General features: G+C 38.2%; 5 protein-coding genes and 1 pseudogene across 5 annotated transcripts; 5 read left to right on the top strand and 1 right to left on the bottom strand.

The window, feature by feature from the left end:
* Window positions 1-19,546: 19,546 nt before the first annotated feature.
* Window positions 19,547-20,233, top strand: LOC146724831 (uncharacterized). The gene has a single exon (XM_085489073.1). The coding sequence runs from the start codon at window positions 19,547-19,549 to the stop codon at window positions 20,231-20,233; it is 687 nt and encodes a 228-aa protein (XP_085345199.1).
* A 7,105-nt stretch (window positions 20,234-27,338) lies between these two features.
* Window positions 27,339-28,700, top strand: LOC146724830 (uncharacterized). The gene is made up of 4 exons (XM_085489069.1): window positions 27,339-27,496; window positions 27,573-27,692; window positions 27,829-28,086; window positions 28,685-28,700. Exons 1-4 carry the CDS (start codon window positions 27,339-27,341, stop codon window positions 28,698-28,700), a joined length of 552 nt encoding a protein of 183 aa, XP_085345195.1.
* A 4,529-nt stretch (window positions 28,701-33,229) lies between these two features.
* LOC146724829 (uncharacterized) lies at window positions 33,230-33,763 on the bottom strand. The gene has a single exon (XM_085489059.1). The coding sequence runs from the start codon at window positions 33,761-33,763 to the stop codon at window positions 33,230-33,232; it is 534 nt and encodes a 177-aa protein (XP_085345185.1).
* A 6,326-nt stretch (window positions 33,764-40,089) lies between these two features.
* Window positions 40,090-41,448, top strand: LOC146724828 (uncharacterized; annotated as a pseudogene).
* An 81-nt stretch (window positions 41,449-41,529) lies between these two features.
* On the top strand, window positions 41,530-49,100 carry LOC146724827 (uncharacterized). The gene is made up of 4 exons (XM_085489049.1): window positions 41,530-42,084; window positions 45,793-47,137; window positions 47,329-47,757; window positions 48,169-49,100. The coding sequence occupies exons 1-4, from the start codon at window positions 41,530-41,532 to the stop codon at window positions 49,098-49,100; spliced, it is 3,261 nt and encodes a 1,086-aa protein (XP_085345175.1).
* A 357-nt stretch (window positions 49,101-49,457) lies between these two features.
* LOC114933334 (uncharacterized) lies at window positions 49,458-50,962 on the top strand. Its single transcript, XM_085489044.1, has 2 exons — window positions 49,458-49,703; window positions 49,859-50,962. The coding sequence occupies exons 1-2, from the start codon at window positions 49,458-49,460 to the stop codon at window positions 50,960-50,962; spliced, it is 1,350 nt and encodes a 449-aa protein (XP_085345170.1).
* The last annotated feature ends 21,127 nt before the right edge of the window (window positions 50,963-72,089 follow it).

Here is a 72,089-nt window from a genome sequence, read left to right as displayed (position 1 = left end):
TAATATTATTAAAGCACAGAAAGATAAAACTAAACATCCATGCAATTCGAATGTGGTTTATAAGATCAATTGCAATTATTGTAATGCATCTTATGTAGACTAAACGAGGAGGCAATTACAGACGAGACTAAAAAAACATAAAAGTAATATCAGGTTGCACTCAACGAAATATTCAGTAATTTCTGAACACATAAAAATAAACACCGTACATTTAATTGGGATAACGTAAAGATTCTGGATAATGAAAATAATTATTATAAAAGACTCATTTCTGAGATGCTACATATTAAAGAACAAAAAAATGGTCTAAATTTAAACAAAGATACTGAGTTACTCAGCGAGTCGTATTTTGATATTTTGGAAAAATTAACGAATCAATAAATAATAATAAGACAAATAGGACATTAACGGTTTAAACATAAGTATTAGATCATATATAAACACGCACACTCTCCGATTAAGTAGAGTTCAAAATTAGCTGTCTTTTTATATTGTTGGTTTTGTCTTGTGTCATCTTCAACAACTTTTTTAAGTAAGACGTGGTTAAAAATTGTCAAGAAGGACGATGTCAAGTAAGCATATTGCTAATTGTTGAGGATTTATATTTTAATTTCGACATACGTTAATCGTTAATTTTTTATTAATCGCAGCGCCTACGGAACATTTTAATTTCTCGCTTATTAACGACGAAACTTTTTGAGATCTGATTGAAATCAAAGATCATATCGAGGCGAACATTGGTTTGACATTTTTCTTACACATGGTGGATTGAAACACGCGTTAACTGCTCATAAACTCTTGACTCTGAAGAACTAAAATTAATTTTCAACATTATATGAATTTTTTAATGATTTTATATTTTAATAATATACTGAAGAAGACCGCGTGCGGTCGAAACGTTTATTTTAGAATAACTGTATTTTTGCGTTAATTTTATTATTCAATGATTGTAACTTAATAATTTATATATGAAATAAATGTTATTTGATTGAACAGCTTGAATAATTGCTCGATAGTTGGCCTTGCATTTATCACTTTTTGTTTTTCAATATACGAGCGAAACTTTGTTTCTATTTATTTTTGACTTATGTATGTGTAAAAAATTAAAAATTAAAAATTAAAAATTAGTTAATTGTTGCTTAAAATTGTCTCCGAATAAATTGAGATGACCATGCCTCTAATTGTTGTTGAACTTAGTACTTGACTGATGTCGAGTCATTTGAAAAGTTGAATATATAGGTGTCAAGTCGCAAAACATAAACATTTTAATAAGTCTAAAGATTTCCTATTTCTTCTAGAATGTCAAAATAAGCGTTGTTGAGCAATTCAGTGTCTGTATTATTATTTATACCATACTTTTGTTCCTTTATGTGTATCATCTCCGAGATAAGTCTTTTATAAAGTTAGATTCAATATCAAGTATTTTGACGTTATCCCAATCAAAAGCATGTTTTTTATCAACAATATGTTCTGAGACCACCGAATGCTTAGAAGAATTAAATTTAATGTTATTTATATGCTCCTTTAGTCTAGTACGTATATTTCTTTTGATTTGCCTAACGTATGAAGCTTCACAGTCTTTACAATTAATTTTGTAGACGACATTATTATTGCTATTATGCGCATTTTTATCCTTATGGACTCTGATGAATTTGTTAAGATTATTAAGACAACGGTACCCTACTCTAAAATCTGCTTTTTTAATTGTCGATGCCATTGTTTCCGAGATGTTATTAATATAGGAGATGACAAAAAATTTTTTATTATTTTCCTCTATAATTTCTTTTGTTCTATTGTTGTTAAACTGCAAATTGTTTACTACTTTTATTCTCCTATTAATTTCTTTAAAAATTAAATAAATAGGGTAACCGTTGTCCAACAATGTTTCAATACACAGTTCTAGATTTTTCTTGTGATATATGGGATGAGATAATAACAATGCTCTATCGATCAGATTATAAATCACTCTTATTTTGTGGCACATGGGGTGATTCGATACAAAAGATAGTACTCTGCCTGAACAAGTCTTTTTTTGAAACCAGTCTAAGTGTATGACGTTGCCGATCTTAGTGTTTAAATCTAAAAAATTTATGCTTCTATTAATTTCGTATTCAACCGTAAATTGTAGTCGTTGATGGTAACTATTAAACTTATTTAATATACCGTCTATCTTATTCTTTGGTGCCACCATAATAATGTCATCTACATATCTATAATACATTCCGATATTAAAATCGAATGTGTTAATAATCGATTCTTCCAGATCTTGCATAACCATATTAGCAATTATTGGCGATAACGGGGAACCCATAGGCGTGCCATAAACTTGTTTGTAAACAATGTCATTAAATATAAAATATGTTGACGACAGTATAAATTTAACCATAGAAATGAATTCATTTTTTGGAATTAATGTATGTGTGTTAATATCATTCCATCTATTGTTCACACTTTCAATTGCAAGATCTATCGGAATGTTAGTGAAGAGTGAAACCACGTCTAACAATATAAGAATATCTTCCGTACTAACTTTTTTACCCGCTAGTTTGCTATATAATTCAAAACTGTTATTTACATTGCTTTTTACCGTAGGAATACCATTTGATATAATTTTATGTAAAAATATACCGTTTAATGTGGCAATCGAGTATAGCGTGGCATTAATTGATGACACAATAATTCTAAATGGAGTATTCTCCTTGTGTATTTTTGGGAGACCATAACATTTTGGAAGAAGGGAGTCGCTGGAACGTAGTGAAAAATATTCTTTATTGGAAATGTACCCTTTTTTTGCCATTTTTTAAGAGTATTGTTTAGTTCCTTTTCTATTCTAGAGGATGGATTCTTTTTTATGATAGAATAGGTGCTATTGTCATCAAGTAAGCCCTCCATCTTATCCGTGTAATATTTTTTTGTCATCGCGACTGTTACATTACCCTTATCGGCCCTTGTAAAGAAAATATCAGGATTATTATGGCAAAATTTCCTTGTGTATTTATGCATACAAATCAATTCATCATGAATTGAATTAAATTTAGTTTTGCCATGTAAAAAGTTGGAAAGTTGTGGAACCAAATTGTTGCGCAATGTTTTTAAATTTTTGATGTTGTAACTGGTGGAATTTCCTTCCATATCCTTGATAAACTCGTGTATGGCCAACTTTTTATCATTATTAAACGGCAGGCCGAATTTACTCCCAAATTGTAATAAGTTAGTAACATTGGAAGGAATTATTGTGTCAGTCAAATTAATAAACCATTTTTTATTAGTACTAGTTAAAGGATTAATATGTTTGTCCCTGAATTTATTTGGAGATATGACGATGTCTTTGTTATTTATATTATTGTTTACTAAAACTATTGATCGCGATGTGTCTATATTGTTGATCGAGTAACTGAGTTTAATCGGTTTAATATTTTAAAAATATTCCTCTTGTTTCCTTTTAAGTAGAAAATTAAATTTGTTATTATGTTTGTTATGTAGTCTATCATGAAACTTGTCAAACGAAATGAAATGGTGTTTTAAAATTTTGTTTCATATATATACTGGAAGATTGCTAGCCACATATCTTGAAATATCGTAAAGTTTTCCATGTAATAAATTGATTAATCTATATAAATCTCTGATTTCAATATTTAAAATTTGTTTTTTGAATCTAAATATCAATTAATACAAAACTTCGCTCGTATATTGTATATACAACTAATGAGAAATAGGAAGGCCAACTTATCGAGCAATTCTTAGAGTTGTTCTGTCAAATTAAAATTTATTCATATATATACTAAACATTAAACATTATGTGAAAACTATAAACATTCTATAATAAAACTCAGCAATAAATATTTTTATCGGCTCTCAATATAAACAATATAAATATGATGTTTTCTAATCGGCCTAAGAGCCATAGCACGAAAAATTACGAAAATTAATTATTCGGAACTGTATCTCTTGGTACGAGATTACTAAAGTTCCATATATTAATTAACTTCGAACTTACATGTGGAGAAATAGGCGCGAAAAATATAGGTCCAAAAAGTCGCTGAAGCGGGAATCGAACCCGCATCTTTCACTTTTCGGGCGACTGCTCTTACTACTAAGCTATAAAGACCCTTTCGATCCTATATTCTTCATTTTACCTTTTTAGTAGATGTTAGTAAATAACGCCGTAATTAGAAAACATCATATTTATATTGTTTATATTGAGAACCGATAAAAATATTTATTTCTGAGTTTATTCACGTTTGGCCTAATCACGGCGTTATTTACTAACATCTACTAAAAAGACAAAATGAAGAATATAGGATCGAAAAGGTCTGAATAGCTTAGTGGTAAGAGCAGTCGCCCGGAAAGTGAAAGACGCGGGTTCAATTCCCGCTTCAGCGACTTTTCGGACCTATATTTTTTGCGCCTATTTCTCCACATGTAAGTTCGAGGTTAATTAATATATGGAACTTTAGTAATCTCGTACCAAGAGATACAGTTCCAAATAATTAATTTTCGTAATTTTTCGTGCTATGGCTCTTAGGCCGATTAGAAAACATCATATTTATATTCTATAATAAAACTTAAGCAAAAATTACAATCATTATAAAATAAACGTTTTAATCGTTCGCGGTCTTCCTCGGTATTATACTACAGTAATTATTTAAAAAACAAATTCATACAAAAATTACAACATAATGTTGCAAATTATTGTTAGTTCTTTAATAAGAGTTAAGAATTTATAAACATATACATGTATATCTGACTTAAGATGCTAAAATTAGTAATGAATTATTTCTTTTGCTTAAACGACGAACATGGAGCAAACAATTAGCAAGATGTAGTTCCTTTCTAAATGAGTGAATTTGTTTCTTGTATTTTTTTTAAATTTAATTTTTTTAAACATATTCTTCTAAATTTATTTGTCGCGATTTTTCGATTTCACTACATTAGTGTGAATATTTAATAATTTTTTATTAATAAAGATAAACTATAATTTATAAATTTAATTTTTAAATAATTTTGTAAAGAATTATTTTGGTTACATGTAATTTTTGCAAAAATTAAATATTTTTGATGGTTATAAACTTTAAAAACAACGATTTTGATTTACTTAGCGTGATTTTTTATTTCACTATTTTTTAATGCGAACATTTTAAGCTTTTTTGTATTATTAATAAAGATATAAAATATAATTTTGAAAGAAAACCATTCTTAATCATTTTTGTTAAGAATTATTTTTGTTAATGTTTTTACAAAACATATTACGCTTAACGCTTTTTTTAACATCTGTGATGTCTTTTTGTACAGATTTTACATATTTTTGCAAAGTTTAGTAAAATATATATTAATTTTTGCAAAGAATTATTTTGGATATAAAATAAGGTGGGAGGAAGGGTAGTGTGGTGGGGGATGGAGTGAGAAAGGGAAAAAGAGAAGGGGACAGAAAGCGCGCGGAGAGAGAGAGAGAGAAAGAGAGAGAGAGAGAGAGAGAGAGAGAGAGAGAGAGAGAGAGAGAGAGAGAGAGACGTAATGTTATTACGGACGCTCTGGGACTTCTCCCCTCAAGCGCCCGAACAAAGAGAATATACAGAAAATTAACAAATTACAAGGTAATAGCAGGGCGCATAGAATTTAACATATGTGAATGCGCATGTACATAAAATGTGTTTAAAGCATGCATAAAGTATAATAGCGTGTGAATATGCAATTGTATAATTACAACAATGTTACACCTAATCGCTGAGTGTGAGACTACAGCGTGCCAGAGAGTCAGCCAACGGCATTAGCACAATTCAACGTAACAAACTCGACCAAGCAAATACACATAGAGTCTCCCCCTAAAGATCTCGATACTAGGAGAGTCCCGTATACTGACAGGAAAGCTAGTTCACAGTTTGGCAGACACAAAGCCAAACGATCTCCTATAGAGTTCTGTACGACAACGAGGCAGCAAGAGTGCACTGTCAGTGGTCCTAGTAACACGAGAAGTTATTTGCGATCTGAAGGCAAACCTCTCGCAGAGTCGACCTGGCGTCTGGGTCCGTAATATGTTATAGGTGAGACATGCCACGAAGTAGGATCTTCTGGCATCTACTTTTAGCCAGCCCAATCTTGCATAGTAGGGCGTGATGTGGGCATCATATCTAAGATTATATATGTATCTTATACACGCATTCAATGCTCGCTGCAGTCTTACGCTGTGCTCGTCCGTCATGTCAGTGAATACCGCACAGCAGTAGTCAATGAACGGGAGAATTAAGGTCATGACAAATTTTTTCCTAAGAGCTGTTGGAGTTAGTCTTCTGCAGGTCTTAAGCCGATAGAGGGTCGATCGGATCTTATTAGTCACTGAAGTGACATGCTTGCTCCATGATAAATTACTGGCTATAGTCACACCCAGGTATTTGATATGCGTAGAGTATTCAATAGTTTCGTCACCAATTCGAATTTTAGGCAATAAAGCTAGATCAATGGTGTTTAAATATCTTGACGTCCCCAGTATAGCAGCTTGCGTCTTTGCTGCATTGAAAATAAGACCATTGGTCCCAGCCCAAGTGAGGACAGAGGTTATGTCCAGATTTACTTTGTCTATTACCCCAACAAGGTCCCTCGGTTCACAATGTGCATAGATCTGTAAGTCATCCGCATAAAAATTATATTTACAATGTGTCAGTGCATCACGGAACTCCGTTAGGTACAGGGTAAACAGCAGTGGTCCCAGCACTGATCCCTGGGGGACCCCTACACGCATAGCCCGAAAGGAAGTGACGCCCGCAATTCTATCTCTCACCGCCTGTGACCGTCCTGCAAGGTATGACTGCATCCAACTGAGCGAGGAACTAGAGAATCCCAATCCTCTAAGCTTCCTTACCAAAATATGGTGCTGGACTCTGTCGAACGCCTTTGAAAGATCAAAGAAGATTGATATCGTAATCTTCCTCTCATCTGCAGCACGCCGCACCTCGTCCATCACACCAATCAGACAAGTCTGCGTCGAATGACCCCTCCTATATGCCGACTGCCTAGGATCCAGAAGACCCTCCCTCTCCAAATATTCACGGATCTGATCACACGCCACACGCTCGAGCATCTTCGACAGAGTAGATAGGATCGCAATTGGCCGGTAATGGTTAGCTAACACAGGATTTTTGATCTTAGGAACAGGACAAATCAGAGCCGATTTCCAGACTTCAGGGTAGATCCTGCACGTAAATGAGTAATTGCAGACATGCTCCAACACCGGCATGATGATAGGCAACGCCAGTCGAATCATACGGAGTGATATACCGTCAGACCCCACGGCATTAAATCTTATCCTAGAGAGCGCCTTGCCAATAGCACAAGGTGTGACATAACTCCAGTAAAAATTGCCCTCGTCGAACCCCACATTAAGAAGACTGAAGGACTCTATTCCGTCAGCGTCCCCGCCGACCCCTGCAGCACTATCCACAAAGAATTTATTCAGCTCTTCGACAGTGAGAACCAGACTCTTATTGACACCCTTCACCCCGACAACAAGGCTCAAGTGTCGAAGTCTACTCCAAGTAGCGGCGGCGCTATCCTTGCGAGCGAATGCCTCAATATAATAATTCTGCTTAGCAGATCTCACCATTCGTTGGGCCCTATTGGTAAGGCGTTTGAAAATCTCGTAGAGATGATTGCTCTTCTTCTTTCGCCATCTCCTCCTAGCAACATCCCTGCTCCTCATGGCCGCTCTAATATTCTCCGTCAACCAGGGCGCTAAAAGAGAGAGAGAGAGAAAGAGAGTCGGTTCTCAAAAATGTTCGGGGGAAACCGAGGATTTTCGATCTCGTGCCGGCAGATTTGAAGAAATCTTAAAGTCGTGTACCCGATTGGAATTGCTGCGAGATTCGCAGCGGAGACTGAGTATTTTCGACCTCTGTTTTCCCGTGTACTATTTCGGAGATCTATACCTGGCGGGATCAGGAAACGAAATTCTCGTTTTTAGGATCGCGGCGCTATTTATACCGCCTAGATTTGCGGCGGATTATTTGGCCGCTCGAAATTATAACGGGACTTGGCGCCGGCGTTATTCGGCTGTTTCCGTTGGTCGTCGGGCGCGCTCGGCTGTACGTATAAGTATTGTACCTTGCGCCAGGTACAAATTAAAAGTCGCTTCGGCGACTATAATGAAAAAGATTAGGGGCGCGCATATGCGCTGCTGCACTGCCCAGCTGGTGTTTCCCGGGCGCAGCCTTCCGACGTTTGGTCAGGAACAATGGGGAGTGCATCGTTACAAAATTATGTACATAATACAAATTCGGCGAATTAATATTATGTATATAATGGAAATTCGCTTATTTATACATTCTGCTCTGTTGTCCTCTTGACAATAGAATTTAGTTGAGTGACGGCAAGTGCATTCTATATGAAATTGAATATGATCTTCCAAATATGTACAAATATGCTAAATGCGCATTGCAGCAGTGCGATAAAAGCGCTATTTGAGCAAGACAATTGTACACTTTTTGGGTCTCTTATAAATAACAAATTAAATATTATTATTTACAATAGTTATTATTCAGTGTAAATTTCGAGCAATAAAATCTGATGGATTTCGATCAAAAAGTATTTCAAAAGGTAATCGACTTGTAAAGAGTAGTCATGTATTCAATGTTTCTGAAAATATTGATCCTGAATATAGATTTGTCAAAGGATCTGTTATTCGTGAAACTAGTATAAATGAACCACCTTATTAAATTAAAATAGAGGTAGATATATATAATTAAATATATTTATATGTATCTATATAGTTAAAATTCTAGTACTTTCTTTAATTGTATAAAAAATAACAATAAATAGCAATAATTAGCAATAAATAGTAATTAATAATCTTAAATATAGATCTTAATCTTAAATATAAATAACATTTTCTTTTCTTTCATATAACTGAATGAAGATCGTCTATTAAAAGTTTTTTCTATAGTATAATTGTAAAGCAAGAAAAGGGAAATGCAAACACATTGTCGCAGTTTGCATTTTTATAAATACGGAAAATACTACATCAAAAACTGATGAACTATTAGTATGAAATAACTTTCTAACCAGCAATTAGATAAATATTCTAAAGAAATAAAAATGCAAGAGATGTTTCCATACAAATTCACAATATTTGACTTTGGCGAACAATTTGAAGTAAATGATGTCACAAACATATCTGTAATACATTTAAAAATACAACCTAATCTGGTAAAAATGCTACAAATTGAAAATAATTATATATTAAAGCGTGAAAAAGTGACTATAGAAAAAAAATAGCTTGAACCTCTTTCTCAAGTTGTTCAATTTTTACACGAGTATCAAAATTTTAGACAAGTTTATCATAGCTGTTCGAAAATCGAACGATCAAAATCTAGTAACTGTAAAGCAAATTCATTAGAAATTTTATGCATTATTTTCATGCCACGTGCATCGTGCAAAAAAAATATAGAAAATGTATTCTAATAAATTAGCGCTCGGCCGCAGAGGTATACGGTTACCCCGCGCTTTAGGAAAATAAGCACTCACGCTATCTCGTATTAAACGGCAAACAATAAACACCGCGATTGCGCGAGAAAAAACAAAAATTGGTTATACTAATAACAAATATGAGATGTTGCGCGGATAATAAACAATTACATTACACGTTCTCTCATCCTCAATCGAACTATTGAATATTCTAAACTTTCGCGAATATTCTCGAAATCAGTGCCTATAAGAATCTCCTTTCGAGCAACCGCGGGGTTCTTTCCGTTTGGCTAGTCGACGCGAACAGAATGCGAATCTTAAACCGAAAAAACGTGATAGCTTGTCTCTTTTTTCGTGCGCTTTTTCCGTTGCTTGCGGACTGCTATACAATTATATTATCGACTCGGTTTTTCGTTCATGGTTATTTTTTCTCGGTGTATTAAGTGTAACTTTTTTTGGTGTGTTAGTACAATAAATATTTTTGTGTTAATGTTACGTGTGCGCTCGTGTAAAGTGAACTTTATTCCGACCAGCTTCCGATTCCTTAATCCGCATTCCGTCTTGCACATTAATTTGGTCCTTCAAGCCGGAGCTTCCGGAACTTCCTCTACGCTCAGTGCTCACGGACGCGGTAATGAACAATGGCGGGAACTTTTGCACCTGAAAGACAGAACGAGTAAAAAATAGCGGACACAAGACGCTTATTGCCAACGCCACGGGGCTGTACGGCAAAATCTCGCGCGCGTACGAGAACCTAATGAAACTTGGCGAAGTAAAGATCACACTCGGCGCGATGGAGGCCCGGCTTCATAACCTTGAGAAGCTGTGGGAGAAATTCGACGCGATTAATGATGAGCTGGCGGATCATCTTGAGGAGATAAGAAGTGATGTGTACGCTAAACAAGACATCCCGTCGTTAGGCGAGGAGGCGTACTTACAAAATAAAGGCCTCATGCTCGATCTGAAGAGCGCTCTCCAACTCCACCAACAAGCAGAAAGCGCGCCTGCTACAGGTACACCAGCCCCAGCACCTCGGACCGCACTTCCAAAGACCCAGCCGCCGACCTTCACCGGTAAATACGAGGACTGGCCTTCCTTGCGGGTACTCTTCCATCATCGGCAGGAACCAGTGAAAGAGCCAAACCTGTAGAAAAAATGCATTATTTAAAGCGCTGTAAAAAAGAAGACGCGGACTCATACGCAACCTCAGCGGACGACAACTACGAAATCGCTTGGAAGACTTTAAGTGACTATTATGAGAATAAGCGATTATTGACGCGCAACTATTTAACCAACTTCCTGGCGTTGTCAAGTATGAAAGGCAAATCCGCAGCTGAACTGAGAAGGATCTTCCATGGCATTAAAACTACGGTCAGTTCGCTGAAAAGCATCGATCGTCCCATCGAACGGAAGACCTCTTCATGCATCTCGTCGTCAAACTTCTCGATAATCGCTCTCGTCGAGAATAGGAGAGCTACATCAATCATACGACAAATCCGCCGATATACGCCTCGGTAGAAGTCTTCATCAAACGACAGCTACATACACTGGAAGCGCTGTTTCTCGCCAGGAACGATAGCTCAGCCAGCAACAGCAACGGCAATTCCAAGACGACGCGTAGATATCACGCGCGGAACAAGAACTGAAGGAGAAATCACGAAATCGATGCTTCATCTGTCAGAGTGATCACTTCATGATGTTCTGCGAAGAATACAAAGAGAAGACGGCAGAAGCTCGCAAGCAGCACGTCGTGGACCAGAGCCTCTGCGCAAACTTTCTCGGCCGCCACAAGACTAACAAGTGCTCCTCTAAGAAGAACTGTTCTGTGTGTGGCAACAAACATCACTCCTCGCTTCACGACGCATTCCGCGACCACGAGACGGTCAGAACGTCGCACGTTGCCCAACAATCTCTATTGGCGCCGAATGCCGTGCTTCTCGCGACTGCACGCGTACGCGTGCTCGATCGGCACGGCTCCTGGCATCCAGCTCGTGCCCTCGTTGACCAAGGCTCAGAGTCGTGTCGGAACGCCTAATATAACAACTCAAGCTGCGGAGAACCTCCGCTTTCATCTTAATTTTCGGCGTCGACAGGAAAAAGACTGGCGTTTCTAAGGGTAAAGTTAGACTTACCCTGCAGTCACTCGGCGGAAGCTCTTACATCTTCGTCGAGGCTCTGGTACTGCCCAAGCTCACTATCTTCGCGGGTAGATACAACGGAGAAGAACCCAACGCAGACCCCGACTACCGCTTCGCGGATCCTGTGGGCCTTCTTCTTGGTGCTAACGTCTACGTCTCCATCATCTGCCAGGGGCTGAAAAAAGAAAGATCTTGTCAGTCCATCGCCCAGCTAACCACACTGGGTTGAATACTTTCCGGGAATATCGGCGAGGCGGCTACGGAACATAGCGTCAACACTTTTCACTGCCAGATTGAAGACGATTTAACCAGACTGGTGCGGCGCTTCTGGGAACAGGAGGAGTTTCAAGGTCCTCCCCAACTCTTTTCCCAGGAGGACAAAAAGTGCGAAAAACACTCCCGCACAGTTGACGGCCGTTATATAGTGCGCTTCCCGACGATCGAGCCTCTTCCGGACCTCTCAGTCACTCGACGCGCCACCAGTAGAGCACTGCAACATGTTATCAACAATATCTCAAAAAAAGGCAACTTTCGCCAGAAATACGTCAAGTTCATGACCCAATACTTAGACCTGAATCACATGAAGCCGGTTCCGCTCTTGTCTGTTGGTTCATCTCGTCGTGCCTGCTACTTGCCGCATTGCGGCGTACTACGCGAGAGCAGCACCACTACAAAGCTAAGAGTGGTCTTCAACGGCTCCTGCTCTTTGCCAAACGGAGACTGGCTCAATCGGTTTCTGCTGACGGGACCCAACCTGCTTCCTACTTTGGCGGACATCCTGCTGAGATGGCGACGGCATCGCTACGTCTTTGCGACCGACATCGAGAAGATGTACTGACAGATTCTAGTACACGCCGACGATCAAGACCTGCAACGGATACTCTGGATCACGATCACGATCACGTCGTCAAGGAGTATTGGTTGATGACCGTTACTTACAGCCTGTCCTGCGCACCGTATCTCGCTATCCGCACTCTTCGTCAACTCGCTGACGACGAGGATCATCAGTCTCCCGCCAAGGCCGCTGTTCTTCGATCATACGTCTACATGGACGACATCCTGTCTGGAGCCACCTCTCTCTCGGAAGCTCAAGAGATATTGCAGCAACTCATCCGGATCTGCGGGGCTGGTGGCTTCGCACTGAAGAAATGGTCGGCTAATTACACTAAACTGCTGGATATTTTACCCACCGAGGACTGCCTTCAACAGGATTTAAGAAGGTGGTTATCTGGGGAAAGTCATCCAACACTGGAGGCGCTGGCAACCCTGCGACGATCGCTTCTCTTTCGCCACTAGCCAGATCTCGCTCTCCACGTTCACGAAGCGCTCAGTTCTTTCGTTGACGGCCAAACTGTTCGATCTACTGGGCTGACTATCACCAATTACAGTTCTTGCCAAGATCTTGATTCAGTTAACCTGGCTACTCGGCATCGATTGGGATACCTCGCTGCCGGACAACGACGTGAGAAGCTGGCTACGATTCCAAGCGGAACTACCTTACTTGGAGAAACTGCATGTGCCGCGCTGGTTGGGCGGAGGACCCGCTGGTAGTCGGCTGGAGGTCCACGGCTTCGCTGACGCCTTGGTTCGCGTCTACGCCGCTGTCGTGTACCTAAAAACAGACAGAGAAGGCGAAAATGAGATCACGTTGGTTGCTGCAAAAACCAAGGTTGCGCCGTTGAAGCAGATATCATTACCACGGTTAGAGCTGTTTGCCGCCACTCTCCTGGTAACCACTCTCCTGGGTTAATCATTCAATGTTTGCCTTACATCGGAGCTGAAAAGGCGCCTTTTCACCTTTCCGATTCAACGGTGACTCTGAGTTGAATTCGTGGACATCCGTCTTTGTGGAACACTTTCGTGGTCAACCGGGTTAGTGAAATTCAAACTTCGCTCCCGGACGCTCTTTGGCATCATGTTCTAGACCGTAACAACCCCGCCGATTGCGCCTCCCGAAAGGTCTTTCCGGGAGAACTAGTGGAGCATCCGCTCTGATGGCACAGATCTTCCTGGCTTCGAGAGGAGAACAGCCCTTGGACGACCAACAGCAAGGATTTCTCGAAGAGCCTGAGCTACTACTCCGCTATTCTCCCTTGCTGCGACTGCTTTGCATCACCGCCTGGTGTCTTCGGTAGTCGAGAGTACGCCGACAGTGACCACGCCGCAACACCAACTGCAACGAGATAGACGCTGACAAGCTGCGGGAGGCCCTACTCCACTAGCTGCACATAATACAAACTTCAAAATTCAAGAAAGATATAAATTCAGTGCGAGGAAAGAGACCCGCGTAAAGTTCTCTCTCCCGACTCAATCCATTCATAGACAAGGCAAGAATTTTCCGCGTCGGTGGGCGACTGCGGCACTCTCAGATGCCGTTCGATGCTAATCATGCAATAAAATTACCGAGTTCGTCATGCTACACCCACCTGGTCATCGATGCTCATTATCAACGGACTCTGCACGGCGGTATCCAACTGACATTGTGTTTCATCCGCCAGGAGTACTGGATACCTCGTGGCCGTGCGCTAGTCAAAGGCTATCTACACCACTGTGTGAAGTGCCAGCGATGGCGGGCGGCGATTTCACAACTGCTCATGGGAGACCTTCCTGCCCCCAGAGAGACTCCAGGACGGCCGTTTCTACATACCGACCTCGACTACGCCGGGCCGTCTGGCTGAGATCCTCCAAGAGCCGTGAACACAAAGCATCTAAAGCTTTCATAGTCGTCTTCGTCTGTTTAGGTTCCAGAACGATCCACCTTGACGTCGCGTTGGATTATACTGCTGACGCTTTCCTGGTCGCCTTACGTCGGTTCGTTGCGCGGAGAGGTTTGTGTCGCGCTGTACAGCGATTGCGGCACTAACATTGTGGGCGCCGACTCTCAGCTCCGGGACTTGTTTTCCGCCGCCACTGCTGAAAGACGCTACATAGCAACCTACGCAGCACAAGAGCGCATCCAGTGGCGCTTTAATCCGCCGGCAGCGTCTAACTTCGGCGGCATCTGGGAGGCCGCCGTCAAGTCCATGAAGCACCACCTTCGCAGAGTGATCGGTGAAGCTATCCTCACCTACGAGGAGATGGCTACCCTGTAGCACAGTTTGAGGCCTGCCTCAACTCCCGACCGCTGCAGCCGTTGACCGGGAAGGACTTCGCCGTCCCTGAGCCGTCGCTTGATCGAGAGCCGTCTCTCCCGGTGGCAGCTCCTGCAACAGATGAAGGATCATTTCTGGTCCCGGTGGTCCAGCAAATACCTACACACGCTGGCTCATCGGCCAAAATAGTCCCGAGTCAGCCAGGAAGCTTACGTCGGTCGTCTCTACTTGATCCGGAATTAGATCACTCCACCATCGCGATGGCTATTAGCTCGCATCACGAAATTGCATCCCGGCTTTGACGGCGCGTCGTCGAGATTCACACCGCGACCACCGTTTTAACGCGCCCGGTGAGCAAGCTGGTGTTTCTATCCGACGGCGAGGAAGAAGCATCTGAGAACCGAAGCGACACGGCACCTCACTAATACTTTGTTCTTTCACTCGGATCACTTGTCTTTGTCTCACTTTTCCATCACATTTATACATCTACTTGCGCATCGCTCACTAGTATTATAACTGCACGCCGAAACTGAAGTCACTATCTGTCGCGGTTTTTACTCGGTTGACTAAGCTGTTCGATACGAACAGCCGCGAATCTCGCAAACAACTAATCGGCTCCGCATTCCTTCCCGTTCACGAAATCCGCGACAACACGTGCACGCCACGTACTCGTACTTTGCGAGTGCGTGAAAAGACATGTGCTCCCACTATCGCGCGAAGATTACAGTTGCAGGTTGCAAGTATACTCCTGCAAGGCGGGCGGAATGTTCAAAAATTGAACGATCAAAATCTAATACCTGTAAAGCAAATTCATTAGGAATTTTATGCATCATTTTCATGCCACGTGCATCATGCAAAAAAAATATAAAAAATGTATTCTAATAAATTAGCGCTTTGCCACAGGAGTATACGGTTACCCCGCGCCTTAGGAAAATAAGCATTCGCGCTATCTCGTATTAAACGGCAAACAATAAACACCGCGGTCGCGCAAAAGGAGACAAAAAATGGTTATACTAATAACAAATATAAGATGTTGCGCGGATAATAAACAATTACATTACACGTTCTCTTGTCCTCAACCAAACTATCAAATATTCTAAACTTTCGCGAATATTTTCGAAATCAATGCCTATAAGAATCTCCTCTCGAGCGACCGCGGGGTTTTTTCCGTTTGGCTAGTCGACGCGAACAGAATGCGAATCTTAAACCGAAAAAACGTGATAGCTTGTCTCTTTTTTCGTGCGCTTTCTCCGTTGCTTGCGGACCGCTATACAATTATATTATTGACTCGGTTTTTTGTTTATGCTTAATTCTTCTCGGTTTATTAATTGAAAGATGGCAAGCCGTGGACATCAAGTAAAAATTAAAAAATATGTAGTATGCATTTTATTGGTGGAAAAAAGTCCAATAATCCTAATAATCCAGCTTTTTTACCTTCTATTTTTTCGGACAAAGATAAGAGAACATCTGAAGCTCGTATGAAACAATTTGAACGAACAAAAAACAGAAGTATTCAAGTAAATTTTCCAGCATTAAATAATTTTGACACTTTTGCTATAAATAATGTAGATATTGAACCAAATACTCGATAAATTGGTATTCAAACAGACCCTTCAGAATCTTTACAAACAGAAGAACCAAATATACTATTCTGTTATAGTCTTAGAACATATAGATATGGAAAAGGAATTGGTTTTGTTCTCAACAGAAAAAGATGTTCGGAGGAAGTGAGAAAGTAAATTATCGTTGCCTCTCTCTCACTGGTTACTGCTCAAAAGTACGCATGCGCGGCGGCTTACATTTGCATAGCCGATCGAGAAAATAATAAGGTTATATATTAGCCACATGTTGAAACATTCATTTCGTAGATAAATTTTACAATTAATTAAAAAACATGCTCATTTGCAAACATACATACATTGTCAAAATTCAAGCAAGATCGGCTTTCATTGTATTTTATGTTGTAAAAATGATAAATCAGTTTCCTATTTACGGTGAGTAAAAATCGATTAATATATTAATATTTATTTATTCTGACTCGTTATCATTTATTAGGTTATTTTTATTCATTTCTTGACTCATGCATTTTATTATTTATTTATTTATGTATTTATTATCTAATTTTTTCATGATTTATTCATTAAAACATATACATGATTGATTTGTATATGTACACACATGATACTTGTGTGCGTCAGTAAATGACACGCATGCGCATTTTCGAGCAGTAACCAGTGAGAGAAAAGCAATGATTTTTTTTCTCAATTCCACCGGACACATTTCAGTCTGCTATTCCTTTTCTATATCTATGTTCTATGGTTATAGTACGGATACAGAAACATGTATACTAGGGTGGTCGTTAAATTGAACATCATGTTGGATGGTCATAAATCAGCTCCAAATGTAGAAAAAATCATTCTCTAATTTTTTCAGATTTTTATTTTCAGCTTTGAGTCTCCCTGTTTACACGTGTTATGTTATATTCTTATATCAATTCATTTATTTATTCATTTATATGTTATTTAAATATTATTTATATTATATTTTATATAATTTGAAAAATTATTTAATTTACTTCAGTTCTAGATGGAGTCAGCTACAAAAGTAGTGAACAAAATTATTTATTTTTTCATAAAAGATAGTCAAAAATCTTATGTGGGCTATTCCGCACGAGTCGTAGGTGTTTGTAATTCAATTAATTATTTTTTATCCATTTTTCAAATATATAACGACTTTTTTTATATTTTTTTGAATCTTCCTTGAACTTTAAATCGTCGTTATTTTCGATTATATAGGAAAAAGATGTGTAGAAAATTTCAGTCCAGTGCTCAATAATTAAGTGCAAATTTTAGATAATTTTTTTTAGAAAACCGAGGAAATCAATAATCAATGATTAAGAAATTTTAAAAAATCTAAAAAATTAAAAGTAAAGTTTCAAAAAATATTATTGTACTGTATAATTGTATTTATTTAAAGTATAAAAAGAAAGTCGATCATACAAAATTAAAAATGTTTCATAATTATCTTTTTTTTTGCATTAGGAAACATTTTTCGGTATTCAGAGACAATTTGTAACACGAACATTTTTTGGTCTTTGTTTCTCATCAAAAGATCGTTGTATTCAGAAAACAAACTCCTCTTTCTGCCACGTCATTTACTACCTTCAAATGCTTCACAATATTCAAGCCTCGTTGATAATTTGCATTCTGGTCCCAAAGAGCTGGATCTATCTTTAAAAATTCGTCATTAATTTCAAATCTGAGAAAGAAATTTCTCGATTGAGGGGTGGTAAAGTAATCCATTTGCTTTCCACAGAAACTGACAATGTCGTCGTGATTCATTTGTATCCGTTTTGGATAACAATTATCAATATCTTCTATAGGATCTAATTTTAATACCATTTTTCTTTTAATCTCAAGTGACAATGACTCGTCGAAAAACAAAATTGCAGCACATTCTGGATTTAAATATCATAAGTGATTTCGGAACTTTTGGAGAGTAACTGTTGAAATCTTTTCGTCGATCAAACGATAGTTATACAGGTTTTAGAATAGAATATATAATATAAATTCTAATATTGTAAGGTTAGAAACGTACACAAGAAAAATAGTGTGTTAAAACAATAGAATTTATTTCTATTGTTTTAACACACTAGTTTTCTTGTGTATGCTTCTAACCTTACAATATTAGAATTTATATTATCAGCAACGCCATACATGATTGCAAACGGCTGCAGTGAAGATTATATTTGTTGAATAAATAAAGTAAATTTCCAAAATGTCCGAAATTAAAATTAATACCATTTATGAACCATCTACTAGCGGAAATAGTACTCATGAAGACTTTTTATTTATGACATCTTATGTAAAACAAGACATTACGGACGGTTTAAAAGTTTGTGCTAATACGTTAAAATCCTTAAAAATTTGTGAAGAAACTCCAAATGATATCATTACTAGCAATAAAGCAATATTACTGGGGAAGAAAATGGCCGAAGCTTGTATTAATGTTATGAAGGACTTCGATTTTTACGAAGATCACAATCTTTTTCTTCCGGAAGAAGATGTTTCGACAGACGAATTAAAAGAACCGGAACCATGCAATTCATCACCGGAGGAAGCAGATACTTGTAGCACATATTTATCCAGTACGTCAGTTCTCTTGCAAGAAGAAAGTGATTACGAACCGGAAAAAAAGAAGCAAAAGATTGTGAATTTCATCCCATTAGAAACAAAAATAAAAATCGTCAATATGGTAAGAGAACACCCCAAGTGGAATTTGAAGACCATTCATGAACGTGGAGGAAGAGCGCTTAAAAGTAAAAGTCAGTTAACTGCATGGCGTCGACACATCAAGTGTGGTGGTGGCAATGCAAAAAAATATGATACAATAAACAAATGGACTTTTGATCGTTTTCGAGAAGCCAGGAAGGAAAAGAAGCCAGTAACAACAAGGATGTTGAGAGAATGGGCTTCCCAAGCAGCAGTGCAATTTGAAAATTTCGAGTTTGCAGCATCCGAGTCATGGGCAATCAAATTTAAATCAACATTTAGGATTCGGCAAAGAAAAGTAACGCAATACATTAAATCGAAAGATGCATTAGATATATCACAAATATTAAATAAAGCGAAAATATTTCAAAATCGCATCGCTAAACAAATTGTAAAATTTCAAAGGGACTTCATTATAAACACTGATCAAACTGGTTGCGAGTACCGCGCTGATGTGCGACAAATTCACTCCGATAAAGGCGAAAAAACTACAGAAGCTTTTTTAAGAGATTTTAATAAAATTACGCATTCATATACGGCCCAATATGTAATAACTGCTTCAGGAAAAATTTTGCCACAAGTATTTTTGTGTATGCAGAAACCGAAGGGAACGTTTGGGCCTCGTGTCTCGGAGACGATCAAAATGATATCAGAAATATATGGCAATGAACATATTACCGCCTCGAAATCAGGAAAATTGACGAAAGCCCACTTTGATGAATTCGTCAATTACATCATCAAACCCTATTGCAATCAAAAAGAGTTCCTGCTCATTTTGGATTCGTGGGGAGGACAAACAGACACAGCACACTTCAACAGTGTCTTTACTGATAATGAAGGCAATTGTACTTCAACAGTGGAAATTATTCCTCCACACTGTACGCCATACTGCCAACCATGTGACGTGTATTTTTTTCGGCAGGTGAAAAATTTCATCAAAAGAATTCAAAATTCTGTGGAAGTTCTGCAAAGTAACCGACAGCTCTCTTTGCGCAAAGATGCTATCAAAATACACTCATTAATTCACTCGCAACTTTCTTCAAACTTATTTAATGAAATGATTGAATACGCGTGGTTTGCGTCAAAATTAATTCTGATGAGAAACGTATTCGCGAACGTTAATCAGATCTGCTTTCCACCGGAAGTAAGAAAAAATAAATGTACATGTGGGGAACTTTCTCTTATTTATTGCGCAAATTGTCGCCGATTTATTTGTTTCAACTGTTTTTACGATGTATATCACCCTAGTAAATGTTCTGTAACAAGTGTTAATCAGTAAATAAAATTTGTAAACAAATTCTTATCTCTTCTTATTTCTCTTTCCCAATGTATTTGTACTGTATACAATTAATTAAACTAATAATTCTTTTGAAAATATTTACCGAATATGTGTTTGAAATAAATAAAACAAACAAATTGAGCAAACGCAGATAGTATTGAAAATAATAAAATTGCAAAATATAAATAAAATTTAAATAATATATACATATACATATATATAATATATAATAAATGACAAATATAATTTAAATAAAAATAAGATATAAAGACAAAATATTTGAAAAATATTTTTAACGTAATAATTTAATTAAATAAATAAATAAATATATTTAAACAACGACACTTTTTCAAAGCTAGCAAAATAAAACAAAAAAAAGTAACGAGACACGGACTCGAACTTGCGACCTACGAGTTAGCTCTTAATCGCTGCTGCACTTTACGATTTTTAAAAAATTTTTTACTCGAAAACTATGGAGCATTCGACAAAACGCCGAAACACGTATACCTTTTTTTGACCTCTAGAATCACCAAAAAAATTGGCATCCCGATTCTCGATGTACTGAGTGTAGTGTCCCCTTGTAAGTCAGCTAATATCAGTGATAGAGGGGATCCCATGGGGCTTCCATAAATCTGTTCATAGTACTGCTCATTAAATTGAAAACTCGTTGAAGTAAGTATTACATCAACAGGGTATAGAAACTGTTGTAAATTAAATTTGGTTATTAATCTTATATCACTCCAACGATTCTCAATTGCAGAAAAAAACTAAATCTTTTGAAATATTCGTAAATAATGAACAAACATCCAGAGACATCATTACGTCATCATCATTGACCCTTGTGTTCTTAATAATATTCACAAACGTCCATCTTTAATATTTGAATTCGGTTTCTTAACAGATTTAACTAATATATTATGAATGTAACTGGCGATATTATAAAAGGGACTATCCAACGATGACACAATGATTCTCAATGGGTAACCGTTTTTATGGACCTTTGGGAGTCCATAACACTGTGATAGATTACCATTCGTGCAATTCAAAAATTTATATGTTTGATCATCAATGATCTCATTATTATGCCACGACTTTACTAACGTGTGAAGTTTATTCGTCAGACGTTTAATCGGATTTTTATTTAATTTTTTGTATGCCATCGAATCATTTAACAATATTTCCATGTTAGTCACATAGTTATTTTTGTCCATAACTACTGTAATTTGTCCTTTATCAGCCTTGGTAAAAATCAAATCTTTATTATTCTGTAAATATTTGTTAGAAATATTAAAAGCATTCTGAATAAATTTGTCACAATAGTTAATATGTTTACTTTTGGAAAAAAATCTTTGTAGTGAATTGGCAATAGATATTCTAGTTGTTTTCAAAGCATCCTCAGGGATATAACGACAATTTGATTCGAAATTCTTTATAACTTTAACGGTATAATTTAGTCGGTCATTATCTGAGCATTGAATCGGCAATGCAAACGTGTCGCCTAAACTTAAGAGTTTAGATACAGTATCCGGTAACACTTTAGAGCTAATATTTATTAACCATTTAGAATTGTCAACAGTTGCCAACGGATTTGAAAATAAATTGTTTTTGTTTCATCCTATTAAACTTTTTTATCATCCTACTTTTTAAATAAAATTAGTAATTAGCTCTGTTAAATTAATAATTGTAAACAAAGAAGGGCTATAAGAGCTATTAAACATAACAAGTTGTCAGTTGATATTAAAAAATATAAAAAAACTTCATTTGAACGTAGCAAGAAATAAATAAGAAGTGATCATTTATTCGCATTTTAACGAAATAATATATACATAAGAAATACACATTAGAGCGAACGTTTCGGCTGACATTTCGAGCCTTCCTCAGCGCAATACAAATATTATATAAATTGAAATGTAATATTGAACATTAAAGACGGCAATAAACGATGTCAAGATAATAAAAAGTCAGTTTTTTGTCTCATTACATATGTTTCTAAATAAGTCATCGCGTGTGACAAGTGCAAATTTTTTGATACATACTGAGATCGAGCGACAGTGCCATGTAATCACTGTGTATAGGCCTCCTGATTTATTGGTTAAGGGAGATATCTTGATTGAATCGTCATATTGAAATGTTGTTAGACATTAAATGGAGATCTAAATAAATAATATTCAATTATTCACTATACTTTTGAAAAATAACATGCACTGTACACTCACTCAAACAAAATTGGCGATTATTTTATAGAAGTTACAAGTATCAGACGCGAGATCTCATAGACACAGTTTTTTCAAAAACAAAAGTTTACTAAAGACAGAACGTCTTTACCGTCTCAACTCCCAATCCCAAATGAGGCAGTGACTCGGTGTTTCACCTTTATTATACATATCAAGGTCTGTTTACAAACCCTGGTAATTTTGGTAAAGAATCTATAATATTATTGTATATATCAGGCAAAAATTCAGTGTCGTTTTGTAGATTCAATCCATTAGTTTGTCTTTTTATAGTTGAATCTACAAAACGACACTGAATTTTTGCCTGATATATACAATAATATTATAGATTCTTTACCAAAATTACCAGGGTTTGTAAACAGACCTTGATATGTATAATAAAGGTGAAACACCGAGTCACTGCCTCATTTGGGATTGGGAGTTGAGACGGTAAAGACGTTCTGTCTTTAGTAAACTTTTGTTTTTGAAAAAACTGTGTCCATGAGATCTCGCGTCTGATACTTATAACTTCTATAAAATAATCGCCAATTTTGTTTGAGTGAGTGTACAGTGCATGTTATTTTTCAAAAGTATAGTGAATAATTGAATATTATTTATTTAGATCTCCATTTAATGTCTAACAACATTTCAATATGACGATTCAATCAAGATATCTCCCTTGACCAATAAATCAGGAGGCCTATACACAGTGATTACATGGCACTGTTGCTCGATCTCAGTATGTATCAAAAAATTTGCACTTGTCACACGCGATGACTTATTTAGAAACATATGTAATGAGACAAAAAACTGACTTTTTATTATCTTGACATCGTTAATTGCCGTCTTTAATGTTCAATATTACATTTCAATTTATATAATATTTGTATTGCGCTGAGGAAGGCTCGAAATGTCAGCCGAAACGTTCGCTCTAATGTGTATTTCTTATGTATATATTATTTCGTTAAAATGCGAATAAATGATCACTTCTTATTTATTTCTTGCTACGTTCAAATGAAGTTTTTTTTATATTTTTTAATATCAACTGACAACTTGTTATGTTTAATAGCTCTTATAGCCCTTCTTTGTTTACAATTATCCTACTTTTTATTTTATACTTAAAATTATTTAATCGTTGTTTATTTTAACAAAAAAACTGATTTACCACCTCATAAGGCAAGAAATCAAACAGTTTTTTCTCTATATTAGCAATCTTACACTAAATGAAATTTAGGTTCGTGTTCAAATCTTTAATCTCCAAATTTAACAATCTAACTTGATTATTATTAACACTTATGCACAGACATTTATGCTAGAGTGCACTAGAGTGAAGGAACATACTAGCAATATTAAATTACATGAGTCTAATCATTTGGTTGTAAATAAACACAGATCTGAATTTGGACATGATTTTATTTGGAAATCACCGACCATTTTGCACAATGAAAAACATGTAAGAAAGAGAGAGATTGCTGAAATGTTCTTCTTAAAGAAGCATAATAATACTGTTAATCTACAGAAAGACACTGAGAATTTGACAAATATTTACGACAAAATAATAAAGATTGTTTAGTGGTGCGTTTCAAACTCAGTCGTTGACGAAACATCATGGAGATGAGAAGTGTTCTTCTTTTAACTATTAATTTTAAATAAGATCAGTTTTAAGTTATGTTAATAGCATTTTAATTGATGGGTATGTTTGTTGTTATAATTTAATATTTAAATATGTTTTTGTATGTCACAACATTGTTAAAAACTATTGTGAAATATTGTGTTATAGAATTCTCACTTGATAAGGATCACAATTAAATAGTCAAAACGCCGTGAATTTATTGAATAAAATTGCTAGTTACGTCGAAATTATTTTTACCGTTACAAAGTTTATTTTCATCACTAGCGTCCAATATTAATTTTGATTAAATTTAAAAAAATTAATATAAAAATTTGTAGGATACTTACTACAATTCGCTTTCGTGGGAGAGTAAGGATGTAAGATTGTCGCAAGGTCCGCTAATGATTCACACGTTTAGATTACATATTATAAAGATTTATTTTCTGTACAAGTGGAAGCGCGTAAGTTTTTCTGTAAATAATCTAAGGGCACGTATTTCCGACGACCTCCGCGTTTACGCGTCTGCGTGCTCTGGTCCTGGATCTGTTTATGGCCGGTCTCCTCCGTCTGGGTGGTCAACTCCTGTGTCCATGCAGTAAGCCACTTCTCCGTCTGGATCTCAACGGACCTGGTCGTCGCCTCTGTCCTCCTTCTTAAAGTTAAACACCTCATGGTCCTGGGTCGCCTGGGACTTCCGTCGTCTGACGAGAAGCTGATCGGCTGATGGGTGAAGCTCCAACTCCGGTTCTGATATTGTTGTATCAGGAACCGGAGGTTGAAGGGACGTTTCTTGTGGTACCTCCTGAGGCTGTGGTCTCGCTGGCAAAAGCCGACGACGCTTGTTGTCAGAGGCGGCCTCCTTGCGTGGGCGTTTGGCGCCAGGCCACAGTATATATAGTAGCGCAACTTTCTGTCGGCACTTTTGATGTCAGTGAGGACCAAAACGGAGTGCGCATGTGCGAAATAGTTAAGTTGCCCAGTATCGCCATTTAAACTTCTCTCTCTTTTCATCCTTTATTTTCCGTTCTGTCACACTCAGGTAGGCGTCCCATGGAGCGGATTATGCGGAAGCGGAACCAGCGGATCGCCAATCACGGAATCGTTCCGATAGAACTTATTGATGAGCTCCATCGGAACGATTCCGTGATTGGCGATCCGCTGGTTCCGCTTCCGCGTAATCCGCTCCATGGGACGCCGGCCTCACTATTACGATAAACTAATCTAAACTGAATGAAAATTACTACAAATAAATTGTTAATATATTGGAAAAAGCTAAAAATATAAAAATTTGGAAAAATGAACGACAGTAATAAATTAACCTTAAAATACATAAAATTTATATATACAAAGAAATCTACCAATATATATAAATATACTTATAAAATATTATTAGTTGTAAAAATGTTATAAAAATTAATGTAATATATAATTTACTTAAAATAAAATGAACAAAAAAATATAATGTGGCAACATATATTTACATAAAAACAATATAATACATATATAGATAAGATAATTATATTTGTATTAAATATAATATTGTATATATGTATATGTATATGTATATGCAAGTGTAAAATAATTTTACAAAATATATTGTTAAATGAAATAAGTGAATATATGCACCTGAGAAAAAAATTGACATATGTATGTCTAAAAAATTAATTTAAAATGTGGAAAATAAACAAATCTATTTAATAAAAAAAAAAGAATATATTAATATCTTATGTTAAAATAATTTCTGCTTTAAATATAGACTGGTCTAACCCATATATACTCTAGAAACAAACGTTTAAAGGAAATATTGCAACGGTCATTTAAATAGAAAGAGAGCAACAAACAGAGAATGTGAGAAAGAAGATCACGTGACAGTACAGGCCAATCAGAGCCATCTTATCTATTTCGCTCATGCGCACTCCGTTTTGGGCCTCATAAAATCAGGAGAGTAGCGCTACTGTATATACTGTGGCCAGGCTTCTTGGGGCACCGGGCGTCGGATCAAGGTTTGAGTTGCGGCACGTCGTCCAGGAGGAGTAGTTTTCCCCTGGGAGGTGTAGGCTCTATAGGGCCGTGGCGTACAGCGCCGGGCGTCGGTGAAGTTGCGCCGGAGTCGAGACGGGAAGCGCTAGATCCTTGGCGGGGGTCGCCTTTGATATGGCGGAGAGCGCCTGAGGAATGGCATGGAGTGCCAGAACTTAGGCAAGGATCGCCGGAGCTTGGGCGGAGGACGCCTGTGCCGTGGCGTGGAGCGCCGGAGAAGAGGCGTGGAGCGCCAGACAGAGGCGAGAAAACGCCGGGATGATGGCGAAGTGCGCCGACCTGGTGGTGTCGAGCGCTAGAAGAAGGCGGGGAAGCGTCATGAAGCGAGGGTGCATTCGAGATGGGCGAGGAGGCGCTCGATGTAGGCGGGAAGGCGCCGAGCGTAGGCGAGAGAACGCCAAGCGAAGGCGAGAGTGCGCCAAGGTCCTAGCTTGGAGGGCCGGAGTTTTTCCTCGCCAAGAGATGCAGAGGCGTTGGCCGAGTCCGTTATCGGGCGATAATAGGTTTGTTCTTCTTGCTTACACTTCGTACACTATCGTGTAAAGTGTACACTTTGGCGTTCTTCTTGTCGAAAATGACGTAGAGTTGTGTGATTACACTGGATTACACGCTGTTCGTCTTGAAAAGTGGATCACACTTTTATGACGAATTTTACACTGGTTTTACACAAGCCTGAGAGGTGGTGTACGCAGTGTAAAGTTACACTAAAAGGTTATAGTTTCCCACGATTGCTTCCTAATTTTATTTTTTACAATGGAAGAAGTCGTACAAGTGCCTAAAACGGCAACAGTATTTCGAAATGCCGATGAATCAATAATTATTGATGAGGAAAGTTACATAACATGCCAAACCGACAGTATGTATACATTTTTAATTGTTTTATTTAATTATGTGTTTTGTTAATTGTATGTATACATTTTTAATTGTTTTATTTACATGTGTATCATGTTAATTTGTAGGTAGGCTAACTTTTAAAATACACACTTTCGAAATAGATTTGAATGGTCCACCCATTACATGTACTGTGGATAACGAAAAAGTTTTAATAGTATTAACATCTACACACAGAACAATAGACACACTAAACACTAACATTTCCAATCAAGAAAATCAGGAGTCAAACGTCATTCAACACAATTTTGAAATTTTTACATGGAATAATGCGAATACCAAATTATTTTTATCACTCTACAAGAAAAAGAAAGAATTAGTTGGTTCTAGAAGAATTAAAAATTTTAAAAAAATGTGGAAGCGTATAAGCGACGAGATGAGAAACTCCGGATACGACGTGACTCCTATACAAGTGGAAAATAAATGGAAGACTTTAGAAAGACAATATAAAAAAGTTATTTCCAATAATAATAAGACAGGAAGAGGGCGGATTACCTGTAGTTACCAAACGTACGTATAGCTAAAATTGAAATAATAATAAATCATAATAAATTGATGCTTTATTTTTACTTACATGCTTTTACAGGGAACTGACAGAAATTTTGGGAAAGAGCCACAAAATAGTTCCACTTGCTGTGGCGGGTCCGGAAATAGGAGTAATGGTCCGAAATAGTATATCAGATCCCAGGACTTTATTGAATAACAGGTTTGTTTCGTAAATACTAATATCATCTATGAATTGTGATTTAAGTATATTTATTATTGCATATTTTAAAAATTGTTCATATATTTTCATATATTATCATTAATTTTTGAAAATTAATTTTATTTTTTAACTTTAGTGCGCCAATTTTAATGCCAGTATCGACAACAACTGTATTACCAACCACATCAAACGTAGAAAGAAGAGAGGAACTTGAAGATATGCCTGTGGCTGATGAAAGTGAAGTAGTAACCGTACCTGAAAATGCCAACCTCGTCGCTGTTGCTAAAAAAAGAATCGCTACTGGAACAACGGCAAAGGCATTGCAACAGTGCCAAGAAGAGATGCAAGAATACAGGAAGACACTCGAAAAACGCCATGAAAATCAAGATAAAATGTTATCACAAATCCTGGAAACCTATAAATCAATAAAAGATAGACAAGAACATTTGACCGCAATAGAAAACCACAGAAAGGAAACTATACAACAAAGACAACAAAGAAACGACTTATTGGAAGAAAAAAATAATTTATTGATAGAATTTTTAAATTCATTTAAAAAAAATTAACCAGTGTGACGTGGCGACTCTTCTTTTCAGTAAATTTAGCCGACGATTATAATATTTTATTCCATTTATTTTCCACTTGTATTGCAGTCACGTCATATCCTTAGTTTTTCATCTCGTCACTTATGCGTTTCCACATTTCTTGTACAGTGTTGAAAACAGCTTTGTATTATATTTGTGAAGTTTATTGTTTATTGTTTATTGTTAATTTAATGGAACAGTTTAATAAAATAATTTTTATATTTAATAAAGAATACAATTAGATATTTAAAGACAATTAATTCAATAAAAATCCTTATTTCATATTAATTTTTATATTAATATAAAATAAGGATTTTTATTGAAAACACATTTATTATTTATAATTCACAAATGATATAATATATAAGGCCTTTAAAAGATAAATTTACATAATTCTTATTTAAATAGAATGTACAATAATTGAGACATTTATTGTGCTGCGAGTTGTCTACATATTTCGTCTCTAAGTTCTCGTCCCTGTTGATTATCCTGCGGTATTGCATTATCTCCAACTATATTAATCAGTGCATTTACAGCATCAGGATCAGGTTGATTTTCATTGGGAGGTGGTTTAAATAACTGTAAATCATTAGCATTCGCCATATTGTGCAAAACACAACATGCATGCACAACCTGAACCATTCGAACAATGTCTCGTAACTTAAAATGGTACAATTGACGAAATCGCTGTTTCAGATTACCAAATGCATTTTCGATAATAACTTGACATGAACTCAATCTTTGGTTAAAATTGATTTGAGCTCGTGTTAAATGTCCGTTATCTCTATACGGAACAATCAACCGTTGTAAACAGGAATACGCACTATCTCCAAGCAAGTATCCATCTTCTGCAAATTAAAAAAATTGGTTCAGTAAAAGATTGTACACTAAGTTTCTTTACAATAGCATCCAAATATACATTTTGATATTATTTTAATATAAAAAAAATTACGTCACAAACCTCCACAAAGTTCATTCAGTCTATTGTACACAGGCGATTCCCTAAAAATTCTTGCATCATGAACCGATCCAGGGTAAACACATTCATAAACTTTTGTTCGTGGTTCACAATGCCTTGTAACTGAATGGAAAAAAATTGTTTCCTATTTATGTACAAATCTTTGTCTTCTATTGGTTTGTCAATTCGAATGTGCGATCCATCTATGGCACCTGTAATAATGAATTATTTAGTAATGAAATAATCGAAATTCTATATGTATAAAAATAGTACTTTTAAAATATACCTATTACTCCAGGAAATCTGTAGAAAATGTTCTTTAATGGCTTCTCTCTCTTGCATTGTAGAAAATCTGATGACATTTGGTGAGAGATATTAAAAAATTTGTGACCCGGGATATAACATTGTACAGCGCACTTATGGTAATCCCATATCTATTTGCTACATCCCGATAGCCACTGCTTTCATGTCCAATGTACCAAAGAAAACTTATGATATGTTTCTCTGGAGAAATAGGCTCGTAGCCTGCATAAGCTGTGATAACATACATAGATATAATAAGATATTATATTCATAAAATTATGCAACTAAAATATGTTATTTATAAATAATATTAATGTATGTGGAACTCAATTATGATATAATTAACCTTGTAATGCCAAAAAAATTTGAGATGCTGCAAAACGATTGATCAATTCATTGGTCACTTCTCGTGATAAGCGAAAGTGCATTATAAAATCACTCTCAGTGTATAAATGTACAACATTTTCAATATAATTTAGAATTTTTACGTGATGTACTCTTTGAACAACTCCTAATACTGGCTCTAATAATTGTCCAATGTCTTCATCTAAAAAACAATGTTTTGAGGTTAGATTACATAGGTTAAATTACTTTAAACAGTGGTTAAATGTACTCACATGTAGTAAGTAAAAAATTATTTAACTATCTTACCATTATTTGCAGCAAATAAAACAAGTGATTCAGGAACAATCTCGTCAAAATTCTCTTCATCAGATGACAAATCAGATTCAGACTCCGACTCCAAAATGTGATTAAGAATTTCTACATTTATTTCATTCATCATTTTGTGATAATTGTAACAATATAACCAATAATAAATTTTAAACAATAAAATTCCACTTTTTCATTAAAACTTTAAACATGAACACCATGCACAAATAGCTGTCGTATTTATAAACACTTGATGTTACACTTCGGCGTTCTCGTTGAAAAACCTACACTTTACACTGAATTTACACGACGTTACCCCCACTCCCAAAAAGTGGACGGAGTAAAAGTGTACACTATACACTTTACGTGTAAGCAAGAAGAACAAACCTAATCTCTTCTCCTCCAGAAGGAGAAACGTTCTCCTTTTCCGCCGTCGTTGTTGGTTATCCGATCTTTGTGGGGGAAGTAAGCGTCCGATGCGCCGGAGATCTCTTCAGCGTAAATGCGCAAAAACTTTCTCGATACTGTCTTCGCAGGGGGCCGTACTTATATTACTTACCCGTGGGTGGCTTTTCGCCTACGGAAAAATATCTCGGCGTGCAGCCTAGCGGACATTCTTGGTACCAAGCGCGCGCGGTGTATATAGCGACCCGCGTGTATCTCACTCACGGGTGAGTTAACTCGGCGTGCGCCGCGCAGCGGCGCTGCGCTGAACTACGCGCAGCGGCCACGCGCCAGGCGCCGTAAATATTTCGTGAGATTATACAATCACCACAAAGTTAAATGAAAATTTAAAGTAATTAAAGTAGATTAAAATTATTAATAAAATAATTCTATAAATAAATATATAAGATAATCAAAATAATTTTTTAAAGAAAATTAATATAAGTATTCAGCTTGATTGATTAATGGATAAATACATTAAAAGAATTTTAAAATTTAAGATATTAATTATTTTAAAAATAGGAATATATGTAGATAAAATAATTAATAAAAAATTCATAAATTAATTTTAATTCGAGAAATATTTTCTTTCGCATATTGCGAAATGGGATAATTTTTTGAATTGTTAAAAAAATAAATAAAATTTTTCAAGGTATAAAAGATGATAAATAAATTATTCATAAATAGAAGGGAGAAATTCCAAGCTTTAAAATTATTGCTAACAATAAGTAAAAATTAAGAATTAAAATATTTTGATTATTTATTAAGAAAAAATTATTAATAATTAATGGAAAAATAAGAAAAAGAGAGACTAAGACTTGAATTATATAAAATAAAAAAATATTTTTTTTTAAATTTATTTCTATACATATATAATAAATACATATAAAATTATTAATTTCTATAAAAAATCAAATAATTATGATCATAAGTAAATAAAGAAATAATTGTTAATGAAATTAAATTTAAATTAGTGTGTGGGTGTGTGTAGTGTAAAATAGAGAGCCTAATATAGTAATAAAATAATATAATTTGTAAGGTTCACCGAGTACAAAAATCCACGGGCTACAATCTTTTCGTTATCAGTTCGCACGTCCGCACACGCTCGCGCTCGGCAGTCGAGTCTCTCTAACGTTATTTTTTTTTAACATTATTGCGACCTTCCCGATCTTTCTAAATCTTTATTTTTATTGTCTTGTTTAAAACCGTTCTTGTCTTTTGTCTGTCTGTCTCGTGTATTTTGTTTCTCCGCGTATATGTCCGTATGTCTGAAATCGCGCGAGCGTTTTTCACGTTTCGTATAATTATTTCTGTGTGTCGATATAATTGCTACAGTACTACCCCGCCAGTGCTATATGCTGATAGCACAATATCGGCGTGCATTTTATCATGCTATAATTCGCAACAATTTTTATTTATATGTATAACCCGTTTCGTACTTTCGTCGTGCGTTATATATTCGCATGTCACTCGCAATTAAACGTTATATACAGGTTAATAGAAAACAAAAAAACATCAAAAATCGCGAAAAATACGTATAATTCTATTTTCTTTGCTTTCGCGGCGATTACTCGGGGGCCTCGCGATCCACGTCCTGGCTCTCCGGTGTCACAAGCCCGCCTGGAAACGACCCGGAAAACGGACTTTTCTTCCCGCTCTCGTCGTCGTCCTGTCTTCTCGACGCGGCATCTCCGTGTCCTTGCGTGTTCCCCATCCGTCGACCGCACTCTCTCGGTTCTGTGTCGCCGACTCTGCCGAGCTGCTGTTCTCTGCTTCGTGCTGTAAAATATAAGCAGGTTTTAACTGATCTATCGAGACCGTTTTCTCTTTGCCGTGCATGCTCACAACAAAGATTTTCTCACTGCGGCTGACGACCGCATATGGTCCCTCATACGGCGCCTGCAACATCGTCCTCGGCCCGTTGTGTCGCACGAATACCTACTCGGCCGTCGCCAAGTCTTTGTAGACGAATGGTCGTCGTTCTCCGTGCCGAGTCCCATCCTCGGGTCGCATTTTTTCAAAATGCTCTCGCAGCTTTCCGACAAAGTCGGCGGCGTCATCCTCGTCCTCCATCGGTCGCTGATTCAGGAACTGCCCCGGGATCCTCAATGTTTTGCCATATACCATCTCGGTCGCAGGTCGTCCGCATGTCATCGTTCCAGGCTGCTCGGATCCCGATCAACACCGTCGGCAGCACCTCGGTCCAGCGGTCGTTCTGCTGGCATTTAATCGCCGCTTTGAGCTGTCGGTGAAATCGTTCGATCATTCCGTTCGCCTGCGGATGATATGCTGTCGTTTGTAGGTGTTGCGGTCCCGTGAGCTCGCTCAACCGCCGGAAAAGCCTGGACTTGAACTGGCGCCCCTGGTCCATCGTAACCCGAAGAGACGCCCCAAATGAACAGATCCACCCCTCGTAGAAAGCTCTCGCGACCGTTTCTGCCTCCTAGTCTCATAACGGCCGGCCATTGTGTAAAACGATCCACACACGTCAGACAATACCGTTTGCCCTCCGAGAATGGCATTAAAATGATGTCCAGGTGGATATGTTTGAATCTGCTGGATGGAGCAGCAATTATTCCGAGCGGTGCCGACACGTGTCACGACACTTTTGACCGTTGGCAGGGCACACATGCTTGAGCCCAGTCACGGCAGTCGGCGTTCATAGACGGCCACACGTAGCGCTGTGCCACGAGCTTGCCCGTCGCCTTTATTCCTGGGTGCGTCAAATTATGCACCAAGTCGAATGCGGCCCGACGAAAAGGCCTTGTCAGGAACGATCGTGGTGTTGTCGTTGCCGTGTCGCAATAAATTCCTATTCCGCTTCCGGTAATCTTTAACCTGCTGAGTTTCAGCTCGGACTCCCGCCGCAGGCATTTCTCAACTTCCTCGTCCTTCTCCTGCGATTCCGCCAACGCGGCGTAATCCAAGGGGGAACTGAGCTCCTCGATCCTCGATAGCGCGTCAGCCACGACGTTTTCCACGCCCGCCACGTGCCGAATGTCGGTAGTGAATTGCCCGATGTAGTCCAGATAACGGAACTGACGCGGCGTGCTCTTCTCGGGCTTCTGGCGAAACGCGTAGACTATCAGCTTGTGATCGGTATATAGCGTGAACGTGCGTGCTTTCACCATGTGCCAAAAGTTCTTGACCGCCAGGTAAATTGCCAACAGCTCGATTGAACGCGCTGTATTTTGATTCGACTGGGCTTAGTCTTTTTGAGAAAAACGCCAACGGTTCCCAGCCGTCACTGCCTCGTTATTGTAACATTGCGCCGATGCTTTGTTCGGACACGTCAGTAAACAAAGCGAGCTCCGCGTTTATCCTGGGGTGTTTCAAAAGTGCAGCTTGGGCTAAATTTTTCTTCGATGCCTCGAATGCCCGCTAAGCCTGCGCCGTCCACGATATCGTCGCTTTTCCTTTTATATTGCCTTACAGGAGGTCGTTCAATGGCGTTAGCATTTTGGCGGCTTTGGGCATGAATCTCTTGTAAAAGTTCACCATGCCCAAGTATCTCCAGAGTTCCTTCGCCGTCCTCGGCGGCTGCATCGCCAGTATTGCCTTCACCCGCGCCGGCAGCGGGCGAGTTCCTCCTTCGGAAATCTTGTATCCGAGGAATTCCACTTTACTCTGTCCGAATATACATTTCGCGGGGTTGATTATGACCCCGTACTCTCGCAGGCGCTCAAACAACACTCGCAGATGTTCGCAATGTTCTTTTTCCGATGATGACGCGACGAGGATGTCATCGATATAGGCGTAGCAAAACTCGAAATCGCGCAGAACCTCGTTTATAAAGCGCTGGAATGTCTGTGCGCGTTACGTAATCCGAACGACGTACGAAAATTCGTACATGCCAAACGGCGTGGTGATCGCCGTCTTCGGCACGTCTCTCTCTGCCACCGAAATTTGATGGTATGCGCAGACCAAATCCAGCGTCGTGAAAATTCTCCTCCCGGCAAGAGCCTGCGCGAAATCCTGGATGTGTCGCACCGGGTAGCGATCCGGGATCGTTCGTGCGTTTAGCGCCCTGTAGTCTCCACAAGATCGCCATTCTTCGCCTTTCTTTGGCACCATGTGCAGGGGAGCCGACCAACAGCTGTTCGAAGGTCGCGCGACCCCGGCTTTCATTATCTTGCGGAATTCTCTTTTTGCCGCCGCCAATCGATCCGGAGCGAGTCTCCGCGGTCTGCATGCGACGGGTGGTCCCAGTGTCGTTTCTATATAATGCCGCGTGGCATGAATCGTGACTCCCGGACGCCCGTCCGGCCTCGCGATGTCCGCGTACTGTTCCAACAATCGGTAGTACTGCGTCTCTCTCGTGATCGTCTTTACACTGGGTGCATCACACCGGATGCAACGTCCACGCGCAGTTAAGCTTGTCACTTGATCGACCAGACGCGATAATCCACTAGCAGCCCGTAATGCGCGAAAAAATCGGCGCCGATTATCGGCTTCGAGATGTCCGCGATTACGAACCGCCACAAAAACGCTCGCCGCAATCCAAAATTTAACTGCACTGTCTCTGTCCCGTATGTGAAAATCGGTGTGCCGTTGGCGGCTGAAAGTTCGTTGGTTGATCTCTGTCGTGGGCCTCGAACCATCTTCCGAGGATACACGCAGAAATCTGCACCCGTGTAAATCAAAAACGTCACCTTTGTCCTCGCGTCGGTCACAAATAGGCGTCGCGTACCATGGCCTAAGTCGCTCGCCGCCACTAGCAACCGGCTCCCGCGTTTCCCTGCTGCATTGAGCAGGATGCTCTGCACTGTCTAGCGTCCGCCCCGAATTGCCAGTGATACCAACACATTCCGCTGGCCGGCAAACCGCGACCTTCCGATCGTGCACAAGGGCGTAAACGCGAACGCGGATGACGTCGGTCATTATCGCGATTTCCTCGGTAGCGCTCACTGCCGATCGCCTCAATCGACTTGCGAATCGCCGTCATTTGCTCCGCAATCTCCTGCTGCATCGTCAGCCGCATCTGCGCCAGCCGCACCTTGAATCTCGTTTTCAGAGACGCAGGATCACTCGCGTTCTGACCCTGAGGCGCCGCGAATCTCGTCGCCTCCGCCACGTGGAACAGCGGCGCCCGGGTCGCCTCGACTATCGCGTCCGCGATATCCGCCAACTGTTCTGGCGTGTCCTCCGTTTGCGTTACTATATGCGGCTGAATGTAAGCCGGCAGCTGACTCAGCCAAATCGTCCGCAAAACCTGATCGCCCATTCCCAGCAAGGCTGCAAGAACTGCGACGGCTTCCGATTTCCGATCTCTTCGTGCTCGAGGAGCCTCCGAGTCTTATGCTTCTCCGATAAACTGAGCCGTTTAATTAGCTCCGATTTTAATGTTTCGTACGCACGATCCGCGGGCGGATTTGTTATCACATTGCGCACTTCGATCGTTTAGCGCAGCCCGATGGCTGTCAACGCGTAGTCAAACTTCGTCGCGTCGACCGTAACTCTGGAGGCTTGGAAACTCCGGTCGACGATGCTGAACCAGAGTTCAGGATCCGACGACGTGAATTCCGGCATCCGCATGTTCACGCAATTCACCTCAGGGGCGAGCAAAAAATACCCTGGTGGCTGCTCAAATTTCGCCGGCTGTATCCCGAGCAAATTCAACGGCATCCCGTGGAATCACGGCTGCTCAAGCACTCGTGCTTCCGGCTCTACCAGCGGAGCGTTCGGTTTCTCGTCCCGTGTCACCACCATTGCACACTATCTCACTGTACTTGATAATCCGCGCGATCGCGTCGGGGTCACCACTTAAGTTAGTGTGTGGGTGTGTGTGGTGTGAAATGAAGAGAGAGCCTAATATAGTTATAAAATAATATAATTTGTAAGGTTCACCGAGTACAAAAATCCACGGGCTACAATCTTTTCGTTATCAGTTCGCACGTCCGCACACGCTCGCGCTCGGCAGTCGAGTCTCTCTAACGTTATTTTTTTTAACGTTATTGCGACCTTCCCGATCTTTCTAAATCTTTATTTTTATTGTTTTGTTTAAAACCGTTCTTGTCTGTTTTGGAATCGTCTCTGCGACTATTGCTTGCTTTGACTTTCGTATTGTTTGCGCGCGCGAGCACACAGCTCATCGGTGGAAAACATAACAAAACCTGCCCGCGCTCTTATTGTCGTTAATTCCCTTACTTTTCTCGGAAACCAGCAGGTTCACGCGATTTGACGCCCGTTTCCGAGATGAGTCAGCTTTCTGCCGTCTAAGCAATAACAAGCCCTGTCAAACCTGTCAAATCATATTGAAACTCTTCGCTCTGAATTCATCGTAAGGCGCGTCAACCGATTCCCGCACAAGTTGCATATCTCCGCGCTACGGTGTTTATTCCGACCCCGTTGAGAGAAGAACGAGCAAAAGACGATCAGGTGCTGAGAAACGGCACCATAGTCACCGTCCAGTGACAAAAAATAAAAGAAGTATCCGAAAACCCAAGAAGCCTTCGTTACTACACCTACCATTCTTTGCTCACCAAATACCGCGCTCGTTCAGCAAACGATATCAGCCGATTAACACACATTGTCTTTTGTCTGTCTATCTCGTGTATTTTGTTTTCCCACGTATATGTCCGTATGTCTGTATTCGCGCGAGCGTTTTTCACGTTTTGTATAATTATTCTTGTGTGTCGATATAATCGCCACAAAATTAAGAACAATAAAATATTTAATGAATAAATTATACAGTAAGATAAATGACTATAACTTTGTCAGCGGATATAATTTCGTCAGGACTTCTTAAAATTAAATAAATTAAGCAATTTCGCACATGTCGACTATATTTCCCGATTTGAAACGATTTGAACACTTTATCGTCTCAATACAGAAATTTTAAACCGAAAGACGTATAATAAAGAAGAATATATATGTTTATCCTAACGCGGCGTTGCCGCGGCGCTACTGACAAGGGAAGTTCGGCAAGTGTAAAATTCAAAAAAATCTGAAACTTTGTATAAGTTTAGAGTAGATGAACCTAATCACGAAACAATTTTTTTTAGCTGCTGATATTCGGTTTTAGGGGTGCAGCATCCCCTTAAATAAAATCGGTGTTTACGTTTTCAAGCGAATATCGCCGAAATAATGAGAAATATAAAAAAATGTTTCCAGCAAAAGTTTTATGGTTTCGAAAGCTCTTTATAATGGCATGATCATATTTTGCAAAAATGTTTAATTTTTCAAAATACCCCCACCACGTATCTTTTTTTTTTAATATTTAAATTTTTCTTGCAACTAAAATTAAAATTAAAGTTTATTTCACGCCAAATTCAACCATATATAATAAAGTTGCGATCCGTAAACGTGTTTTTGAGAAATAAACTGAAAACATCCTTACAGGGTATGCTGTCAATTTTAATTCAAACATCTAAAGGTTGTATAAAAGCAGTTGTTTTTTTTGGTATTGTTAAAATATTTACTTGTTTGTCTTTTGGTACAAGTTCTATACAACCTTTAGATGTTTTTGGCTTTAGAATTTGGAAAAATTTTATTCGAAGCTTCTCTGATAATGTTATTTTAAATAATTACGATATAAATTTACATTTACGCAATAACATTATAAAATTACAGTCTTTGGCACACAATCAACTTTCTTCTCCAAGATTTCGAAATTTATTTGAATATAGTTGGTATAAAAGTGGCTATTTATCAACACGGCCTGAAAAGTTTGAAAATCCAATCAATTACTGTTATTTTAAAGAAGAAAAACATATACCGAAATGTAGCATTTGTGATAAAATGGCTTTTATACGTTGTGCATGGTGCAAAAAATACTTCTGTTTTGAACACTTCTTTGAACAATACCATTATTGTAACAATTATATAGAATAAATAATATCTTATTTTTGTAAAAACTACTATATTATTTATAAAATGTGTAATATACAAAAATCAGTTACGTGATTAGATTTATTACGAACATCTGTTTCATCGTTATCTTGTATTGCGAAAAATTACAGAGAGAAGGGGAGAAAGAGAAGTCATAGCCAAAATTAGCGGGCCGATAAAATTGACAGCATACCCTGTAAGGATGTTTTCAGTTTATTTCTCAAAAACACGTTTACGGATCGCAACTTTATTATATATGGTTGAATTTGGCGTGAAATAAACTTTAATTTTAGTTGCAAGAAAAATTTAAATATGAAAAAAAAGATACGTGGTGGGGGTATTTTGAAAAATTAAACATTTTTGCAAAATATGATCATGCCATTATAAAGAGCTTTCGAAACCATAAAACTTTTGCTGAAAACATTTTTTTATATTTCTCATTATTTCGGCGATATTCGCTTGAAAACGTAAACACCGATTTTATTTAAGGGGATGCTGCACCCCTAAAACCGAATATTAGCAGCTAAAAAAAATTGTTTCGTGATTAGGTTCATCTACTCTAAACTTATACAAAGTTTCAGATGTTTTTGAATTTTACACTTGCCGAACTTCCCTTGTGAGTAGTGGCAGTCACGCACAAGATTTAGTTACAAGCAGACGTGTCTCAAGATTATAAATTTCGATTGGTAAGTAAATTTAGTTTTATGTTCATGATTTTACATAAATTAAGTTTGGATTAAATATAGAAAAAATTTTTATTCAACTTTTTACATTATTTATTTAAATAAAGTGAGTGACGAAATTATGTGTCCTTAAATTGTCTCGTGTCTCTTATTTTATCACACTGACGAAATTAAGTGAAAATGCTTACGAAGTAATTGTAAGTTTTTACATGTGTAAAAAATATTTTAATTGTTTAACATAATTTTTTCAAAAGCGCGAATAGAGTTTACAATACTAAGATTAAATTTCGTCATAAAATTATCTTGCGTTTTATCAAAGTTATCTTTAATTTTTGAGATGTCAATTCGGTATGACGGAATTAGGTATATTGTAGTTTTTACTCGAGTGGATATAACTTCGTCAAATACATTTTCTTAATAAAAGTCTAAAAAAAGAACAAACAAACGTCATTTCATGCCAGCGTTCACTTATTCTATCCTTGAATACTACCGACAATTATTATTTGTCCTTCTTATTAACGTGGAAAAGAAATAATATTGAATGACAATATTATATCCAACTTAAATGATGTGTCCCTTATTTCGTCACTCGACAAAAATACACAGACAGAAAAAGTTACTTAATATAAAAATGTATTTATTCAAAAGGTATTAATCACACATTTATTTGTATTAAAAATTCATATTTAATTTTATTTAATTGTAAACTTTAAATTTTTAATACAAATAAATGTGTGATTAGTACCCCTCAAATAAATATTTTTTTATATTAAGTAATTTTTCTGTCAGTGTTAAATAAACTCAACTATTATGCCGTACATTTTTTATTTTACTTAATATGACAAATAATTAAACTGATTTTACTACAATAAATTTAATTAACTTAATTGCTACGTTTATTTTTTTATTTATACCTGTATCTCATTTTTATAGAAGTTTTGAAGATGGAGGAACGGAAGAAGTCCCAAATCGAAAAAAAAACCTAAACAAAATATGAATTACAACGAGCAAAACATAAAACTAGCTTTACAGCAAATTAGTAAAGGGATGTCCGTACGTAGCGCTTCGAAAGCATTTGGCATTCCCAGAACTACGCTTCAAGATAAAAAATTTGGACGACATCAACGATCAGTCGGAGCTCCTACTATATTGACACAAGATAAGGAAAAAGTTTTTACTAATTGGATAATCGAACTGGGAAAGCAAGGATTTCCAGTAACAAAAGATCAACTCTTATACAGTGTTTCCAAATACATGGCAGAGAATGGACAAAGCAATTGCTTCAAGGATGGAATTCCAGGGCGCCGATGGTATGAAAGTTTTTTAAATCGTCACAAAAACATATCCAAAAGAGTACCTCAAAATTTGTCGACGGCTAGAGCAAACATAAATGAAAAAGAAGTTCGAAATTGGCAAAAATCAAGAACTTTGTTGAAGAATATGATCTCAACCAAGTTTTAACTGACCCGAGTCGTATTTTTAATTGCGATGAAACAGCTTTTTACCTTTGTCCAAAAAATAAATTTATTCTTGCTAAAAAAAGATCTAAGCAGATTTATAATAGAACAACTAATGATGAAAAGGAATGCCTGACAGTTCTTATTGGAGCATCAGCTACTGGATGTTTAATACCACCATTAACTCTGTTCCCATACAAACGCATGCTACAGAATATTGTTGCAAAAATGCCTAAAAATTGGGGAATAGGGAGGACCGACTCAGGTTGGATGACATGCGAGGCATTTTATGAATACATAACAAATATTTTTTATCCATATTTGCAACAAAATAACGTTAAATTTCCTGTTGTCATGTTCCTTGATGAGCACTCATCCCATTTTTCTTTGCATCTAAGTACATTTTGCAGAGAAAAGGGCATTATTTTAATCGGCTTGATACCAAATGCAACGCATCTTCTGCAGCCTATGGATGTATCTCTGTTTCACCCCCTTAAGAACGAGTGGAAAAAAATAATTTATGAATGGCGAATCAATAATAACGGTGATCGCCTGAAAAGAGAGGATTTTTCAGGTTTAGTTAACAAATGTTTGCAAAGAACAGCTAAACCAGAAACAATACGCAATGGCTTTAAGATTTGTGGATTATATCCATTCAATGTAAATGCAGTGCCTTTTGAAAAACTATTAAAAACTATAGCCGATGATTCAGAAAAAACAGAAAGTGAAAAATTAGAGCCAAGAGAAAAAAATGAAGAAGATATTCACTCAAATCTGTCATTCATTGAAAATATGATAGGAGTCGAAAGATTACAAGAGTTCAAGAGATGTGAAAAGACTCAATGAAATGGCCAACCGAAAGATGAGGGTCTTTTTAATTTATGGTTAGAAATTTAAAAAAACATACCGGACTCATCACTGCAAACTATGAGTCTTTCGGAAAATCAAGAAAATCATAATATAACACTTGAGGCAAATATAAATTTTTCCGCCCTTGAACTTGATGAGAATTTCACTGCAAACGATGTAATCGACTTAGACGTAAATGCAAATGGTTCAGTTATGATTTCGACACCAAAAACAAGCTGTGCAGATAATGTACAGATTTTCGGACAATTGGATAATTCACCGATCTCCAACCTAAGAGAGCAACGAGATGAAAATGACAACTTTGAAAATTTTTATAAACAAACACTGATTACTCAAAAAAAAATATTTCCATCTCCGTTCAAAAATGCGCTTTTTTGGTCAGACACCCCAGTTTCAACAACTAAATCTGGAAAAGTTAAACGTAAAATAACTCCATCAGTAGCTGTTGCTGATGAGTTTATGGGATATCACATAAGACTAAAAAATGAAAAGGATGAAAAACTATCGAAATCGAAAGCTAAGGGTAAGAAAAAATCAAATGGGAATAAAGATGAAAATGCCAAAAATATGACTGATGTGAATACTACAGAAATAACCAAAGGTGATTATGTAGTAATTCTCTTTGAGGGTGAGAAATTCCCAGGGCTAGTACTCGATATTGAAGAAGGACCAAAGTTTAAAATAAAAACAATGGCAATGGGTGGTATGGGTATACAAAATAGATGGAAATGGCCTGATAAGAATGATATTCTAGTCTACGAAAGAGAAGAAATAGTTAAAAAAATCTTGCCACCCATGCTCTTGAATAGTAGAGGGATTTATTCTGTAAACATTGATTAATGGTATTTACATATAACGGTGATAACGGATGTAAGAAAAAATTTAATCTACAAAAGAGAAAACATTGTTAAAAAAATCTACATTTTTTAATTTTTTTACTTTACTTATGCTCTTAAATAGTAGAGAAATCTATTTCGTTTTTTTAATTTTTCAAAATGTAACAAAATGTTCTCAAAATGTAACAAATTAATATAAAAACTTACATATAATATAATTTATGTTTTATAAAAATAATAATTTATGTTTTATAAAAATAATAATTTATGTTTCGATAATATATACTTAAATGTTGATTAATGATACGTAAATATTAATGGTGATAATAGATGTAAGAAAAAAAATCTTTTAATTGACTGATGAACAAGACTGATTATTAATAAAGAGTCATTTATTTGTGTTAATTTTAATTTTCTTTTATATATCCCATATTTAAACGTCCTAATCCAATTGATGGAATGACGAAGTTGAAACCTACACAATATAGGTTGTGCCTATGCTTCACTTGTGTTATGAGACTGTCAAATTGTCAGACTGATGATAGTATATGCAATAATTTTGTGTAAAAGTTTAAAGAAAAAATTAAAAAGAAGACAAAGAAGAGTAAAAGAAGAAAATACACAGAGAAAAATATGTATATTATTATATAATATAATGTGTATGTGTTGTATATATTTTTCTATTGCTTTGTATATTTATATAATTCTATTCCTTATTTTATATTCTCCATTGTTTATTTATTTATTATTATTTATTATTTATTTATTTATTTATTTTTTTTTTATTATTTTATATAGCGTCTTATAAAAACTAAAATTCTTAGTTTGTAAAACATTTTATTTATAACCATGATTTAGGAATATGATTGTGTGTGTATGTGTGTATATAGCAAATTTATAAAAATAAATAAATGTATAAATTAATAAAAAAAACAGAGTGACAGAGATTGACAGAGAAGAAGAAAAAAAGAGAGAAAGAGAAAAGGAGGCCTATAGGAAAAGGAAAAGAGAAAAAAAGATTTTAGGAAAAGAAGAAAAAAAGAAAGAGGACGAAGGAAAAAGAAGGAAAATAATATTAGGTAAATATTGTTTAATAACTCATAAATATATTATATTTATTATTATATAATTAATATGTATTTTATATTGTTCGCGTGGAATATTGCCGCGAACGCATTGTATACGTGTCCTTAAAGATCTCCTAGAGGACCTCTGTACACAGCGCGTAAGGTATCGTCTCGCGCTCGCGATTCGGCAGTTTTCGTGCCGACGCGCCCCCCCCCCTTCACCCCCCGATCAGTGAATCGCGGAGAGAAGGAATTCGCTTCCTTCTTCTGTCGTGCGACTTCGGGATAGACGCAAGCGATTGTGAAAAGTGCGAAATATAGATTAAAGAGTTATCAAAATAAAAACTTTTGATCTTGGCTCGAATTATTGTGTTACAATAAAAATGAAATATAGACGGCAATCGGAGCCTGTGCGGATGTCATGCACAAAATTAATAAATTGAAATGAGATCTCAAATAAAACTCATTTATTAAATTCTAAACGTTTCGACCCACTTCGGGTCTTCTTCAGTAGCTACAACATACAAAAAATTCAAGAAATCAAAGATAGTCTTTACAATTATAAAAATATAAACCTCATATACATACAATCCGCAAAACAAATTAAATGTTATTTTCCTCCCTATTCACACTGTCCGGCCGGAGTGTCTCCCTAACGGTGACCATCGTCAGGAAGGAAGCAGAGCATATAAGTGACTCCCTTACCAACACTAATCAAAGTCACAACAACATTGTATAAATTAGACATAGAAAAATCACAAGAATTAAAATTTAAAAATCGGAGAGATCACTCACCCCGGCAGTAAAAACAAAGAGAAGACAATGCTACACGTGACACATCACTTTGACGACTGTGCGGTATTCTACCTCGGCACAATCGATACATATATACGCAAAAAAACCCAAAAAATAAAAATAAAAATAAAATATAAAATAAAAACACCTAAAACTTATCGGCGCTCATATCGAAGGTCTAACAAAACACAGATATACATGATCACAGAGCTAGATTTTGGTCAATTTTTCAATTAAAGAATCAAACATATTATTTAATTTATCGGTGTCGCTGTGTAAATTTATACTATTCCTCTGACGTTTTATGTGGATCATTTCCGATATCAAACGTTTGCCCAAAAAAAGCTCTTCGTCCAAGACTTTTATATCCTCCCAATTAAAATCATGATTCAGCAATCTATGCTCCGATATAACTGATAATTGTGACGCGTTTCTTTTTATATTGTTACGGTGTTCTTCCGTCCTAGTTTTTAATAATCTACCCGTCTGCCCTACGTACGACGCATCACAATTCATACAATCAATTTTGTAAACTACATTGTTATGGAGTTCTCTTGGTAACTTATCCTTGTGTACTTTAAAGAGTTATCGTTTCGTTAACCACGCGTGTGATTTATTATCCAGCTCACTGTCTTTCGTCTTACTATAATAACGTCACTTTCTCTTCGGAGTGCCTGCCGCGAACGGCAAGTGCGCTATCATAATTTTTGGTCCTTCGAGCCAGATCTCCAACGGCTTTGGAATTCGGAGCAAGGACGAGGAAAAGGCCGGTGACTCGACACGTGGTTTTAGGAGCCATCTTGGATCTGAACGGCTTTCCGACGGATATTCCGTCTATCCTGTGAACATTTTAGCATTAGTACGCGTGTGGACGTGAACTTCCAAGTGCTTAGACGCATCCGCGCAGAAGACTCCGCGAGGACGTGACCGTGCTGAGCACCAGGAGTCGATTTCCAGAGTTTTTGCTCTCGCCCACCCGCTGTGTTACCGCGAGTGCAGTGAACATATCCCCGCGCAGACGAATCCGTGGCATCGAGGCGTCATATTCCAAGGCGGAAACGAGCCCGGAACATACGAGAAGACGGCGGAACGTGAACATCGTCCCCGAGTACAGCACCCCCTCTCCCCCGCAACCAACAGCTGCGCGAGTTCGAGAAGAGGGGATCGGCGCGGTGAGGGACGTTACCGGCATCTACGTCTCACGCATCCGTCTGTCTCACACAGGTGTCTCGCTCGTACACTCACGGTAGGAGATCTATCGCGCGCTCTCTCTTACAACCAGACGCTCCGGCAAGCAGCGTTCTCGGTCGCACGCACGCGAACGTGCATGCTACAGCGTGCCCTGTATTGGACGCTCACTCGCACTCGCCACGGCTCGTGTTCTCTCGCGACCAACGGACGCTCGTGCGGTATTTACTATCTCTTCTTCTTAGTTCGCATTATTTACTCGCGTTCGAACTCTCATCGGCTTTTTCTTTCTCTCTTATTTTTACTCGAAAAGCGCGCAAAACAACACGCGCCGTAACTTTTTTGTTGTTGCGCGCTCGCCGTTCTCATCATGCCGATCGACAAGGCGGAAGTCACGATCGAAGCGCGATCACGATCTGATCGCCAATTTTCAGGCGAATACTTCCAAGCAAAAGGCAGCGAAGGACACGACGCTGAGCGACTATCAAACTCGGGATCGCTTCCTTGAAGGTTATTGGAGCGGCTTTCAGGCAAGAGATTACCAGCTCTATCCGTATGCTGAGGAACTCAAAGGCCTCACGTACTTCAAGGACAATCTGTATGAGTCCGGGATGACGGCCTATCTGTCGACTAAGTCGTGGCTAACCGAGCGCATTGCCGCGAAGACGATGCCTGTATTGCCCGTTAGAACAGTATCAAGCGCTGCACTTTTAGCTTCGCTTTTTCCGCTTGAACGCGTCAAGCTTCCGAAATTCGACGGGACTCAGAGAGACTGGCAGAGTTTTAAGAGTAAATTTCAATCACTTGTTTTAAATGAGCCAAACATAAGCGCGGTTATTAAATTTCAGCATCTTCTCAACTCACTGAAAGGAGATGCTAAAGGCAAACTCAGAGGACTAGAGGTCACGGGAGATAATTGTATCACTGCCTGGGAGTCGCTCTGCAGTCGGTACGACAACATCTTTCTGAGATTCTCTACTCATTTCAATGCGTTGCTCGTGCTGCTTTCGTCGGCCAAGGAGACAAACGCGCATTTGAGTAACCTTCTCAATACGACGAACGAGAGCATCAACGTTGAGCACTGGGACATGGTGTTCATCCAATGCATTGAGTCCAAGTTAGCTCCTGCCTCACACATGAACTGGGCAAAGCAAATCGAGACCATTCAGGATGGATTCTTCCCGAAATTCGACCTTTTCAAGAAATTTCTTGAAAATCGGATTCAGACCTTGAACAAAATCGAGGCAATATCTCAGGCGTCAGCTGATTCCAAGATCAAATTTTCCAGCAGCCAACAAGGAAGCTCATCTAATAAGCAACCGAAGGGGAAGAGCACCGCGGTTCACACGACGGTCTCACCTTCAAAGTCAGGCTCAAAGTCGAGATCATCAGACTCTGTGTCCTGCGCTCATTGCCAAGGATCGCATTTCGTCAGCAAGTGCAAAAGCTTTGCCTCTCTCTCGCAGGGCAAACAAAAGCACCTTGTTGTCAGCAAGGGTCTATGTACGAATTGCTTCAGCAGTCATCACAAGGTCGACGACTGCAAATCTCAAAGACGTTGTCTCGTGTGCGCGGGTCTGCATTACACGCGACTTTATCAGGACGGGCAGCCTTCCGGATCTACAACGCAACACCTCTCCGAATTCTCAGGAAAAACCACAGCGCATGTGGTCACATCCAGCACACCTCAGATCTTCAGCGAGTTCTGCGGCACGAATCAGCTTCTAGCTACGGCCGTGGTCACATTGCAATCTGAGACCGGGGTGTCTCTAACTGCGCGTGTGCTTCTGGATTCTTGGCAGAGCAATGCATTGTTTCGGACTACGTTGTCCGGGCGCTCAACTTGAAGCGCAACCCCGTTCACGTCATTGTCAATGGCACGGGCGGCACTACAAACGCCGTTGCTCAGAGTCGAGTGGAACTCACTCTGAAATCGCAACGCAATACTGACTTTTCTCTCAATTTCTCAGCTCTGGTGTTGAAGAGGGTCTCCAATCTGGTGCCCAGGAGGCGGGTCAAGCCTCAGGAGAGATGGAGCCTTGGAGACGGCCTTCATCTAGCCGACCCTTATTTCGGGTCGCCCAGCAGAGTAAACTGCATTCTCAGCTCGGCAGTTTTCGGCGCCACGATACTGCCTGGAATTAGAAGGGCTGCCAATCCTCTTCAAGCTCCGGTAGCACAAGAGACTGTCTTCGGTTGGGTCCTCTTGGGCAGTGCTGGGCCGGTCGACGATCGCAGTGACGCGACGTCCGTGCATCACATCTCCGTCGACCACGAGCTTACTAAGGCCGTGGCCAGGTTCTGGGAAGCCGAAGAGCTTCCGCGTGTGCATCGGCTGGCGCCTGACGACCAGGAGTGCTGGGACCACTTCAAAAAGTCATCCTTTCGTAACGAGGAAGGTCATTACGTTCTACCGCTTTCCTTCTTCGAAACCCCTCGATTTGTTGGCATCGATACTACTGCGCTGTATGAAGCGCCTCGAGCGTTGATTTGCCAAACAACCCGACGTCGCGGCCGCATACTTTGCCTTCATGCGCGAGTACCTCGACCTCGGCCATATGCAGGCGGTGCCAGAGAGCGAGCTGGAAGCCAACCAAGTCTACTATCTGCCACATCATCCTGTTTCCAAGAAGGATTGTGACAAAATCCGATTCGTTTTTAATGGCTCTCAGAAGGACGCCCTGAGAGTCTTTCTCAATTCCAGGCTTCATGCTGGCCCCAAGTTGCAGGAGAACCTTGTAGTCGTGTTGTTGAGATAATGCTTCCTTTAATACGCGTTCACCTGTGACGTGGTGAAAATGTTCCGGCAGATGTTGATCCACTTGCAGGATCTGGACTGGCAGCGCATCTTCTGGAGGTTCTCACCCGAGACGCCGTTGCTTGCGTACCGCCTGCGCACGGTAACGTACGGCACGGCCTCGGCCCCTTTCCACGCCAACGCCTGCCTGTTGGATCTTGCCGAGGCGGAGGCGCATCGCTTTTCACGAGGGTCCAAGCTGCTCCAAAAAATCGCTATGTCGACGATTTTTTGGCTGGGGAAGACACACTCGAAGAGGCAGCAGCTGCTAAGTCTGAGCTTGTTGGCATCCTGTCCTCAACAGGAATGGCGGTAGACAAATGGGCTGCAAACCACGCCGACCTTCTCGGCACAGCTGAGCCGCTATATCACCGAAGGCTCACTGAGATCGACACGGTCTCAACTCTGGGCTTGAAGTGGCTACCCCACACGGACGTCTTCAATTTCGAAGTGCGACTTCCGTCCTCACCTTCTGCAGTGACGAAACGCACAATTCTCTCTCAAATTGCGACGCTGTTTGATCCGGTACGCTGGGTCTCTCTAGTGGTCATACGGGCGAAGTTGCTTCTGCAGATCCTGTGGCTTCAGGGTGCAGACTGGGACGCTCAGGTCACAGGCGACCTTGAACAGTCTTGGCTCACGTATCGGACGGAATTGGCGGATCTGAAGGCAATTGAGATTCCACGCTGGCTGGGTACCACTGGATCAACGGAGTGGCATCTTCACGGTTTCTGCGACGCCTCCGAGCGCGCGTTCGCAGCAGCCATCTACGTCGTGGTACCAGCAGCATCACGGTCTCGGCTGTTGATGGCCAAATTAAAGGTCGCACCTCTAAAGGTTGTTAGCCTTCCCGAACTCGAGCTATGTGGAGCTTCTCTTCTTGCGCAGCTGATCGTCTGCACTCTGCCGCAACTGGAAGCTCAACCGACGCAGATTCACTGCTGATGAGACTCTCAAGTAGTCCTGTCGTGGCTACAATCGCATCCATTAAAATGGAAGGCATACGTGGCGAACCGGGTCAGCGAGATCGCCATTTTCTTACCCACTGCTGCTTGGCGCCACGTCAGATCGGCTCACAATTCCGCGAACCTGGCAACCAGAGGATGCTCTTCCCGGCAGCTGCAGGGATTCGGGATCGGGTGGAGAGGACCTGAGTGGCTGACACGACCGCAGGCCGAATGGCCCTCCAGGCCTATCCTCGAAGCCACGAAGTTGGAGTTGCGCAGCCTAAACAACGTTTGGCTGGCGCAACCGGACCTACCATTTTTCGACTGGCTGCAAAAGTTCTCGTCTTTTGACAAGATGAGCGCGATTCTTGCCTACGTACATCGCTGGCGATTAAACTCAAAGCTAGCGAAATCTGATCGCCGCAAGGGCCTTCTGTTCTTGCGGGAGTTATCTTTCGGATTGGTGACGCTTCTCAGGTTGGTGCAGATGGAGACCTTTTCGGAGGAGTTCCAGAGCCTTGCCTCAAAGGGGGGGGGGGTCCGTGTCAACAGTCCCCTTCGTAAACTCCTACTCTTCGTCGACACTCAAGGTCTGCTCCGTGTCGGTGGCAGGCTCCAGAATTCCTTCCTCTCGGAATCCGAAAAGCATCCGATCATCCTCCCTAAGATCATCACGTCACCGTCCTACTTATACGCAGAACCCACATATCTACGTTACATGGGAACTACCGTTTGGTGCACAATTATCTGTTGCAGAAATATTGGATCCTGCGTGCCAATACCATCATTCGGCGCATTGTACGAAATTGCGTCAGGTGCACTCGTCACAACGCCATCACCCTCGAGCAGCAAATGGCGCCGCTGCCGGCCATCCGAGCCAAACCGGCTCTGCCATTTGCGCACTTTGGAGTCGACTTCGCCGGCTACTTCTGCGTAAAGGCCTCATCTGGGCGAGGGCAGAAGACCTCTAAGGGATACGTGGCAGTGTTCGTGTGCCTCGTCGTCAAGACCATTCATCTGGAGCTGGTCTCTGATCTGACGACTGACGCGTTCCTGGCGGCATATCGTCGCTTCACCGCCCGGCGTGGACTCTGTCAGGTCATTTACTCTGACAACGGCATCACCTTTAAGGGCAGCGAGGCCGAGCTACATAGACTCTTTTCGGAGACCTCCGCCACCGGTCAGGCCGTAGCGGCTGCCGTGACGTCGGATGGAGTGGAGTGGCGATACATCTCCCCTCGAGCTCTAAGCTTTGGGGGCATCTGGGAGTCCAACGTCAGGTCGATAAAGCGTCATCTTTACAGAATCATTGGCAACTCTAAGCTCACGTACAAGCAGCTGTCTACCGTGCTGGCCAGCACAAAGGCCTGTCTTAACTCCCGGCCGATCAGCGCGCTCAGCTCGGATCCGAACAACGCCTCAGCATTGACGCCCGGACAGTTCATCATCGGGAGGCTCCTCGTTGCTCCCCCGGAATCTTTCACGGAGATCAATCAGCCGGGGCAACAATGTTCCGGATGGCGTCCGCTGCAGCTCATGAGGAATCACTTCTGGCAGCGCTGGAGGTACCTGGCGGAGTACCTGGCTCAGCTGCAACAGCGGTCCAAATGGCTCAAGCCAAATCGACAGCTTCAGGTGGGCGACTTGGTCCTCTTCAAGGACAAGCTGGCCCCTCCGACGAAGTGGCTGTTGGCCAGAGTGGTGCGACTTCATCCTGAACAGAATGGACTGACGAGAGTCGCCACCATTCGCACATCGGCTTCGGAGTTGGTGCAATCCAATAACCTCATCTTGCTGCCAGTGCACGAAAAGACCATCTCCAATTTTAGTCAATTCGAGTCATTCATGGCGGTGTATTAGCTTCAAGATATGCGAACTTTTTGAGTGTAACTATTTTAAACGAGTTTAGTTTGCGAATTGTACGCGCGATGTTTCTGATTTGCGATAGTCACCGCGTTGAATCTTTGAATCCTGCGCGTATTCTAGTTCCGAAATTATATCATATTATTGTTTTCCTTTTAGTTTTAGATTTAATTCAAATGTGCAATTTTAATTTTACAGTCATTCTAAAGGTATTATCGGAGAATTTATAATTTTTAAGTTCTTTCATTCTCGGGTTTCATGTACGCAACCCTCTTAATTATTGTGATCATATCGAGTCAATTTATCATTGCTGTATCAATCGCTCGAACTTAATACTTCGAGCGATGGCGAGCGGAATGTTCGCGTGGAATATTGCCGCGAACGCATTGTATACGTGTCCTTAAGGATCTCCTAGAGGACCTTTGTACACAGCGCGTAAGGTATCGTCTTGCGCTCGCAATTCGGCAGTTTTCGTGCCGACGCGCCCCCCTCCCTTCTCCCCCTGATCAGTGAATCACGGAGAGAAGGAATTCGCTTCCTTCTTCTGTCGTGCGACTTTGGGATAGACGCAAGCGATTGTGAAAAGTGCGAAATATAGATTAAAGAGTTATCGTTTCGTTAACCACGCGTGTGATTTATCATCCAGCTCACTGTCCCTCGTCCTACTATAATAACATCACTTTCTCTTCGGAGTGCCTGCCGCGAACGGCAAGTGCGCTACCAATATATATATGTAAATGTTTTATTTATATAGTTGAAGAAAATATGTGCAAATAAGCCTACTGTAAATAAGATTACAGTGGTAGATAAAAAAAGAAGAGAAATAAAGCGGAGAGAAAAAAGAGCGTTTTACTTAAAGTCTAAGAAGATAAAGAATAAACTAAAAAGAAAGAGGAAAAAGAAAGAGAAAAAAAACGAAAAATATAATATTAAGTAATAATAATTTATAAAATAAATTGTTAAGTATATAATGCAGTATTTAACTTGTATACTTGAATAACTTTTAAATTATATTTTGCATAAAAAATTGTTTGATTTGGAAAAAATTACTACATAACTTTTTTTATTTTGTAACTGAAAAAGTTTTTTTTGTAACTGAAAAAGTTTCAAAAATTTAAATATCAACTTCGTTTTTTTTTAAATGTAGAAGCTATTTTAATTTTTTTTATGTAAATCGATTATTTATTTTTCGTAATATTTTGAATAAAAAGTATAAAGGTTAAAAAAATAGAAATTAGATGATATAAATATATATACAAAGTATATATATATATATATTCAATTCAATTCTTTATTCTTCAATATAAAAAAACCTGTTAATCTCGGCTCGAATTATTGTGTTACAATAAAAATAAATTCTTGACGGCAATCGGAGCCTGTGCGGATGACATGCACAAAATTAATAAATTAAATTCATCAAAGTATACAAGAATAAGTTACCAAGGGAACTCCATAATAATGTAGTTTATAAAATTGATTGTATGGATTGTGATGCGTCGTATGTAGGGCAGACGGGTAGATTGTTGAAAACTAGGATGAAAGAACATCGCAGCAACATAAAAAGAAACGCGTCACAATTATCAGTCATATCGGAACATAGATTATTGAACCATGAATTTAATTGGGAGGATGTAAAAATCTTGGACGAGGAGCCTTTTTTAGGTAAACGTTTGATATCCGAAATGATCCACATAAAGCGTCAGAAGAATAGTTTAAATTTACATAGCGACACCGACAAATTAAACGAGAATTTTGATCTGTCAATTGAAAAATTTACCAAAATCTAGCTTTGTGATTATACATAACCGGATTTTTTCGTTAGACCTTTGACATGAGTGCCGATAAGTATTAGTTGTTTTTATTTTTATTTTCATATTTTATTTTTATATTTGTTTTTTTTTGCGTATATATGTATCGACTGTGTCGAGGTAGAATACCGCACAGTCGTTAGAGTGATGTGTCACGTGTAGCATCGTCTTCTCTCTGTTTTTGCTGTCGGGGTGAGTGTTCTTCCCGGTTTTTAATTTATAATTCTTGTGAATTTTATACGTTTAATTTATACTATGTTGATTAGTGTTGGTAAGGGAGTCACTGCTCTGCTTCCTTCCTGACGATGATCACCGTTAGGGAGACACTCCGACGGCCGGACGGTTTGAATAGGGAGGAGAATGATATTTAATTTATTTGCGGATTGTATGTATACGAGTTTTATAATTTTCTGATTGTACCAATCATCTTTTATTTTTGTTTCTTTGTATTTTGCAGCTACTGAAGAAGACCCGAAGTGGGTCGAAACGTTTAGAATTTAATAAATGAGTTTGATTTAAGATCTCATTTTAATTTATTAATTTTGTGCATGTCATCCGCACAGGCTCCGATTGCCGTCAAGAATTTATTTTTCTTTATTCTTCCCCTGAGGGATTGAAGGCGCTTTTGCAGGAGCGTTCCCACACCTTACACAAACTCTTACAATCTTTACTTATATCTACTTTTATCTCTACTCTTACATCTAATTTACAAATAACTTAATTCTACCTTAACCTACTTATCTACTACTTTAGAGAGAGAAAGAGCCGTCCCTACCTATCGCTTCGGCTTCCGATTCCCCATATATTCTCCACCATCTCATTCATACCTCACTCATTCTCCTCCTTATATTTCCTTCCTCCTTTTCCCCTCCCTCCCCCTTTTCTTCCGTTCTTCCCTCTTCCCTCTTTTTCTCTATTTCTCTCATCCATCCTTCCCCTTCTCCTCCTTCCTGCAATATTTCCTTCATTCTTTCCCACCAGTTTCCCTTCTCCCCTTCTCCCCCACATTCTCCTATCACATGCTCCCATGTTTCTTCTTCTATCCCACATAACCTACATCTTCTTTTCTCCTCTTTTTCCCAGTATCTTGCCCCTCTCATCTCATTGTTCATTCTGAACCTAACTATCCTTCTCCATCTATTTTCCCCCCATCCCTTTCTCAGGTATTCCGGTAAACCCTCCTCCTTCCATTCCCCATACCATCTATTATATCTCGACTCTCTTATCCTCTCCCATCTTTCCTCCTTTTGCCTTTCCCTGTCTTTCTGCTCCCACCCCTCATATACTTCTTCTCTTCTTCCCCTTTTTTCCTCCATCTCTTTCCTTTCTAATCCTCTTTCTTCCCAGAATTTCTCCCTCTCTTCCTCCCACATCGTTCTTTCCTTTCCTCCTCTTATCCTCTCTTTCATATCCTCAAAACATTTCTTCGCTAAACTTCCTCCCCTTCCTTCCTCCAACTTCCTCTCATACCCTACCGCCCTCCTTCCTGCCCTTATCCTAAATTTGTCTTTTCCTATCTCCTCTCTTACCATATACCCCGGCGTGCACCAGTCTACTCCTAACGTCCATCTAATCCATCGCTCCTGCATTGCCTCCACCTCTCTCCTCTCCTTCCATCCCCATATTTCCGCCCCATATTCCAACACCGTCCCCACCAACCTTTCCATTAGCCATACTCTTTTCATCCAGTCTCCTGCAAACTTTCTCTTTCCCATTCCCCACACCTGTCTTATCACCGCTCCTGCTTTCCTAACTCTGTTTTTTACCTGCGCCTCCTGCCCCCCGTTCCTCTGTAGCTTATACCCTAAATATGTAAATTCTTTCACTTCCTCTAACCTTTTTTCTTTCCATCTCTACTCCACTCTCTTCATTCTTCCTCCTCCCTTTTTAAACCTCATTACCTTTGTCTTATCCACATTCACTTCTAACCTTTTCTTGTCCATATAACTCTCCATTTTCCCCAACATATGTATCATTCCTTCCTCATCCTCCGCCAACAGTACCATGTCATCTGCGTACGCCAAACAATGCACCTTTTCCCCTCCCAGTTTTACCCCCCCCCAACCTCCTTTTTTTAGCACTTCCTCTATATCCGCTATCAGCAAACTGAATAAGTGCGGACTCATTGGGCAACCTTGCCTCACCTCCCTTGCCGTCCAAAAATTTTCTCCCTCCTCCTTCCCCACTCTTACCTTACTCCTCGTTTCCCTGTACACCTCTTCTATCCTACTCCTTAAACCCTCCCTCACTCCCCTCCTCTTCATTGCCTCCATTAACACCTCCCTATCTACCGAATCAAACGCCGCCTTCAGGTCCATAAATGCCGCGACTACCTTTCCTCCCTTCTTATTTACCCTCTTATTCACCAGATAATTCAACACATAGATACTATCCATCACCCCCATTCCCTTCCTAAAACCTGTCTGACTCTCCGGTATCATATTCTTCCCCTCCATTTCTTCCTTTAACCTTTTAGTTAAAATCCCCACGTATACCTTGCATAGCGTTGGCATCAATGTCACTCCTCTATAGTTTTCCACTTTATTCCCCGTTCCCCTTTTCAACAGTGGCACTATTATCCCTTCTTTCCACCTCTCCGGCCATCCTTCTCCTCTCCATACTCTGTTGCACATTTCCCATACCCACTCTTCTACCCTCTCCCCTCCATATTTCCATACCTCACTTGGTATCCCATCCTCCCCCGCTGCTTTTCCTTTCTTCAGTTTTCCCAGCATTCTCTTCACTTCCTCCCTGCTTATCTCCTGCTCCTCATCCCTCTCCCTTTTTTCTTTTCCTCCTCTTACCACTTTTACCTCTATCCCTCCCAATAAATCCATAAAGTATTCCTTCCATTCCTCCGCCTTTATTTCCTCATTCACCCCTTCTCTCTTTTTCCTTTCCCTGTTAATAATCTTCCATACCTCTCCTTCCGTTCTTGCCTCTATCGCCTCCTTGTACCATCTTAGCCTCTCCTCCTCCCTTTTTTCTTTACACATTAGCTTATATTCCGCCCTTACTTTTCTATATCCTTCTCCTCCTCCTCCTTTTTTCCTCCATTCCCTTAACTTTTTCCTCATTTCTTTCCTCTTCTTCTCACATTCCTCGTCCCACCACCCTTTCCTTTTCCCTTATCCACTCTCTTTTTCTCCTTCTCTCAATTCCTCTTCTATTCTTCCTATTTTTTCCTCTAGCTCCTCTTCAATCCCCTCCTTCCACCCCTCTCCCCACTCTATTTCCTCTCTTATTCTTTCTCCTCCCCTCTTTGTCCATCTCCCTCTTTTTCTTATTCCTTTTCCCTCCCCCCTTTTCCCTTTTCAGCTCCTCCTCTTCTTTCTAGCGTTACAATCAATGGGTGATGGTCCGATTCTATGTTATCTCCCACCTCCATTCTCTTTATCCTTTCTTTTACTCTATCCTCTCCCACCACGTAATCTATCACCGATTCCCCTCTTCCTCCTGTGTATGTGTACTCTCTCTTCCTATCCCCTCTTATCCCTCCATTAAAGATTCCCCATCCTACCTCTTCCAACTCTTTTATCAACTTCTTCCCTTCCTCATTAACTTTCTTGTCCTTCGATCTTCTTTCTTCTTCCTCCTCCCCTCCTATCACCCCCCCCTTCTACCTGTCTTTGCGTTGAAATCTCCTCCCAAAATCGTCCAATTATTTTCTTCTTTCTCTTCCATCCATTCCTTCATTTCCTCCAATTTTCTTTCCATGTCCCCGTTGATGTATACGCCTATTACCCTCCACTTCTCTCTTCCTACTTCTAAATCCGCCATCATTATTCCCTCCGCCTTTTCTCCCATTCCTGATACTTTTATCTTCCCCCTCTCCTCCTTTACCCCCATGATCATTCCCCCCATCGGTCTTCCTTTCTTCTTTCTCCTCTTTGCTGCTTGCTTCTCCCATCTATATCCTTTCGGTTACCTCTTTTTAATCGCCTCCCACCCCCTTTCCTCTATCCATGTTTCCATCATCACCACCACCTCCCAATCTTCTATTCCCTTCCAGAACTTTTCTTCCTTATTCTTCAGCCCTGCCACATTCCAAAAACCTATTTTCCATTCCTCTCTTACTTCTCCTCCTATTTCCTTTCTCTCCTGTTCCTTTCTCCTTTCTGCCTCCGTCTCCCTTTCTCCTTCCTCCTTTCTCTTCTTACTATTGTTCTCCCCTCCTCCTTTCCTCCTTTCTTCTCTTCTCCCTTCTTTTATCCCTTTTTTTCCTCCATTTCTGTCTTCATACCCCCTTCTTCCACCCTCCTTTTCTCTATACCTTCTCTAATTTCTCCTTTCCAGTTTTTAAGCACACCTTCCTCCTCTTCCCATCTCCACCATACATCATTGATTTTTATCCTTCCATAGCTCGTCCATACATTGTTTCCTTTCCTCCTTTCTATCTCCGCGATCTCCATTAGTCTCCATTTTATCTTTCTCTCTTCCCATGTTAAATCATCTTCTATGCTCACCTTCTTTCCTCTTAATATCCTCTTCCTCTCCATTACCTGTCTTTTTTGTTCTCTACTTCCTAGTTTCACTACCACCATTTCACCTTCCTTTCCCTCCTTTCCTTTCAACATCCTTATCCATTCTATTTCTGCTTTCGCTCCTATCTCTTTCATTAATTTCTCTACTCTTTCTTTTACACCTTCCTTCCCTTCCTCCATTCTTTTTATCACTATGTTATTTCTTCTCTCTTCTCTTTCCTTCCATTCTAATTTCTTTTCTATGTCCTTCACTTTTCCTATTATTGTCTCGTTTATCCCCTTACTCCCTCCTTTGCCCCCCTCTCTTTCTCTTTCCCCCTTTCTTCCTCTTTCCTCTACTCTTGCCTCCAAATCTATCACTCTCTTCTCCAGGCTCTCTATCTCTTTTCTCAGTTCTCTTCTTTCTTCTCTCCATTCCCCCTCTTTTTTCCAAATTTCTATCTTCAACTTTCTCATTTCCTCGCCTAACTTCTCTGTTATCTTCTCCCCTATCTCCTCCATCATCCTTCTTAACTCCTCCTTTTCTATCCCCCCTACTTCTCTATTCAGCTTTTCTGTCTTTTTGCTCCTTCTTAGGCTTCTTTCCTCTTCCTCCTTATCCTCCTCTCCCCCTTCTTCTCTTTTCCTTTTCAAAAAATCATCTATACATCCCATACTGCTCCTCCTTTCCTTCCCTAACTCATCTACTCTTCTCGGTCTCCCTGCCTTCTTTTTTATTTCTTCCTCATCTCCCTTTTTCCCCCCTTCCTCTAACATCCTATCTCTATTGGTCTCTATCCTCCTATCTCTAATAATCTCTTCATTTATCATTTTTCCCTTATCGCTTTCTTTCTTTGATTCACTTACTCTATGCTCCAACTCGCTCCAACTCGCTAGTGAATTCCCTAGTGAATTCCCTATCTTTATCCTCTACTACACCTACTCCCTACACCTACTCTCTTTCTTCCACGTGTCTACGTGTCCACGTGTCTCACCTTTTCCTACTTTCTATTTTCTAACTCCTTACCCCTTTATCTTCTCCTATCCTTCAATCTCTCCTCCTCTTTTTCCTACACCCTCTTACCTCCTATCTCCTATTCACCTCACCCCTTTTCTTACTCTTTTCTCACAAATATCTGCCACGCTTTCACACACCTGTCACTCACTCTCTTACCGGAACCGGAAGCCATATATATATATATATATATATATATATATATATAAAATGTTGCAAAAAAAGATATTGATTTAAAAACAATAAAATTATGAAGTCATTTTCGTATCCTTGTTACATTTTCCAAGTGCTGTCCAGCTAAAACATGCTGCATCAACTGAAATAAATGTTAACTCGAAGACACTAAATTAAGTACGTCGCGTGTGAAAGCATTATTCAGCTTAATTAATTTATTCAGCTTATTAAGTTTAAAATGGTTTGTTGAGTGATTTAGTTGGTTACTTATATCAAAATTTATAATGAAATTAATATTTATACATATTGTTCTGTTGTTGATAAAGATATTGTGTAGTATCAATTTTTCTATAATTGTATATATTTCTTATTATATAAAATTTTTTGAATGTTAGATTATTCATTTAGATGGAGTACACGCTCGATTACCTAAAAATGCACGTTATAATAACGGTAATGTACCTTATGAGTTACAAGTGCAACCAAATACTATAGTTTCAAATTTAGGAAAATATAGTCCAGTAATTTTACCAGAACATGTAGCATTTTGTGATGTTATAAACACATCAACACGTGTTGGTAAGTTTCATAAATTTTATTAAATTTGCAAAATTTTATAATTTAAAAAATTATAAAACAATAATGTTAATTGTATATTAAAATTTTCAGTTACTTTGTCTTTAAAATATGTTATAAAAATATTGTATATATACGATATTAAAAATATGTTATAAATTAAAATATGTATTTTAAAAACAATGTGTGCGATTTCGCGACAACGCGGAGTGCGAACCAGTGCGTGAGTGACGAACACGAGGAATACGGAGCACAGTACAACGACACGAAAAAGAAAAGAAGACAACGTGAACGACGAAAGAAATGTATTTTGTACATTATATACACAAGAAAGTAAGTTTCGCGCACTAGTGGCGCGACGAACTGCAAGGATTGCAAAAAGTGCAATCAACGACGAATCAAGTATGCGCGAGAAGTGCGATACAAAGAAACTTTTATGAAGAGCGAAAAGGAAACTCTCGGTCTGTGCGCGCGAGTGTCGACGAGACGAGAGAGGATAAGACGCGCGGGAAAACAGTTTTATCCCGCCGACCTTTGAGAAGATTCTGATGTGAAATTACCAAACTTGTAATTTTGCAATATAATGATATGAAATCTTCTCGAGTGTCGGAGGACAAAACTGTTTTGATTCGACTGTTTTGTTTGACCGACCCGCGTAAACGGGCTGGCGACCGCTAAAGACATTTTGCGCGCGGAACTCGCGCAGTGTGATTGGCGTTCGACGAGTAACGCGAATTGACGCGCCAAATTTGACATCGTGGTAAGATCAGTTTTCCACGATGCATTCTTTGTCACACATACCTACACATGCATACGCACATGCACACTCTCTCTCTCTCTCTCTCTCATCTGCAACACAAAGTAACTGAAAATTTTAATGTACAACTAATGTCATTGTTTTTTTTATTTTTTAAATTATAAAACTTTTATATATATTGTTGTTATTATATTTATAAATAAAATAATAGAAAATGTTAAGATTATAATAGTTTTTAATCTTTAATAAATTCTAATATTTTGTAAATACTGTATAGGATTTACAAAATTATATATTTTAATAATAATTATAAATTTTAATAATAAATAAATAATATAAATTTAATTTGTAATCTATATGATCTAAGATCTACTCTATTTGATTTTAATTTTTGTAATTTTTTTATATTTTTAATACTGTTAATATTAATTTTACTACAGATATTTTACTTCACTCTATTCTCAAATACATATATACATACGCCAACATACATACATACGTATATATGCGTATTTGTTGCAAAAATATTTAAGTATTAAAATTATCTATTTATTAAAAATTGATTTATTTACAAATTATTATAAAATCTGTTTATCTTTAATAATGTCATATTTTTGTAAGTTAATTTATGTAGACAAAATTATAGAAATTATTTTGATTAAATAATATTAATAATTATATTAATATTTTTGATTTTATATTTTAAACATGGTCCTATTAATACATTCCAACATAATTGTAATATACATTTATATATATATATATATATATATATATACATACATACACTTTCTCTTTTATAGAATTAGAAGGCTACATAAAATCAAATTTTGGACCAATTTATGATAATAATGTGAATAGAATAATTGGTTGTGACTCAATAACCGATGAGCAATTTAAATTGGAAGTACATATGGTATATTAGATTTTGATCAAGATGAATATGAATTGTTGAAAGGTGATAAAGTTAAAATAATTGGTGAAATGAAAAATACAGGTGTGTAATAAGTGTTTATATGTATATATTTACTATATTTTAATAACATTAATTAAAAATTTCATTTACATATACGTATATATAAAGATAAATATACTATACAGTATATTGATTTACATAAGTAGCTTTTATAAGTTGTTTTATTAATTGGTAATATATAATAATTTCTTCAACTTTTTCAAGTTTCTAATTTTTGTTATCATATATATTTATAATTAAGATTTAAATTAAAATTCTATTAAAGTAAAAAGTAAAATCTATTCGAAAATAACTGAAGAATTTAGCTTTGTTAATCTGTTAACTTTAATAAGTTTAGTTTGCAAAAAGAGCCTTTTTTCATCGTTTATATTCTGGAAGTTGTTGATGTTTTGATATTTTTGCTGAGGAAAAATCATCTCAAAGAATCTTTCATTAACAGGTTTTCCATCAATTACGAAACACATATACATACTGTGTATACATATCTGTATACACATATACATATGTACATATATCTATTTATTCTTTTTTATTATAATATATTTTAATATTTTATTATAAATAAATATTATTTTTCTAGACTTTATACAAACGTTTCTATATTTTTCAATGTTTAAAATAATATTTTCAGTTAATCCACCATGTTTTATGGTCGAAAGCTTGAAAGATATTACAAAAATAGCAGGGCGTTTGCCATTAACATCTATATTAAGTGTTAATCAAATGTTAACAAAAAAAAGAGTGAGAGAAAGTTTATTGCAAAAGGTAAAAAAATAATATTATTAAAAATAGATTTATATTTTATTTCTTGAACACATAAAGAAGTTAAATATTTTAAACTTTTGTGATGATCCATTAATGGTCGTCACTAAATACGCCGGGCCGAACACCTGCCCGACGCGTCGAGCCGACCATCCGCCGGTCGCGTGATCCATCCCCTCCGGGGGGATGCACGCCACGCGCAAAGAAGCGCGTGGGGAGCAACACCACCAGTATATAAGCCGGCTCGTCCGAGGAGCCGGCACTACTCCTGTCCTGAATCCAGTTCTAGCACCAGGCCTCTGGGTGTCCCCGAGGCCTCCTAGATTCACGACGAAGACCCTCTTCGCAGCTTGGGAGTTCCCGGCGTTCGACTCTCCTGTATACAACCGACGGAGGTGGGTGTAACCTCTTCGCTGCCTGGGAGTACCCGGCATTCGATTTCCTGTCTACGACCGACGGAGGTGGATGTAACCCCTTCGCTGTCTGGGAGTACCCGGTATTCGGTCTCCTGTGTCCGGCCGACAGAGGTGAGTTTGACCCCTCCGCTGCCTAGGAGTACCCAGCGTTTAGCTTCCTGTTTCCGGGTCGGCAGAAGTAGGCGTGCCTCCTCTGAAGCCAGGGTGTATCCGGCATCCGACCCTTCCTGCAGCGCGCCTCGCCGCCGCCCGCGGCTCCGCGACCGCGAGACCGTTCGTCCGTCCGCGCGATAGTGGTAAGTCCGTGTGTGTCCGTCCCCTAGGTTTAAGTTTGTACATATTGTAAATACGCCGAATAAACCAAGTGTGTCACTATAACTCGTCTACGCAAGTTTGGCCTTCCGCTCCCGAATCCTGGTTCCGGCGAGCCGTCCGAAGCAACCCGAGACAGTACCGTTACACTTTGATTTGAAATATTTTTGTAAAAAATTTATATATATACAATAAATAATATATATTATTTTTTTTCTAGAATCCAAAAATTAAGAAAATTAAACAAAATTAACATTTTAACAATTATTTTAAGTACAACATTATTACAAGTTTAATGAGCTTTATTTATCACAAGAATAATAGATTGATCATATAGTTATAATTAAAAAATTTTTATTTTTTATTATTAAATACATAATTTTAATGTTAATATAAATTTATTATAATAATTGTATTTGTTTTTAACTTAAGTTTAAAAACTGTATATAAAATTAAACCTTTTCATAAATTTAATTAAAATTAAGTGTATTTATTTAATTATTAGTTTTTTCTGCGTAAAGAATAAAAAGTAAAAAGAAAAGTTCCAACACATTTCTTTTGTTTTATAAAGTAATTCTTGAAATAAATAAAAACAAATATTGTATGTGTATATACATATATATATATATATATATATATATATATATATATATAATATATATAATTATGTATTTAAAAAATTATATAATTAAATTATACATATATTATATATATATATATATATATATATATATACTATAAATATATATATATATATACATATATATATATGTATATATATATATATATATATGTATATATATATATATATTGTGACGTGACATTTTTTTTTACTGTCCGTCACAAGGGCCGAAAACCCGGCCGGGAAAGCGAGAAATTCGGGAACCTTTGCTCTCTCGCCAACCTTTGAGAGAGAGAAAGCACCCGAAAAGTAATTTTGCGTTTTCTTCCGCGTAGGAGGATGCGCCCCGCGCATCCGTTCCGCGAATTATTTTATTTATAATTTTGTTTAAGCGATTTTTGCGTTTTTGGCGAGCAATTTTGCATAGGGTACGTGTCTCAACCGGAGAAACAGAAAGAGAGAAAGAGTGAGAGGACGGAGAGTACGAAGCGGACGATTTAAGACCGAGCAGAGGCCACCAAGTCCGGATTACGCCCGGTAAATATTATTCTCACCTAGATTTTCTGGATTGCTCCTCCCGTTAAGAACCTGGATATCGCCGTAAAATGTTCCTTCTTTCGCAGAGATTCCGGCCAGAGACGGGAATGGCCACTCTTTTGCGAGAGGCGAGAGAGCCCCGGAAACTAGAGGCACGGGAGACACACTGCCTCGAGCCTCAGCCTAATCGGATGTACGAAAGTTCACCATCGATCAAACAATCGATCTGGCGGATTTTTGGAGGAACCGCACAGAGGCGCGTTCATAGGAGTCTCTCCGACGAAAATAAAGAGGAATAACGAAACCCGAAGCGAAAGCACAAAGGAACGGCGAGAGAAATTTTCATCAAGCAAATTCGCAGGGCCCCGCGGGGCACCCGGCGGCCCTGCCAGGATAAGGAGCGCCACGGGTGAAAAATGCCCAATTTATTATCGGCGTGATCCCGGCAGGCCTCTTGCTCGTCACTGTCTGGCGGAGCGTTGTCGAGGGCAGAGGTTCCTGCGTGCGGATGCCGAAGCATCGAAGGACCCACCGATACCGGTGAGACGAACGGCCCTATACTCTTGTAAAGCCGCTAAATTCTTTTTTGTGAGTACCGTATTCGGCAGAGAAGCGTGTCACGGTCGCGGCCGGTTATTAGATTCACCGGTGTCATTTCGCAATATTACGAGAAGTTTAATTTAGAGATTCGTTCCGCGTGGAATTTATCCCGGCACCCAGCCGACCGCGTGCTCTCTCCCGCGCGTATATTAAGAGAGGCTCTCTTTCCCGCGGATACGCCGACAGTCACCGCGATTTCGTTACATTAATGTAGAACAAAAGTATCGTCTTGTGATTATTGTGTCGTTCTCGTCTGTTAGAGTTTCTATATCTGAGAATAGAACATTGTCTAGAGTCACGCATCAGAATTAGCGTATTCTTTCTCGCGCATATCATTATCCGCGCAGTCTTCTGATTCTTGTAAAATAGTGTGAGGGACGACCGACGTGATAGATCTCAAAGGAAGTCGCGCGGGACCTACTACAGTTTACGGAAATTTTGTATTGCCTACAACCCTCAGAATTAATTATGCCGCACGGACCTTATTAAGTCTCGTGCGTTAATAATTATTCGAAACGTAGGCGTGCTAATTTACTTCCGGGTCCCGCGTGTCGTCCGATATCACCGCGTCGGGTCGTTTTAAAGACGCGGAATAATAACAACGCACCGCGTCTCGGCCGTAAATACGTACGCCATATTGTATTGTCCGAATCAAATTTCGGCCTCGTTTATTAGGAGACGCGGTAGTGTCTCCGGCCATGTTCAAACTCTAAAAGACCTTAAAAGACACTACAAGTCTCCTTATCCTGCACCATCAAAGTCCATTTTTGGGGGTGTAGAACTACTAAAATATAAAAAATTTTGAATTGCACGTAACACAACCTGAAAGGCGGCATCGCCACGAGTAATTTGAGCCAAGAAGGAATAAAATCGGTCAAGCCGTTCCGGAGATACAAGCGGTCAAAAAGTGACGTTTTTCATGAAAAATGAAGTAACGTCGTTTTCTTCTTCTCTGTCCGCGTCCGCTGACGTCATCAGGATTATATATATCCTAAAAAAATCATAAAAATGAAAAGGTCAGGCCATGTTCAAAAGAAGGTACTCAAAAATTTAAACGATCTAATAATAAATTATCACGAAAAGTAACTGATATGTTATTCAAGGTGCCAGTTCAAAGTGAACATACGTAAAGTGTATATTATCTAAATTTAGTAATAATATATTACCATAAAAAGTAACTGTGATATTTTATTCAAGGTGCAAGTTCGCATTGAATATACATACATATAAGTAAAACTGATTACAATTTGATTCTAGAAAATAAGTGCGATATGTTATTCATAGTGCACAAAATATAATAGTCGTTTATAGAGATTTGATTTGAAATTCATACTAGCCCGTACAATGAAAAATAATTGCTCGTAATTCCAGAGTACCAATTTGTTAATGATTCAGAAAAATAACATGGCGGCCTGCTCTCAAAAAACTTTCGATGGGTAGAATAAATAATTGAAATAAGAGTTGTGAAAATTGTATAAATTAAAAACCTCCAATCTTTCTTTAGTAAAATTTCGAATTTTCGTATCAACTTCCGATTTGTGTTATACCGTATTTTCAGGGAGTAAGTTATTGATCAGAAAACTTTGCCTTGTTGCTCGAAACGGGTGTATATTAAGTAAAATTTATAAATGTACAGTTCTCAGGTCAACTACAATAAAGCTATACGCTTAAAAAGTTTACTGATTATTTGTCGTAATATACAATAAAGAATTACATATTAATTATTCAAGATACAAGTGAGAAATAAATATCATTAAAATATACAAAAAAAATTTATCAATTTTACTCTGAAAAGTAAGTGACATGGTTCTCAAAGTGCAAGGTTTCATTTGACTTACAATTTTCTTCAGAAACACAGAAGAAAAAGCTATTTGTATATAGTTTTGTATATTCACTTCGTTGTGTGTGTAGAGCTTTTAAAAATACGTTGAATCCTTATTCTAATCTAATCTTCTTCTAATGTAATACTTTTCGTATTTCAAATGTTGTAGTAATTATTCTGTAAGAGCTTCGACATTATTTCTAAATGGACATCGAGAAACATCATAGTTTTTTGAGAGCAGGCCGCCATGTTATTTTTCTGAGTCATTAACAAATTGGTACTCTGGAATTACGAGCAATTATTTTTCATTGTACGGGCTAGTATGAATTTCAAATCAAATCTCTATAAACGACTATTATATTTTGTGCACTAAGAATAACATATCGCACTTATTTTCTAGAATCAAATTGTAATCAGTTTTACTTATATGTATGTATATTCAATGTGAACTTGCACCTTGAATAAAATATCACAGTTACTTTTCATGGTAATATATTATTACTAAATTTAGATAATATACACTTTACGTATGTTCACTTTGAACTGGCACCTTGAATAACATATCAGTTACTTTTCGTGATAATTTATTATTAGATCGTTTAAATTTTTGAGTACTTTCTTTTTAACATGGCCTGACCTTTTCATTTTTATGATTTTTTTAGGATTTGTATTTCGGCGTCATTAAAACGGCGATCCCTCCGTAGTATACCGAAAGAATATTGATTTTTCTTTCTTGACCTAACATTTCACTCAACCTTTTATACAATTATTTTTCTGTCTATTTTCGTTCATCATTGTTCAAATATATTTAATGCTTGTTACATGTGAGCGATTTCAAATAGCCTCTCTCGAATTCCGTTCTCTCTCCCGTCCGAACTCCCCCCTCTACCCCCTGACGATCTGAGAGAGTTGATTATCGCCGTCGCGGAAATTTTCGGGATAATTTACTAATTATAAAGGTCATCTGTCGATTTGTAAATTTTCAGAGTGGCGCGAATCTCGCACCTGGCGCCCAATTAAACATATTTTTCGTGTTTACGCGAATTTCCCGCTTTCCGCGCCGAAGGTGTGCCGTCGGCCACTTACATCGGCCCTATTTCCCGGATCCCTATCGATCCGACGGACTAATATAAAATCAACGGTTACAATATATACACACATATATATATATATGTATAATTTTTGTTTACACAAAACACATGTGTGTAATTTTTTTATATGTAATTCTTTTTACTTTTGTTTATATAAAAACGTATGTAATTTTTTAAATAGAAAATATTAATTGTAACTATAATATAACTTACTTTTCTAACTAAATTTTTTTAAAATTATTTTTATAATAAAGTAATAAAAAATTGTAGATAAAATTTTAAAGCTTTACATAAAGTGTGTATGCTATTTAATTTTTTTATTTATCATACAGGTTCGTCCGGAAAGTAATGCGTCGCATTTTTTTGTGACGCGACTATACATCGCAGAGCGATGGGACCGGTTGGGGAGGAAGGGGGGTACCCTTAGCTTTCCAACGGTAGGTCGCTCAATTGTTTCCATGCGCTTGGAGGGTTAGGACGGCTTATTCTGTGAACCTCTGCTTAGTGGTCGCGTCGAACTTGTGATGGAGAGAACGATAGAGCAACGCTATGCGATAAAGTTTTGCGTGAAGCTGGACAAGACGCCGCTGGAAACTTTTGAAATGCTCAAGAAAGTTTGGCCCCGGCGGACTTTTTTTTATTTCCTCGGCTGAAAAGGGAGCTCAAAGGACAACAGCTCGAGTCGGTTGACAACGTACAAGCTACTTCGACGGCCTCCCTGAACAGCATCCCAGTCAAGGAGTTCCAGAAATCTTATGACGCATGGAAATCGCGTTGGCAAAAATGTATTGACGCAGAAGGGTCATACTTCGAACAATTTTAAGTTGTTTTACCTATGCGATCAATAAATTCTTTTTTAAAAAAATGCGACGCATTACTTTCCGGACAAACCCTGTATATAAAGATAAATGTAGGTGGCGCGCGCGAAGCGCGCGCTTGTAATGTTCTAGTAGATAATAAAAAGTTAATCATTAAAATTTTTTATTTATTAAATTAGATTATAAATTTTAATAGGATATAATTTAATAAAAAAAAAAATAATAACTACTAAAAAATTTATATAAGTTTTTTATAATTTAACAAAAATTTTATGAAACATTAATATTATATATAATTAATTATTTATAATTAATAAAATCTTATATATTTTATATATACATTTATTATTAATTATAATTTATTTAATAATCATATTTAATTTATTATAAATAAATTATTTATATAATTAACAATTAATTATTTTTATAAATAATAAAATATTTATTAAGAATTTAACAAGGCTCTGTAATATAAATATAAATATAAATTGAGAGTGTTAAACAGGCAATAAGAGCCACATCGCGGATGACAGTGCGTTATCTCAACAAAACTAAATTTTTTCGTTAGGATTAAAACCTGTGCACAAGACACTAAATTTTTACTTGAACACGGCCAAAATTTTAAAATTGGAATAATCTCTACAAGAGATTTAATTCCATACATCCCCTGTTCCTCCCTTTAAGGAAATAAATGCGAGAGAAAAATATAGATCCGAAAGTCGCTGAATCGGGAATCGAACCCGAGACTTTTCGCTTGCCGGGCGACTGCTCTTCCAACTAAACTTCCAACTTTTCTCTCGCATTTATTTCCTTAAAGGGGGGAACAGGGGATGTATGAAATTAAATCTCTTGTAGAGATTATTCCAATTTTAAAATCTTGGCCGTGTCCAAGTAAAAATTTAGTGCCTTGTGCACAGGTTTTAATCCTAACGAAAAAACTTAGTTTTGTTGGGATAACGCACTGTCATCCGCGATGTGGCTCTTATTGCCTGTTTAACACTCTCAATTTATATTTATATATATAGAAAAATATAGTATTAGTTATTAATATATTTAAATATGTTAATTATTTAATTATCATTATATAAATATATAATTTTAAAATATTTATTAATTATTAATTATTTATATATAAATATATATCATATTTATTTTTTAATCAACATATAATTTAAATTTAGAAATAAATATTTTTATCGGCTTTTAATATAAAGAATATAAATATGATGTTTTCTAAATCGGCCAACAGAGCCAAAGCACGAAAAATTGCAAAAATTAATTATTCGGAACTGTATCTCTTGGTACGAGATTACAAAGTTCCATATATAAATTAATCTCGAAACTTACATATGGAGAAATAGGCGCGAAAAATATAGGTCCAAAAAGTCGCTGAAGCGGGAATTGAACCCGCGTCTTTCACTTTCCGGGCGACTGCTCTTACCACTACTGAGAGCCGATAAAAATATTTATTTCTGAGTTTATTCACGCCTTGGCCTAATCACGGCGTTATTTACTAACATCTACTAAAAAGGCAAATAAAAAATATAGGATCGAAAGGGTCTGAATAGCTTAGTGGTAAGAGCAGTCGCCCGGAAAGTGAAAGACGCGGGATCGATTCCCGCTTCAGCGACTTTTCGGACTTATATTTTTCGCGCCTATTTCTCCATATGTAAGTTTCGAGATTATTTCATATATGGAACTTTGAAATCTCGTACCAAGAGATACTGTTCCGAATAATTAATTTTTCATGCTTTGGCTCTGTTGGCCGATTTAGAAAACATCATATTTATATTCTATATAATTTAAATGTTTATTAAATTTAATAATTATTTAAATTACATATTGATTAAAAAATAAATTAATTAGATAAATATAATAAATTAGTAAATGAGGTAGGAAATGTAATTTATTTTTTAATCAATATATAATTTAAATGTTTATTAAATTTAATATTTATTTAAATTACATATTGATTAAAAAATAAATTAATTAAATAAATATAATAAATTAGTAAATGAGATAGGAAATGTCATATATTTTTTTTTAATCAACATATAATTTAAATGTTTATTGGCTTCTGAAAGAGTGTGAGTGACAGGTGTGTGAAAGTATGACAGGTACTTGTGAAGAAAGAGTGAGAAAAAAGGCGAGGAGAATTTGAAGTAGTGGGTGAGAGGGTGCAGGAAAAAGGGGAGGATCGATAGAGAAGATAGGAGAGGAAAAGGGTAAAGGGTTGGGAAAATAGAGAGTAGTAAAAGGTGAGAAAGGTAGGCGGAAAGTGACACGTAGAAGAAAGGGAATAAGTGTAAGGAGTAGGTGTAGGCGGAACAGAAAGACAGGAAATTTACTAGGAAATTCACTAGCGAGTTAGAGCATAGAGTAGGAGAAGCAAAGAAGAGAAAGTGATAAGATAAAAATGAATAGGGAAGAAAATAATATAAGTGAAGAAATTAATAAAGATAGGATGATAGAGGAAGGGGGAAAAGGGGAAATGAGGAAGAAATGAAAAAAAAGTAGGGAGGCCGAGGAAAATAGATGAGTTAGCGAAAGAGAGGAGGAGTAGTATGAGATGTATAGAAGAGCTTTTGAAAAGGAAAAGAGGGGGAGGAGGAGAGGAGGATAAAGAAGAAGAAGAAACAAGGTTAAGGAGGAGTAAAAAGACAGAAAGGCTGCATGGAGAAGTAGAGGGAATAAAAAAAGAGGAGTTAAAGAAAATGATGGATGAGATGAGAGAGAAAATAATAGAGAAGGTAGGTGAGGAAATGAGGAAATTGAAGATAGAAATTTGGAAAAAAGAGGGATAATGGAGAGAAGAAAGAAGAGAAATGAGAAAAAAGATAGAGAGCCTGGAAAAAGATTGATAGATTTGGAAGCAAGAATAGAGGAAAGAGGAAGGAAAAAAGAAAGAGAAAGAGAGGGGGGTGAAGGAAGGAGTAAAGAGATAAATGAGACAATAATGGGGAAAATGAAAAACATAGGAAAGAAATTAGAATAGAAGAAGAGAGAAAAAAAAAGAAACAACATAGTATAAGATGAAAGGAGGGAAGAAAGATATAAAGGAAAGAGTGGAGAAAATAATGAAAGAGATAAGAGCGAAAACAGAGATTGAATGAATAAGAAAGTTAAAAGGAAAGGAGAGAGAGGAAGGAGAAATGGCGGTAGTAAAATTAGGCCGCAGAGAACAAAAGAGACAGGTAATGGAAAGGAAGAAAGTATTAAAAGGAAAGAGGGTGAGAATAGAGGACGACTTAACATGGGAAGAAAGAAAGATGAAACGGAAATTAATGGAGATTGAGGAGAAAGAAAAGAAGAAAGGGAACAAGGTATAAACAAGCTTTGGGAGGATTAAAATCAACGACATTTGGTGGAGATGGGAAAAGGAAGAAAGTGTACTTAAAAACTGGAAAAAAGAATTTAGAGAAAAAATAGAAAAAATGGAAGTGGAAGAAAGGGAAGTGATAACAGGAACGGAAGGAAAAAAGAGTTAGAAGAGGGGACGAGAAAAGAAAGGAGGAAAGAAGGAGGAGAGAGGGATGGAAGGAAAAGAAGGGAAGAAGGAAGAGGGGAGATGGAGACAGGAATGAGGAAGAAAGAGAAGAGAAAGGAAAAAAGAAAAGAAATAAGAGAAGAATGGAAAATAGGTTTCTGGAATGTGGCAGGGCTGAAAAGTAAAGAAGAAAAATTCTGGAAAGAAATAGAAGATTGGGAGGTGATGGTAATGATGGAAACATGGATAGAAGAAAAAGGGTGGGAGGCGATTAAAAAGAAGTTACCGAAAGAATGGAAAAAGCAAGCAGCAAAGAAGAAAAAGAAGAAAGAAAGATTGATGGGGGGAATGATTATGGGGGTAAAGAAGGAGAGGGGGAATATCAAGGTAACAGGAATGGGAGAAAAAGAGGGAATAATGATAGCAGATACAGAAGTGAGAAGAGAGAATTGGAGGGTAATAAGTATATCCTAAAAAAATCATAAAAATGAAAAGGTCAGGCCATGTTCAAAAGAAGGTACTCAAAAATTTAAACGATCTAATAATAAATTATCACGAAAAGTAACTGATATGTTATTCAAGGTGCCAGTTCAAAGTGAACATACGTAAAGTGTATATTATCTAAATTTAGTAATAATATATTACCATGAAAAGTAACTGTGATATTTTATTCAAGGTGCAAGTTCACATTGAATATACATACATATAAGTAAAACTGATTACAATTTAATTCTAGAAAATAAGTGCGATATGTTATTCTTAGTGCACAAAATATAATAGTCGTTTATAGAGATTTGATTTGAAATTCATACTAGCCCGTACAATGAAAAATAATTGCTCGTAATTCCAGAGTACCAATTTGTTAATGACTCAGAAAAATAACATGGC

This window comes from Nylanderia fulva, unplaced genomic scaffold, assembly GCF_048542155.1.
Source record: "Nylanderia fulva isolate GAGA-0341 unplaced genomic scaffold, ASM4854215v1 Scaffold114, whole genome shotgun sequence".
NCBI classification, from domain to species: domain Eukaryota; kingdom Metazoa; phylum Arthropoda; class Insecta; order Hymenoptera; family Formicidae; genus Nylanderia; species Nylanderia fulva.
The sequence above is the reverse complement of the archived record's forward strand: the minus strand, read 5'-3'. Positions and strand labels throughout refer to the sequence as shown.

Coding starts and splice junctions, on each gene's coding strand:
- LOC114933334 (XM_085489044.1), top strand. CDS start 49,458: ATGAGCGCGATTCTTGCCTACGTACATCGCTGGCGATTAAACTCAAAG. Junction 49,704..49,858: donor ACACTCAAGGTCTGCTCCGT/GTCGGTGGCAGG, acceptor TATCTGTTGCAG/AAATATTGGATCCTGCGTGC.
- LOC146724827 (XM_085489049.1), top strand. CDS start 41,530: ATGAGTCTTTCGGAAAATCAAGAAAATCATAATATAACACTTGAGGCA. Junction 42,085..45,792: donor TAACCAAAGGTGATTATGTA/GTAATTCTCTTT, acceptor GCCAATTTTCAG/GCGAATACTTCCAAGCAAAA. Junction 47,758..48,168: donor ATCCTTTCGTAACGAGGAAG/GTCATTACGTTC, acceptor ATGTTCCGGCAG/ATGTTGATCCACTTGCAGGA.
- LOC146724830 (XM_085489069.1), top strand. CDS start 27,339: ATGTGGAAGCGTATAAGCGACGAGATGAGAAACTCCGGATACGACGTG. Junction 27,497..27,572: donor ATTACCTGTAGTTACCAAAC/GTACGTATAGCT, acceptor ATGCTTTTACAG/GGAACTGACAGAAATTTTGG. Junction 27,693..27,828: donor AGGACTTTATTGAATAACAG/GTTTGTTTCGTA, acceptor TTTTAACTTTAG/TGCGCCAATTTTAATGCCAG.
- LOC146724829 (XM_085489059.1), bottom strand. CDS start 33,763: ATGGTGAAAGCACGCACGTTCACGCTATATACCGATCACAAGCTGATA.
- LOC146724831 (XM_085489073.1), top strand. CDS start 19,547: ATGCAGAAACCGAAGGGAACGTTTGGGCCTCGTGTCTCGGAGACGATC.